Source organism: Nicotiana sylvestris, chromosome 9 (assembly GCF_000393655.2).
Source record: "Nicotiana sylvestris chromosome 9, ASM39365v2, whole genome shotgun sequence".
Classification (NCBI taxonomy): domain Eukaryota; kingdom Viridiplantae; phylum Streptophyta; class Magnoliopsida; order Solanales; family Solanaceae; genus Nicotiana; species Nicotiana sylvestris.
In genome coordinates, this window is record NC_091065.1 from 158,003,280 (window position 1) to 158,075,368 (window position 72,089).

Sequence of the window (72,089 nt, forward strand, 5' to 3'; positions counted from 1 at the left end):
TGCACCCCCTCAGAGGATGCTCAGGATTTCATATTCAGCTGTCATGAGGTTCTATGGACTATGGGCATTGTAGAGACCAATGGGGTCGACTTCACCACTTTTTGCCTGCCAGGATCCGCCAAGACTTGGTGGAGGGATTTCTGTTTAGCCAGGCCAGCAAGGTCGCCATCATTGACCTGGGATCAATTTTCAGAGTTATTTCTGGGGAATTTTCTTCTAGTTACTTAGCGAGATGCTCTTCGTAGGCAGTTTGAGCGTCTCCAGCAGGGTCCTATGACGGTCACCCAGTATAAGACCCGATTCATTTATCTTGCTCGTCATGCCATTGTGATACTCCCCACCGATAGAGAGAGAGAGGGTGCGGAGGTTTATTGATGGGTTGGCCCAGCTGATCCGTGTTCAGATGGCCATGAGTGCCGGTAGTGAGATTTCATTTCAGGAGGTGGCAGATGGTGCCCGTCAGATAGAGATGGCACTTGCTCAGGGAGGTGGTCATGGGTCTGATAAGAGGCCCCGTCATTCTGGTAGATTCAGTGGTACCTCGTCTGGAGGTAAGGATTCTTATGGTAGAGGCCATCCTTCGAGGCCCTTTCAGTCAGCTCTCCAGGCTTCTCATGGTACACCAAGTGGTCGTGGTTCTCAGCCGTAGTATTCTGACCAGCTGCTCTTCAGTTCACCATCAACACCTATCAGTGCACCACCACTTCGTTATTCTCAACAGCCGAGGGCTTGTTATACTTGCGGCGATGTGAGTCACATTGCCAGATATTGCCCTCGAGCTTCCAGCAGCTCGCAGCAGCAGGGTCCTCGCCCGATGATCCAGGCACCAGTTGCCCCACAGCCTGCCCAGCCAGCTAAAGGCAGGGGTAGAGGACATAGAGGTGGAGGTAGAGGTCTTAGAGGTAGAGCTCAGACCGCTAGAGGTAGGGGCAAGCCAGCAGTAGATCGTCCTAGGGATATGATTCAGGGAGGTGGGGCCCAACCCCGTTGTTATGCCTTGCCAGCCAGGCCAGAGGCTGAGTCATCAGATGCTGTGATTACAGGTACTATTCCGGTCTATGATAGGGATGCTTCTTTTCTATTTGATCCCGGATCTACGTACTCATATGTGTCATCCTATTTTGCACCCTATTTGGTTATGCCTAGTGAGGCCTTGAGTATTCCTGTATATGTGTCTACGCCAGTGGGGAATTCTATAGTGGTGGACTGGGTTCATCGTTCATGTGTTGTGGTATTCAGGGGTCTTGAGACCCGTGTTGACTTGTTGCTCTTGGATATGGTGGATTTCGACGTCATATTAGGGATGGATTGGTTGTCCCCGTATCATGCGATCTTGGATTGTCATCCCAAGACCGTGACCTTAGCCTTACCGGATTTGCCCCATTTAGAATGGAGAGGTACTCCTGGTCATTCTTCTCGCAGCGTTATTTCTTATGTGAAGGCTCGACGCATGGTCGAGAAGGGGTGTCTAGCTTATCTGGCTTATGTTCGCGACTCCAGCACTGAGGTCCCGTCTATTGATTTTGTTCCTATTGTTCGGGAGTTTCCCAAGGTCTTCCCTTCAGACCTGCCGGGCATGCCGCCCGATAGGGATATTGATTTTTGTATTGATCTGGGTCCGGGCACTCAGCCCATTTCCATTCCGCTGTATCGTATGGCACCGCCAGAATTGAAAGAGTTAAAGGGTCAGCTTCAGGATTTGCTTGAGAAGGGTTTCATTAGACCCAGTGTTTCGCCTTGGGGCGCACCAGTGCTATTTGTGAAGGAAAAGGATGGTTCAATGAGGATGTGTATTGATTACCAGCAATTGAACAAGGTGACGATTAAGAACAAGTACCCACTGCCGAGGATCAACGATTTATTCGACCATCTTCAGGGTGCGAGGGTGTTTTCAAAGATAGATTTGAGATCTGGATACCACCATCTGAGGATTAGGGCGTCTGATGTCCCTAAGACAGCATTTCGCACTCGGTATGGGCACTATGAGTTTTTGGTCATGTCATTTGGATTGACTAATGCCCCAGCAGCGTTCATGGAGTTGATGAACCGAGTGTTCAGACCTTATTTGGACTTGTTCGTGATAGTCTTCATTGACGATATTCTTATATACTCCCGCAGTCAGGAGGAGCATGAGCAACACCTCAAAGCGGTTCTTCAGACCCTGAAGGGTAGTCAGTTGTATGCTAAGTTCTCGAAGTGCGAGTTTTGGATGAGTTCGGTTGCATTCCTGGGTCATGTCGTATCAGCAGCAGGTATTCAGGTAGACCCAAAGAAGATAGAGGCAGTCAAGAACTGGCCTCAACCAGCTTCAGCTACGGAGATTCAGAGTTTCCTGGGGTTAGCAGGTTACTACCATCGGTTCGTGGAGGGGTTTTCATCCATTGCAGCCCCTATGACCAGATTGACCCAGAAAGGTGCCCAGTTCAGATGGTCAGATGAGTGTGAGGCGAGCTTTCAGAGGCTCAAGGCAGCTTTGACCACGACACTGGTGTTGGTTTTGCCCACAGGTTCAGGGCCCTATACAGTCTTTTGTGATGCATCTCGTATTGTACTTGGTGCAGTGTTGATGCAGGATGGCAAGGTCATTGCCTATGCTTCGAGGCAGTTGAAGGTTCATGAGAAGAACTATCCAGTGCATGATTTGGAGTTGGCAGCCATTGTTCATGCATTGAAGATTTGGAGGCACTATCTGTATGGTGTGGCGTGTGAGGTGTTCACGGATCATAAGAGTCTTCAGTATTTGTTCAAGCAAAAGGAGTTGAATTTGAGGCAGAGGAGGTGGTTGGAATTGTTGAAAGATTATGACATCACTATCTTATATCACCCGGGAAAGGCCAATGTGGTGGCCGATGCCTTGAGTAGGAAGTCAGCCAGTATGGGCAGTCTTGCTTATATTCCGGTCGGTGAGAGACCGCTTGCTTTGGACGTTCAGGCTTTGGCCAATCAGTTTGTGAGGTTGGACATTTCTGAGCCTAGTCGAGTATTAGCTTGCACGGTCGCTCGTTCTTCGTTATTGGAGCGTATCCGTGATCGGCAATTCGATGATCCCCATTTGTGTGTCTTGAGAGACACGGTGCAGCGTGGAGGTGCCAAGAAAGTAACCTTAGATGATGATGGCGTATTAAGATTGCAGGGGCGAGTTTTTGTGCCCAATGTTGATGGGATTCGAGAGTTGATCTTAGCGGAGGCCTACAATTCTCGGTATTCTATTCACCTGGGCGTCGCAAAGATGTATCAGGATCTGAGGCTGAACTATTGGTGGCGCAAGATGAAGAAAGACATCGTTGCGCATGTGGCTCGGTGTTAGAATTGTCAGAAGGTTAAGTACGAGCATCAAAGACCTGGTGGTCTATTTCAGAGGATTGCACTTCCCGAGTGGAAGTGGGAGAGGATTACGATGGATTTCATTACTGGGATTCCGATGACTTAGAAGAAGTTTGATGCAGTTTGGGTCATTGTTGATAGGCTGACCAAGTCAGCGCATTTTGTTCCTATTGCAGCCACCTATTCGTCTGAAAGGTTAGCCGAGATTTATATCAGGGAGATTGTTCCCCTTCATGGGGTGCCGCTATCTATCATTTCGGATCAGGGTATGCAGTTTACCTCGCATTTCTGAAAAGCGGTTCAGCGAGAGTTGGGCACCCAGGTTGAGTTGAGTACAACATTTCATCCCCAGATGGACGGTCAGTTCGAGAGGACTATTCAGATTCTTGAGGACATGCTCCGAGCCTGTGTCATTGATTTTGGAGGCTCGTGGGACCAGTTTTTGCCTTTAGCAGAGTTCGCCTACAACAACAGCTACCAGTCCAGCATTCAAATGGCTCCGTATGAGGCGTTGTATGGTAGGCGATATCGATCTTCGGTTGGATGGTTTGAGCCGGGAGAGACTCGGTTATTGGGTACGGATCTGGTTCAAGAGGCCTTGGACAAGGTCAGGATTATTCAGGATAGACTTCGTACAGCTCAGTCTAGACAAAAGAGTTATGCAGACCGCAAGGTCAGAGATGTTGCTTTCATGGTTGGGGAGCGGGTATTGCTCCGTGTATCGCCTATGAAGGGCGTGATGAGATTTGGGAAGAAGGGCAAGCTCAGCCCTAGGTTTCATCGGTCCATTTGAGATTCTTGATCGTGTGGGAGAGGTGGCTTATAGACTTGCCTTGCCACCTAGCTTGTCAGCTGTGCATCCCGTGTTTCATGTATCTATGCTCCGGAAGTATCGCGGAGATCCATCGCACGTGTTAGATTTCAGCACTATCCAATTGGACAAGGATTTGTCATATGAGGAAGAGCCGGTGGCTATTCTAGACCGACAGGTTCGACAGTTGAGGTCGAAGAGTTTTCCTTCGGTGCGTGTTCAGTGGAGAGGTCTGCGCCCTCAAGCATCGACCTGGGAGTCCGAGTCCGATATGCGGGGCCGTTAACCTCATCTATTTTCCGACTCAGGTACTTCTTTCTTTTGTCCGTTCGAGGAAGAACAGTTGTTTTAGAGGTGGAGAATGTGATGACCCTTTGGGTCATCACCGTAGTTCTTCCTTGTTCCGCGCTTCCGAGGCCTTGAAAACCTCGCTTTTAGTTGCCTCGATTAGCGTGCGCAGTTTGGGCGCATAGCCGAAAAGTTTTTATGTTAGAATATGTGAATTATGTGAAAATTTTGATGGATTTTGATATTAATATGCATAATATTGACTTCGGTCAACATTTTGGGTAAACGGACCCGGACCTGTGATTCGACGGTCTCGGAGGGTCCGTAGAAAAATATGGGAGTTGGGCGTGTGCCCGGAATTAAATTCCGAGGTCCCAAGCCCGAGAAATGAAATTTTGTGTGAAATTATTTTCTAAAATTAATTAAGGAAAATAAAGATGGAAATTGATCAGAAAACTGTGGTATCGGGCTCATATTTTGGTTCCGACGCCCGGTACGAGTCTTAAATATATTTTAAGCACTATCTGTAAAGTTTGGATAAAAACGGACGTCATATGACGTGTTTCGGACTTAAAATGGGGAATTTGAGTTTTATGAAAGTTGAAAGAAAATCATGTGTTTTGAGGCTTGACTGTGTCATTGATTTTGGAGGCTCGTGGGATCAGTTTTTGCATTTAGCAGAGTTCGCCTACAACAACAGCTACCAGTCCAGCATTCAGATGGCTCCGTATGAGACGTTGTATGATAGGCGATGTCGATCTCCGGTTGGATGGTTTGAGCCGGGAGAGGCTCGATTATTGGGTACGGATCTGGTTCAGGAGGCCTTGGACAAGGTTAGGATTATTCAGGATAGACTTCGTACAGCTCAGTCCAGACAAAAGAGTTATGCAGATCGCAAGGTCAGAGATGTTGCTTTCATGGTTAGGGAGCGGGTATTGCTCCGTGTATCGCCTATGAAGGGCGTGATGATATTTGGGAAGAAGGGAAAGCTCAGCCCTAGGTTCATCGGTCCATTTGAGATTCTTGATCGTGTGGGAGAGGTGGCTTATAGACTTGCCTTGCCACCTAGCTTGTCAGCTGTGCATCCCGTGTTTCATGTATCTATGCTCCGGAAGTATCGCGGAGATCCATCGCACGTGTTAGATTTCAGCACTGTCCAATTGGACATGGATCTGTCATATGAGGAAGAGCCGGTGGCTATTCTAGACCGGCAGGTTCAACAGTTGAGGTCGAAGAGTTTTCCTTCGGTGCGTGTTCAGTGGAGAGGTCAGCCCCCTGAGGCATCAACCTGGGAGTCCGAGTCCGATATGCGGGGCCATTATCCTCACCTATTTTCCGACCCAGGTACTTCTTTCTTTTGTCCGTTCGAGGACGAACAATTGTTTTAGAGGTGGAGAATGTGACGACCCAAAGGGTCATCACCGTAGTTCTTCCTTGTTCCGCGCTTCCGAGGCCTTGAAAACCTCACTTTTAGTTGCCACGATTTGCGTGCGTAGTTCGGGCACGTAACCGGAAAGTTTTTATGTTAGAATATGTGAATTATGTGAAAATTTTGATGGATTTTGATATTAATATGCATAATATTGACTTAGGTCAATATTTGGGTAAACGGACCCGGACTTGTGATTCGACGGTCCCGGAGGGTCCGTAGAAAAATATGGGACTTGGGCGTGTGCCCGGAATTAAATTCCGAGGTCCCAAGCCCGAGAAATGAAATTTTGTGTGAAATTATTTTCTAAAATTAATTAAGGAAAATGAAGAAGGAAATTGATCAGAAAACTGTGGTATCGGGCTCGTATTTTAGTTCCGACGCCCGGTACGAGTCTTAAATATATTTTAAGCACTATCTGTAAAGTTTGGCTAAAAACGGACGTCATATGACGTGTTTCGGACTTAAATGGGGAATTTGAGTTTTATGAAAGTTGAAAGAAAATCATGTGTTTTGAGGCTTGATTCTATGTATATGATGTTATTTTGGCGATTTGATCGCACAAATGAGACCGTAAGGTGTTTTTAAGATCATATATATGTTTGGTTTGGAGCCCCGAGGGCTCGGGTTAGTTTTGAGTGGGGCCCGGGAGGTCTTAGACTTAAAAAAAATGCAGGTCCAGGTGTTGCAGGCCCAGCCTGGCCGCGGCCGTTTCCGCGCGGTCCGCGCTGGCAGCCACGCGGCCGCAGTGCTTTTCTGTGCGGTTCGCGTGGTGGTGGTTCAGAGGGTCGGTAGCCAGGTCGACCAGCGCGGCCGCGCACCAAATCAGTGCGGTCCGCGCTGGCAGCCACGCGACCGCGGTGCATTTCTGCGCGGTCCGCGCCAACCCCCAGCATATATATAAATTCGGGATTTTCAGTCATTTTATCCACTTTTCAAAAACCCAAAACCTAAGAGGCGATTTTCCAAACAACTTTTCTTCTCCAAAACGATTGGTAAGTGATTTCTAACTTAATTTCTTTATTCCTTGACATCTTTTAACATGATTTCAAATTCAAATCAAAGATTTTCATGGGGGAAATTGGGTGTTTTGGGTAGAACCTAGGTTTTCTACAAATTGAGAAGTTGGACCTCAATTTGAGGTCCGATTTCAAAACAAATCATATATTTGGATTCATGGGGGAATGGGTAACCGGGTTTTGGTCCGAACCTCGAGTTTCGACCACGTGGGTCCGGGGGTATTTTTGACCTTTTTGGGAAAAACCTTGAAAAATCTATTTTCATGCATTGGGGATGATTCATTTAGTAATTATTAATGTGATTAAGTAACTTATGACTAGATTCGAGCGGATTGGTGGTGGAATCAAGAGGTAAAGCTATACTAGAAGCGTGAGTTGAGTTTGGAGCATTCGAGGTAAGTGTTTGTTCTAACTTTGGCTTGAGGGAATAGGATTAGGATGTTATTTGCTACTTGCTAATGTGGAGTACGGTGTATAGGCATGGTGGCAGTTATCTATACACTGGAGTCTAGCATGACCGTGAGTCTTAATTGCTTTTAATTCGAATAACGTGACACAATCTCCTTGTTTATTTGATGATTTTCATATAATGTGAACGGTTGAGGTAAGATTGTGATTGGTGTACTTTTGGAGCGTTAGCTCGAACATGAATGTGTTAGTTGAGGAAGAAGGGATTTAAAAAGAGAATGTGTTGTGATTACTCCCTTGCCGGGATGTGTACACCGATATATATACTCTCCCTTGTCGGGATATTTTGGGCTGTTAGTTGTACCCCTCCCGGGTTGGAGTGATATGTTGTTGATTTTCCCTAATGGGACTCTTCTTATAAAATCAGATGTTTCGAATTATATTATGGGATTGTGTGGCACGCCGTCCACTTATATATGATATTATGTGATCGTGTGGCATGCCGTTCACTTATATATGATATTATGGTATCGTGTGGCACGCCGTCCACTTTTATATGATATTATGGGATCGTGTGGCACGCCGTCCACTTATATATGATGTTATGGGATCGTGTGGCACGCCGTCCATTTATATATGATATTATGGGATCGTGTGGCACGTCATCCACTTTTATATGATATTATGGGATCGTGTGGCACACCGTCCACTTATATATGATATTATGGGATCGTGTGGCACGCCGTCCACTTATATATGATATTATGGGATCGTGTGGCACACCGTCCACTTATATATGATATCATGGGATCGTGTGGCATGCTGTCCACTATATATATATATATATATATATATATCATGGGAACCGGAGTTTCTTCTGTTTATTTCCGATATTTCATTTTTATCTGTTACTCCCCGATAGCATGTCCCCTCATAGCTTTATTTGTATTATCTTGTTATTGTTTTCTTGCACTTGTATATATATTTGTACATGTTAATTGTGGTAGGTCCTGTTTAGCCTCGTCACTACTTCGCCGGGGTTAGGCCAGGCACTTACCAACACATGGGGTCGGTTGTGCTGATGCTACACTCTGTGCATTTTTGTGCACAGATCAGGGAGCAGCTTACGAACCACAGCAGTAGGACTTCTGGGAGCTATTTTCAGTCTAGGGACTCTCGAGGTAGCCTAGCCGGCGTTCGCAGGCCGAAGCCCCTTTCCATGTTTTTCATTTGTTCATCTTGTATCCGACAAACATGATGTATTTCCTTTCAGACATTGTTTGTAGCATTCTGTAGTAGTCTGTGAGCTAGTGACACCAGACCTTGGGTAGTGATGTGTATTAAACTTCCGCACTTTTGGTTTTCAGTTGCTTTAGATTTAAAGTCTTCCGTTAAATTTTGTCTCGTTTATTATATTGTTTGAAAGAAAGCAGGAAAGGGTATTTTAAATATTTGGCTTGCCAAGCTCCGATAGTAGGCGCCATCACGACACCCGATGGTGGGAAATCCGGGTTGTGATAGTAAGTGGCATGCATGGGATAACAGGACTCAAGATTTTGTTCGATACCTTTAGAACAATATATACATTATCCTAGACCACTCCTCCCTATCTAAGATGGAAAAGAAACTTGAGGAAAGTTCTAAGGAGTTTGGGCTCAGATGGAGGGAATAAGCTACTCGGGTCAGTCCCCCGATTGACCAAAAAGAAATGGTTAGGCTTTTCCTACGAGTTCAGGGACCCACCTACTTTAGTTATTTGATCTCAACTTTAGGTAAACCTTTCAATGATATGGTAAAAATGAGGGAGATAGTAGAAGAAGGTATTAAGTTAGGTAAAATCATGAGCTTTCCTGCATTGAAAGATACTACAGAAGACATTCAGGACAACTCAGTAAGTTTTGGGGGGAAGAAAGATAAATAGAAAAGATGTTGTTGAGCACTACCAATAACAAGATCAAGTGGACGTTCCTGCTCAATGCTTTCAGCCTCAATATCGACCCCATGATTATCCTTGTACTCCAGATAATCCTCTCCAATACTATTTTCAACAAAAAACCCCAAAGTCATACCTCACTTCTCGAGTACTCTATCCTTAATGCACCGCCCTATGCTCTATATCCACAAGACCCGCAATAGACTACACCACATCCACAAGACCCGCAATAGCCTGCACCACCTCTACAAATGTCTTACCTACCTCTACAAGCATATCAACCACCTACCCACAAGAGGTTCTAACCGAGGCCACAATGCCAGTCTTTTCCAAAAGTTGAGACAATTGGACATGTTGAAGCCGATTCAGATAAAAATTCTGAAACCTCTTCCAAAGAATTTTGATTATTCTCAAAGGTGCGCATATTGCTCTGATGCCCCGGGGCACAACATAGAAAAATGTTGGAATCTAAAAAGAGCAGTCCAGAAGCTTATTGATGCAAGTGACATTGTCATATAAAATCCAGATGCAGTGGATATTAGCCAAAGTCTATTGCTTGTTCATCATGAGACACATATGGTAGGCATAATTTGTGTTGAAAAAGAATAGGAGAACTCTTATGAGTTCCTTGGAGGACCACTTGCCACAAAGTTTTCAATGCTATCAGTCTCGGTTCTAGAAGTTAATCTTAAGAACAAGTCTACAAAAGGGACCCAAAACCTATTTGCTAAGGTCAATATGATGGAGACTTGTGAAGGTCCTAGTAATGTCGATGTGAGACTCAGTGGCTAAGATGTCGAGGTTGGTAATTGGAAAGACATTATTTCCTTGGCTAGCCAGGGAGGAGTTTTGGTGGTTTATTTTGTTGACATTTCTATTTTCCTGGTTTTTCAGGGTTGTAATCCGGATATTGTCTTGTGACTCAAACCCTTCCTCATTTTATTTTGCCTAGTTCGTTTAGTCATAGTAACTCGTCTAGTGTTATCTAGGATTGTTCCAGGTTTGTAAATAAAGTTTATTTTGCTTGTTTTGTTATTCAAACCCTTTCACCATCTATCTAATGCAATCTCCTATTTTCTGTTATTTCTAGTCAGTTTTTGTTTAGTTATCTTTTCCTTTTATAGTTCTTTTCATGGTGACTCTAGTGACATGGCACACAAGCGGAATTTTCAGTCTGGACTTAAAAGTTAGTCTAATCATGGATCAACGGAACAAGTTTTGAAGACGATAGAGAGGCTTCTGAGGAAATAAGCAAAGGTTAGATATTTTGAGATTATTTAAAGCCCGAATTGTGTAAAACTGGGGCAGATAGTTTGGGAAGTTAGGAGGACGACAAGAATTTGTTACCAGAGAATGCGTCCCAGACAATTTGAAGCGAGGAACTTTGAGTTCAAGTGCATCTCAACTTACAACATAAATCCAAGGAAGGTTGCTCCAAACTGATGGAGCACATCCATTGTGAAGAAGAAATCACCCAACAAGAGGTTTGTACTCGACAAGGAACTAAAGAAAGGTGGAAGACATATCTGTGATATCAATGCCGATGATGCAAAAAAATGCGATGCATGATATTCATTTTTCATTCTCATGTTGCATGTGTTATACTTGGTATTTTTTTAGAGATTGGGAGGCCCTCCTTCAGCTTCCCAAATACTTTATACCATTCGGTACCCCTTTTGAGCCAATGTTAATTTCTTTGATGTCACCTCTTTTGGAATCAAGTTAGAGTCATTAAAAAAATCATGTCCCCATAAGGTTTATTTTAGAAAGTTCATATCAAAAGAAAATAAAGAAAAAGAGAAGAAAGGAAAAAAGATAAAGAAAGAAAAAAAGTCAGAAAGAAAAGAAAAGAGGAAAAGAAAAAAAAGGAAAAAAAAATAGCAACAACAAAAATTCTTTTGAATTACGTTCGACTTGATTCTTGTGTAAACAAGATATGTGTGCATCCTTACTTTAGGGTTCAGTCGCACCAAGTCAAATTCTAAAATTCCTCACTTCAAAAGAAATTGGGGCAGAAGTTTAGTTTTTCTATAAAAGATGGTTCCAAAAGTTCTAAATTTATACCCCATTTTGTCTTAGTTTGAATTTGAGCCTTCATGCCTTTCTTTCTTTCTAAACTTGTCCAAAAGCCACATTACAATTCAAAAAAGACCTCCCAGATAATCTTTGAGAGTGCCGAATTAGACATGCCAGGAGCATATGATATTTTTACCATTGTTAATGCCTTGTCATTTGAAGAATTAGAGGAAATAAGAAAATAAAATAAAATGAGAGAGTCTTGTTGGTGAAAACTCTCACAGGCACCATAAGACGACGGTGAGTTGAGAGAAAGAACAAAATGGGAGAGGCTTGATAGTGAAAAACCTTCGGGGTACCACAAGTCAAATAAGGATTGTGAATCTAATAAAACAATTGGATCATTGGAGTTTCCTAAGGTTGAAGGTACGACACAAATTGAAAATTAGACTAACACGTCAGATTAGGCTGCTTAATCCAAAATACATGTCATGGTCATTAGAGTTGGTATTTGTTATTGATATCGATATCTATATTTCTGTAAAATAAAATAATAAACTTTATGAAAAATAGAAACAGAAAGTTAGTAGGACTAGAATGTCAAAATATATTCTAGAAACAGTATAGTAATTTCAAAATAAATTCTGAAAAATAGTATAGGAACAAATTGAGCCCACTGAATACACAGTGTGTCCTTAAGGAAATTATTCCCCTCAAGTACCCGAGGTTTTGGAATATATCCTCCCAGGATAGAACGATTTCACTCACCAGCGTATCGGTGCCAAAAACGCAGATGAACAACGAACCACTCGAAGGCTGTAAAACACACTGGAATTTTCGTGCAGAAGAAGAAGAAGATTATCAGAAAATTTCGTAAGTAAATATTCTGGGATTTGAAGAAATATTTATAGCCAATTTGGTACTGTTTTTGAAAATGTTTGCAACCTTTCCGAACATCCATAGCTGTTAGAACAGGTTTGACACTGTTTCAGAACAACCATAACTGTTGAAAATATTCCGGGAAAATTAAACAGATTTAAAATAATCCGGGAAAAAAAAATTGGACCGGACCGAACCGGGTCGCGGGTCATGGGTGATTTAAATTTTTGTTAATTAAATAATTTAATATTTGAAAAGAATTTTGTCCAAAAATATTAATAAATCAATCGATCTTTGACCAAATCCAAATCAAAATCCGAATCTGAATCCGAAGCCGAAGCCGAGCGAGCGACGACGACGATGGCGCGAGACTTGCCTCCTTCTTATCTCTTTAAGAGCTAGAAGATGAGCTTCTCTATATATACACAAAGATTTTCTTTCTTTCTACCTATGAGGGACAAAGTGCATTAGTAAAGTGAACTAGTTCAAAATTTCACTTCCCTCCATTTCTTCCCACCATTTTCCATTCACTCTTCTTTTGTTATTAATAAAAAAATCCAACAATACCCCCACATGAATGGGGAATGGCTATAAACTTAAAGGAATGCATGGACGTGTGTGTGTTTCACATGCAAGAATTAATTGCATCTGGATAAGTAGGTTTCCCTTTGAACTTTCTGTAGTGAACTTATATCCGATATACTCGGTCAATTGGTAAATTTGATATCTTTGAACCGTTGAGCTTTGTTGTATACCTAGACAACATAAGTCACACAATCAATCCTTAACTATCTATGGTTCTCACGGTTGTGTTCGTTTCAGTCATGAACACTGCCTGATTTCATGAGTGCTTAGAGAATGGGCCTTTACTTTCATTCTCCTTGAAGCAGCTTACACTTCACACTCACATAGGTGATTCCTAAATGTGTAATCCTAAATACACACTATCTAGTGATATCCTGCCAAACTTAGCAAATCTTTAAAAAGCTTTAAGCTTTATTGGCTCATCAAAAAGCCTTAATGTTTTACCTCGTTTTTGAACATTGTCTTCATCACGAGAATGGGCTGAGTTAGTTGACAATGTTGAACCGTCATTCAGAACTTTGTTTGATCTCTTTGAACCTAGCTCTTGGGATCTTCAGTCTGCTAGGTAGAGTTACCGCCATGATGACTTGTTCTAGGCCTTTAACTCCATTCCTTTTGATGATGTTTCAACTGCCTCTCTAGATAGGCCTTTTGTAAGTGGATCCGCCACGTTATCTCTTGACTTTACGTAGTCAATTGTGATAACACCACAAGAGTGTAGTTGTCTAACGGTATTGTGTCTCCATCTAATATGACGAGATTTTTCGTTATACATAACGCTCTCTGCCCTACCTATTGCCTCTTGACTATCACAATGTATACAAATAGGTGCCAAAGGTTTGGGCCAAAATGAAATATCTTCCAAGAAATTTCGGAGCCATTCAGCTTCTTCACCGGCCATATCTAAAGCTATGAATTCAAATTCCATTGTACAACAGGCGATGCACGTTTGTTTGAATAATTTCCAAGACACTGCTCCACCCCCAATTGTGAAAATATATCCACTCTTGGATTTAACTTTAGATGATCCGGTGATCCAATTTGCATCACTATATCCCTCGATCACGGAAGGATATTTGTTATGATGCAAAGCATAATTTTGGGTATGTTTTAGATATCCCAAAACTCGTTTCATTGCCATCAAATGTATTTGATTGGGATTACTTGTAAATCGACTCAGTTTGCTAATAGCACACGCTATATCTGGTCGCGTACAATTCATGATATACATCAAACTTCCCAATACTCTTGCATAGTCCAGTTGTGAGTCACTTTCACCTTCATTCTTTTGAAGTGCATAACTCATGTCAATTGAAGTCTTGGCAATTTTGAAATCCAAATACTTGAACTTGTCAAGTACCTTTTCAATGTAGTGAGACTGTGATAATGCTAGACCTTGTGGAGTTTTGTGAATTCTGATTCCTAAGATCACATCAGCAACTCATAAGTCTTTCATGTCGAATTTGCTAGCCAACATGCGTTTCGTAGCATTTGTATCTGTCATACTTTTGCTCATTATCAATATGTCATCAACATATAAACAAACAATGATTTCATGACCTGGAGTGTTTTTAATGTAAACACATTTATCACACTCGTTGATTTTAAATCCATTTGTCAATATTGTTTGGTCAAATTTTGTATGCCATTGTTTGGGTATTTATTTAAGTCCATAAAGCAATTTAACAAGTTTGCACACTTTCTTTTCTTTACCAGGAACCACAAAACCTTTAGGTTGTTCCATGTAAATCTCTTCCTCTAATTCTCCATTTACAAAAGCTGTTTTAACATCCATTTGATGGATTTCAAGACCATACACGACCGCTAGTGCCACTAACACCTTAATAGATGTTATCCTTGTTACTGGCGAGTAAGTGTCAAAGTAATCAAGACCTTCCTTTTGTCTATAACCTTTGACAACAAGTCTTTCCTTATATTTGTCAATAGCACCATCGGCTTTAATTTTTCATTTAAAGATCCATTTCGAACCTAAAGGCTTATTTCCCTGAGGAAGATCAACCAATTCCCATGTATGGTTATCCAAAATTGATTGAATCTCACTATGGACTACCTCTTTCCAAAACGCTGAATCAGAAGACGACATAGCTGCTTTAAAAGTTTGAGGCTCATTTTCAAGCAAAAATGTCACAAAATCTGGTCTAAATGAAGTAGATGTTCTTTGATGTTTACTACGCCTTGGATCTTCTATACTTTGAGTATTTTACTTTGGTCCTTCTTGAGGTCGTTTAGGTCTTTCACTTAACGACTCACATTCAATTTTATACGGATAGATGCTTTCAAAGAATTCAGCATTATCCAATTCCATTACCGTATCAACAACAATCTCAGGATTATCGAATTTATGAACCAAGAACCGACATGCTTTACTATTTGTAGCATATCCAATGAAAACACAATCTACTATTTTTGGTCCAATTTTAACCCTTTTAAGTAAAAGAACTTGTACCTTTGCTAGACACCCCCACACTTTGGAATATTTCAAGTTGGATTTTCTTCCTTTCCATTTTTCCTATGGAATAGATTGCGTTTTGCTGTGGGGTACTCTATTGGGTATTCGGTTAGCTGTAAGGATAGCTCCCCCCCACAAACTCTGCGGTAATCCGGAACTTATTAATAAAGAATTCATCATTTCTTTTATTGTCTGATTTTTCCTTTCCGCAATTCCGTTGGATTGAGGTGTGTAAGTTGCAGTAGTTTGATGGACAATTCCATATTTCGAACATATTTCTACAAACGGAGATTCATATTCTCCGCCTCTATCACTTCTAATCATTTTGATCTTTTTATTCAATTGATTTTCTACCTCATTCTTGTATTGCTTAAATGCTTCAATTGCTTCACCCTTACTATTAAGCAAATAAAAATAACAATATTGAGTGCAATCGTCAATCAAAGTAATAAAATACTTTTTTCCACCTCGAGATAGTGTCGATTTTATATTGCAAATGTCAGTATGAATTATGTCTAAAGGATTTGAATTCCTTTCAACAAACTTATAAGGATGTTTTACAAACTTAGATTCAACACATATTCAATATTTCGATTTATTACACTCGAATTTAGGCAATATTTCTAAATTAATTAACTTCCGCAAGGTTTTATAATTGACATGTCCTAAACGAATATGCCATAAATCATTTGACTCCAATAAATAAGAAGAAGCTGAGATTTCATTCATACTGTCAACAACCATTACATTGAGTTTGAAAAGGCCTTTCGTGAGGTAGCCTTTTCCAACATACATTTCATTCTTGCTTACAACAACTTTATTAGAAACAAATACACATTTGAATCCATTCTTTAAAAGTAAAGAAGTAGAAACTAAATTCTTCCTAATAGTTGGAACATGAAGAACGTTGTTGAGCGTTAACACCTTGCTAGAAGTCATCTTCTAGAATATCTTCCCATAACCTTCAATCTTGGCTGTTGCATTATTTCCCATGGAAATCTCTTCTTTGGGACCAACAATAGAGTAAGTTGCAAATGCTTCTTTGACATCACAAACATGTCGAGTGGCTCCAGAGTCAATCCACCACTCTTTCAGATTTTCAACTAGGTTGCATTCCGAAAGCATTGCACAAAGATCATTAATGTCATCATTCTTCTCCACTATGTTGGCTTGTCCCTTCTTCTTATCCTTTTTCGGAAGACGACAATCAGCGCTTTTGTGACCAACTTTTCCACAATTGTACCAGTTGCCCTTGAATTTCTTTTTGTTCTGCTCCTTAGTCTGTCTAGAAGATCTCTTCCTCTTCTTACTTTTGGAGCAGTCTCCTCAATGATATTAGCTCCCATGATCGTTGAATTTCCACGACACTTCTTCTCGGCTGTTTTGTTGTCTTCCTCAATCTTTAGACGTATCACAAGATCTTCTAACATCATTTCTTTGCGCTTGTGCTTAAGATAGTTCTTGAAATCTCTCCACGAAGGAGGCAATTTTTCAATCATTGCAGCCAGTTGAAATGATTCATTCACGACCATACCTTCAGCAAAAAGATCGTGAAAAATAAGTTGAAGCTCCTGATCTTGGGTTCCCATAGTTTTGTTGTCTATCATTTTATAGTCTAGAAACTTGGCAACCACGAACTTCTACAAGCATGCATCTTCTGTCTTGTACTTCTTCTCAAGTGCGTCCCATAATTCTTTCGAAGTATTCATCGCACTTTACATATTGTACAAGTCATCCTCTAAAGCTCTTAAGATATAGCCTTTGCAAAGAAAATCTGCCTGCTTCCACGCCTCAACAATCATGAACTTTTCATTGTCCAGCATATCCGCAACAGGCACTGGAGGCTCTTCACTAGTGAATTTCTGCATACCAAGTGTGGTAAGCCAGAAGAACATCATTTGCTGCCATCCTTTGAAGTTGGCTCCAAAATATTTCCCCGGTTCCTCGGCCGGAGGAACAGCAGTGCGGCTTGACAAGGCTATCGTCGTTGCAGCAACAGTCGTAGAAGCATTTCCGTTATCAATTGCCATTTCTCATAGAGTATCGGTACTAAAAATGCACATGAACATCGAACCACTCGAAAGCTGTAAAACACACTGGAATATTTGTGCAGAAGAAGAAGATTAACAGAAAATTTTGTAAGTAAATATTCTAGGATTTGAAGGAATATTTATAGCCAATTTAGTACTATTTCTAAAAAGGTTTGCAACCTTTCAGAATAGCCATAACTGTTAGAACAGGTTTGACACTGTTTCAAAACAGCCATAGAGGTTGGAAATATTGCGGGAAAACTAAACGGATTTAAAATAATCCTAGCAAGAAAAATTGGACCGGATCGGACCGGACCGGGTTGCGGGTCATGGGTGATTTGAATTTTTGTTAATTAATTTTAATTAATTAATTAAATATTTGAAAAGAATTTTGTCCAAAAAGATTGATCAATCAATCGATCTTTGACCAAATCCAAATCCAAATTCAAATTCGAATCAAAATCCAAATCCGAATCTGAAGCCGAAGCCGAGCCGAGCGAGCGACGACGACGACGGTGCGAGGCTTGCCTTCTTCTTAGCTCTTTTAGAGCTAAAATATGAGCTTCTCTATATATACAAAAAGATTTTCTTTCCTTCTACCAATGAGGGATAAAGTGTATTAGTAAAGTGAACTCATTCAAAATTTCACTTCCCTCCATTTATTTTCCCACCATTTCCATTCACTCTTCTTTGTTATTAATAACAAAATCCAACAGTATCCACATTAGATAAGTTTCTACTTTGTATTTCTCTTGTTAGATATCATCTCTTTCTATTGTCCCCTTACTATGTTCCTATTGATTTGTTTATGTCCTCTTTTTGAGTCTGTTTTGTCAGAACAAGTGAGTAATGACTTTAAAATTTGCTACCAGCTTTCCAATTGCACAAAGCGGAGTCTGACTGGAAACATCAAAAGTGGCATAAGTCAGGAAAGAGTAGTATGCGCACTGAGTTGGTAAAAATTGACATGCTTTGGGATTCATGTGAAATGCAAAGGTTCAGTAAATGTCAATTTATGAGCACAATGCAACAAATAGTAGGTATTGGGCTTGGACGGTTCAGAGGTGTTTTCTGTGATAAGGAATGACAAAAAGTGGTTATCCAATAACAAGCAAGTTCCAAGTTGAAATCAAAGTTATCATGGCAAGTGTAGGAGCAATTGCCCTCAAGGTCAAGGCCACAAACCAACTACCATGTTTTAAACTCATAAGTTTTCTTTGTTTGAAATAGGGACGAAGACTATCTCCAAATTAAAGCTTGGAAGCTTGAATTTTTCAGGTGTCATGCCTAAATCTTTCTAGCACAAAGGTTATTTGAGAAGGTCTTTACCTCGTAGACATTCCCCAAGTTGATAAGATCATTACTTCCCAAGAATTTTTCCTATTCTAGAAGACCATTACCTCCTAGGCATTTTTCCTAGTTGAGAAGAACCATACCTCCTAGGCATTCTCCCTAGTCGGAAGAGTCTTTATTTTTACTTTAGTTCAGGGATCCCACCTGGAGAATAGGGTCAATTTTTAGTTTCCTTAAGATGTTAGTCTTTGGTTTTTCTTAAGTTTAGGGGCCCCGCCTGGAGAATAGGGTCAATTTGTAGTTTTCTTAAGTTATCAATCTTTAGTTTTTCTTACATTTAGGAGTCCCTCCTGGAGAATAGGGTCAGTTTTTAGCTTTCTTAAGTCGTTAATCTTTAGCTTTTCTCGAGTTCAAGGGTCCTGCCTAGAGAACTGGGCCAGTTTTCGTTTTTTTAAGTTGTTAATCTCTAGTTCAGGGGTCCTGCTTGAAGAACAGAGTCATTTTAGTTTCTTTAAGATGTTAGTCTTTAGTTTTTCGTAAGTTTAGGAGTCTCGCCTAGAGAATAGGTCATTTTAGTGGCCTTAAGATGTTAGTCTTTAGTTTTTCTTAAGTTCAGGAATCCCGCTTGGAGAATATGGCCAGTTTTTAGTTTCTTTAAGTTGTTATTTTTTAGATTTCTTTGAGTTCAGGGGTTCCGCTTGGAGAATAAGGTCAATTTCTAGCTTTCTTAAGTTGTTAATCTTTAGTTTTCCTTGAGTTCAGGGGTTCTTCCTGGAGAATAGGATCAATTTTTAGTTTTCCTCAAGCTATATCTCACATCTAGGAGACGCATTTCCCAGTTTAAGTCTTTCATACTGTTGATACCCAATTTTTTCCTATATATTTTAATACATAAAAATACTTTCAAAATAGCATATATGCATATATAAGCATGCATAACTATTTTTTATAATTTTTTCTATAATTTTAAAGGCTTCAAATTGATTTATTTCCTCTCTTTTTACTCATAAAATCTTTAATAATTATCCTTCAAATTATTTTTATGGTGATTTAGCCATCTAAGTATTTGTGCCAAAATATTATTAAAATATTTTTAGTGCATTTTTATAATTGCTTTGTATTTTTTAAGCTAATTTGCATATATTTGCAATACTAGTCCTATTAATGATAATTACATTTTTATGTATAAAATGATATTCTATATTTTTAAAATATTAAATAGCTATTTTAATTCATTTTAGCACTTGAAATTATTTTTTTAGAAATCATTTATTATTTATTATAAATTATATAGGGTTGAATTGATTATTGAAAACTTAGCCAAATTGTATTTCAATTTCAACCTTAATTCAACCCAATACCCCAGCCCAATTTCTAATCAAATTACCCGACCCAGGCCCTAAATACACCTACCCGACCCAAGAACCCATCAGATCATGGCCGTTGATCTTCCCTCATTAAAACTTACCTTTTTTTTTTAATTCCAAACGACCCCTAACCCTAATCATTTCTATGCACCCGCTGCCCTAAAATCCTCTCTGCTCTCAAAACACTCTCAACCTAACCCTAATCTTCAAACGCTGACCTCCCATCTCCGGTCATCTCCGGTGACCTCTCATCGTTTCTTAAGCCTCCAATGGCTTCTCTCATGCCATTCTTGCCTTCTCTAAGGTCCTTTAGGGGCCAGGGTCATGCCGACTTGCATCTAGGGTTCATCTCCTGCCTATTCCTGGCTATTCCAGTGTGATTCCAAGCGAAATCATTCTATATATGCTACGATCCTTGGGTTTCTAGACAGGTTTCTTCATCTTTATATAGGTTTCTTTCGAAACCCTAATTTCTTTTCTACACATCCTAGATCTGTACAGATCTAGGACAATTTTTTTTGTTTCTTGAACGTTTACACTATCCTTGAGGTTCTTTACAAGAATCATGTGATTTCAAGTGTTTTTCATCTTCTTCTAAAACCAGGGTTTTCGGAACTTCTTTTTTAAATAACCTTGTCTAAGTGGTTCTTTGTATTGAAACTTCTATTTCTTATATATTTTGATTGATTCTATGAGTCTACTACATCTTAACTCATCTATGCTGAAAGCCCTAATTTTTAGGGTTCTTCATTTGGTTCTGTATATTAGCATTGACTGATCGGTTTTCGTTTTGAGTTTCCGTGATTTCTCGTGACTATTTTGCCTTAATATGTTTCTACTGAGTTTTTTGGCCTAAACTTACACTGATTCTATGTGCTTGTGTTCATCTCGACTGTTCATGACTTGCCTCTTTCTTATTGAATCAGTATTATTTAACTTTCATGTTTGCCAGATTTGTATGTCGACTCTTGACTATCCATGTCTTACTTTATTTATATGCTAAATGCTAACTCCTTTCACGACTTTCTCTTTGATTGATTCTGAATTCCCTGTTTCTTGGTTTGATTTGAAAACTTTCCTTTAAACCTTTGATTCTTACCTTTCTACTCAATGTGATTGATTTGCTTGCCTAAACTAACTTACCCTTACCTTGTCTGCATTGTTACTTGATTCTTATCGACTATCTCCTTAATAACATTTTTCTGAACCTAGCCTTAATTACTTGTTCTGTACTTGCATTGTTCGAAATTCTTTCCTTATTTTGTATACTACAACTATGTATGATTTCTTTCTTTACTTGTCATCTTCCCTTTACCGTTTGAATTAATTCCCTTAATTAAGGGAGGACTCGAACTGATTTTATTCTGAGTTCTATAATTACTGAATTTTGTGATTCTTACCTTATTTTACCTAGCTTTCAAACTACTATATATATTGCTCTCTTCTACAGTCTTACACACATACAAACACATTTAGTTATTTGTTGAAGGACTAATTCATAAGTATAAGTTCGACCGGGACCCACTGTTATGGACCGCGAGGGGTGCCTAACACCTTGCCCTCAAGGTTATTTCGAGCCCTTACCCTAAATCTCTAGTAATGCAAACCAGTCCAAGAGTTAACCGCTCTGGGTGCCCTAACGCACCATAATCCGTTAGGTGACAACTCTTCAAATACCCAATTCCCAAAAGGAAATGAGTTATTACCCGCATGAACGTCGAAACCTGGACTTTTCTCCGCGGAGGAAAAAAAGGGGCGCCACAGCATAGTTACGAACTTATTTCTATGAATTAGTCCAAGCATGCTCTATCCTGAACCCTTTCCCCTTATTTGACTTTAACTGCCTATTTTAAGCATTTATGTTTCTTTTATTCATGAAACTGACTTGTCTCTTTGTATTCCTTTTTCGTAACTATATTTTAATTATTTAAATACCGTATTTATTTTTCCTACATGGAAATACCTGACTACATGCTATTATTGCTGCATATATCATGCTCCACATCATATTCCACTCGTACGTATCAAATCATATAGCAACACTTAATGAGTGGTTGCACTCTTCCTATTTATTACCCTTAAATTCGAAAAGGCTTATTTGCGGTAAAACCAGTTGATCAACGGTGCAGTCGACGGTTCCGTGCCTTTCCCCCTCAAGTTGTCCGCTTGAGGGTACTGGTCTAAAACTCCATAGTAACCTTACTCTGATCAAAATTGTGCATGCATCATGGTCAAACCTTGTCGAATCAGTTATGTTGTCCACATAATGATCCTTTAAGATAAGCCTTATCCAAAGTCCACCGGGGTTTTCATAATCCCAACAGATACAACCACATTCTGTGCATTAATTTGGAGAACTTAATGCCAATATACTAATCATGAATGTATAAATAGTCGAGTCTGGTGGGGAGAAAGCCCTAACCCTTTTTTGTTTTGTAGAAAATGATTAACGAGGTCCCAAACTTCGGTATGGTTAGTACACCCTTACTCTTGCTAGACTGGCGGAGGAATCTGCCATCAGATGACCAAATCAATGAATGGAAAGAGAGGGCCGCCAAATCTAGCGAAAAGTTGGAATATCTGGAATACTACCTGTTGGAATTGGAAGGAAAAGTGAGGAAGAGAGTCATTGACTGCCAGAACGCTAAGGGAAACGAAGGAGGACATTTGGCAAAGACATTCTTACTAGTGAACCTACGCGAACTGGAAGATTTGATCAATGAGAGCATTTAGCCTGAGGAAGGCCCTTCTGGGACCAAATAGGCTAGATTTATTTGCTTTCCTAATAGTAGTGACCAAGTGCCAATAGTGACTTATTTTTTATTATCTTAGTGTCATTTTGGGATTCGTCTATTTTTATATTATGAAATGAAGCATTTATTAGCATTTAAAGTTCTCAAAATTTATTTGTCGCTAGGTCTACCTCGGGCACAACGAGGTATCCAAAGTAGGACATGAATTTACATTTTCGCAATATGTATTTAAATACTGCAAACATTTCTGAATCCTCACTGATTGTTACCTTTTTCTTTGCTTATTGTGACTATTCCCATCCCCTTAGGTTGGTTCACTCATATTGGCCTCCTCAGCATACCACACCAGATCTAGAGGCCCTCCACCTCCTCCTTCTCCAAGCAACACAAAAGGCAGAGGAAAAGCAAAAATGGACGAGTTAAGTGGTATCCGAAAGGAGAATGTTGAGAACGCAGAAACCTCAGATGGCCGTGGTACTCCAGCCCCAAATGATCTAGTCTTGAGATTAGAACAAAAGATATTGGAATTGCAAGGAGAACTTGAGAAGGTTCGCAACTTGGCAAACTAGTCACTCACCCTAAATGTCCTCGACATCCACCAACAAAACACAAAGAACCCAGCACCTCCCCAGAAACCACAAAACCAACATCCAAAAAATCCTCCCGCACCAAATCAATACGCAACTCCGCCCCAAAATCTCAAGACATTACCAATGCCAACTCTGCCATAACATCACCATCAGCTAATTCAGTACCCACCAACCACCACTTACCACACTCCCCAAAACATACCACAACCCATTCCCGATCCACAAAACTCCACCAATGACCATCATTACACCCAAGTCCCTAGCACCCATCAAAGCAACCCTATATACGTAGAAACCATACCTCACTCCATCCAGCCCGTCTCCTATACATCGGAATCCTCCGAAAAGGACGTGATCATTAAAAACATGGCTGAAGAACTCAAGAAGTTGACGAACTGAGTTCAGGGTGTTGAAGGCGACAGAGGAATAGAAGGTTTGAACTATGAAGACCTATGCATACAACCAGATGTGGAACTGCCTGAGGGGTACAAACCTCCCAAGTTTGAGATTTTTGATGGCACGGGTGATCCTAGAGTCCATCTGAGGACTTATTACGACAAACTTATCAGGGTCGGGAAAGACGAAAAGATCCGAATGAAACTACTTATGAGGAGTCTTACTGGGGATGCTTTGTCCTGATACATCAGCCAAAATCCCAAGAAATGGTCCAATTGGGTAAGTATGGCGTCAGATTTCATGGACCGGATTAGGTTCAATACAAAGAACGCGCCAGATATCTTCTACATTCAGAATATTAAGAAGAAACCTACTGAGACCTTCCGTGAGTATGCTATTCGTTGGAGGTCGGAAGTGGATAAGGTTAGGCCATCTTTGGACGAAGAACAGATGAACAAATTCTTTGTCAGAGCACATGATCCGCAATATTATGAAAGGTTGATGGTTATCAAAAATCATAAATTCTACTATATCATCAAACTTGGAGAAAGGATCGAGGAAGGAATCAAGAGCAGGATGGAAATGAATTATGAGGCACTACAGACCACAAATAAGGCATTACAATCAGGTGACATATCAAAGAAGAGAGATGTTGGGGCAGTTATGGTGGCCCAAGGTCCAAAATCTCTACTTATCTATCAAACACCTCCACTCTCATATCAAACATCTCCACCCGCATATCAAACATCTCCACCCACATATCAAACACCTCCGCCCACATACCAAGCAACACCGTCTACATATCAGCCTTCATCTCCCAGATATTCCTAACTAACCACTATCCACCACACCTATAACTCCCAACCATCCCATTTCCAATCACCTCCAACTCACCAAAACTTTCCAAGACCAAGACCCAACTTCGACCGTAAGCCACCCAGACAATACACCGTCATTGCTGAGCCCATCAACCAGTTGTATGAAAGGTTTAAAGTTGCGGGTTACGTCACTCTTATTCCCGCTGTGGCATTAGAAAACTCATCCCAATAGGTCAACCCGAACAAAACTTATGCGTACCATTCCTGTATGAAGGGCACACCACTGCTGAGTGCCGAACATTGAAGGATAAGATCCAGACGTTAATTGACAACAAGGCCATACAGGCAAAGGAAGCGACACCTAATATCCGCGACAATCCCCTCCTTGATCATAGAGGTGGTGGAGTACATGTGATAGAGATGAAAAAAGAGTGGGACCATAAGGGGTCGATTGGGCATGTTCGAGAAGGTGATGACTTTAAAGTTGCAGTCACACTTACTCCTATTGTGGTACATACTCAGTCACCAATCGAGGTTGAGGTAACTGCATTAGTTCTATTCGAGGTGGAGGTGGCTCCACCTGCAGCCACCCCCACTCCATTTGAAGTAGAAGTGGCCACACCTTTCACTGTGACAGTATCAACCACACCTCCATTCAACTCAAAAGCAATACCCTGGGATTATGTTGCCGAGGCTTGGTGAAAAAGGAAGGCCAAGGTAGAGGAATCTGATGCCACACAAGGAATGACTAGGACTGGAAGAGTCTATATGCCTGAACACTTGGGAGGATCAAGCAAGGATGCCACTACTAGGCAACCCTTCATTGAGACAGGGTCAGATGACTTGTGGAGGAAAGTACAGGCAAAGGAGTATTCCGTCGTTGACCATCTGAACAAAACCCCAGCTCAGATATCTATCCTGTCACTGTTGCAAAATTCAGAGGCATATAAGAACGCTTTAATAAAAGTGCTGAGCGAGGCTTATGTACCCAATAACATCACTGGCGGAGAAATGGCCAACATAGTGGGTGCAAATATTGGAAAGTCATAAGATTATCTTCCACGAAGATGAGCTACCACCTGAGGGGTTGAATCACAATCGAGCATTGCATATCACAATGCAATTTGAAGACAAGTTCATTGCCAGGGTCCTGGTTGACAGAGGTTCAAGCTTAAATATTTGTCCGTTGGACACTCTGAAAAGGTTGGACAAAGGTTTCCACGAAATATGAGTAGGAAGCATGAACATGAAATCTTTCGATGGGTCCCAAAGGGCCACAATCGGGGAAATCAACCTTTGCTTACAAATGGGGCCAACTTGGTTCGACGTCGAGTTTCAGGTGCTTGATATACTAGCCTCATATAATCTTCTGTTGGGCCGACCATAGATCCATTCCATTGGAGCTGTGTCTTCCACACTACATTAAGCCGTGAAATTTGAATGGAATAGTTAGCAGGTGATCATTCACGGAGATGGGAGTAACCCCATTTACACTAGTCAAACCATCCCGGCTATTAGACATAGAAGAAGGCTGTAAGGAAAAACCTATCATCACATTCAATGGGTTAATTCCATCGAGAAGGATAAATGGTGGAGCAGTAAAATAGAAAGCATGTTCGCTTGGTCTGGATATGAACACGACAAAGGATTAGGAAAGAACCTCCAAGGTATCACCAAACCAATACAGCCGAAAAATCATGGTACCACCTTTGGGCTCGGATACCAGTACATATGGCAAGAGTATAGAAATTGGTCGCCTCCATGACGTGGACCGTACTACCCTCTTGAGCAGCCAATGCCACATTTGGAACAAGCTTTTCACCAAGCTAACACAATATGGGGGACTGCAGAAGAGGAAGCACTAGCTGGGTTGAAGAATTTGTTCTTGGAGGATGAGGACATAGACTACATTGCCATAATTGAGGAGGAGGATGAAGAAGGCCTCACCATTCAGACCGTAAAGAAGGGAGCTGTTCTCAGGAATTGGACCACTACATCATCCCGAGCCCGCCGAGTCCCTGGGTAGCTTGACAGATTTAATTCTATAGCCATTCTAGGCATTTAAGATTTCCCGTAATTTTGTTTTAAGATTTACTTATTTCAAAATAAATGCTCGATTTATCAAGCCATACTTTGTCTAGATGATTTTTTAGTTTTAATCAAATGCATTTGCTCTTTATTATTCACTACTATCTTTACACTTTTCCTTTCTACAACGTTATTATTACTTTTCCTGATGAACCAGTGACTGTGACATGTAATGAGGCAACGCAACATGAGAATAATGATTCAGATGAAGAAGACGAGATACCCAAGTAAATTGTCAGGGAAGTTGGAAACTTTGAGAATAAGCCTAAGTCCAATCTGGACGAGACCAAAGTAGTAAATTTGGGGGATGTCGAGACCGTCAAGGAGACCCGCATCAGCATTTACTTGTCACCAATAGAGAAGGAAGAATACATCCATTTTCTAAAGGAATATGAGGACATTTTCGCATGGTTATACGATGACATGACCGGTTTGAGCACGTCTATAGTGGCTCACAAGCTGCCCACTTATCCCACGTGTCCGCCAGTAAAGCAGAAACTCAGAAAGTTCAAACCAGACATGAGCCTAAAAATCAAGGAGGAAGTTACCAAGCAGATCAAGGCGAAAGTTCTCAGGGTGGTTGAGTACCCAACCTGGTTAGCTAACATTGTGCCAGTCCCGAAGAAGGATGGGAAGGTTAGAGTATGTGTTGACTATCGAGATTTAAATAGATCAAGTCCCAAGGATGACCTCCTACTGCCAAATATACACATCCTGATCGATAATTGCGCCAAACATGAACTCTAATCCTTTGTAGATTGCTTCTCGAGCTATCACCAGATTTGGATGGATGAAAAAGATGCAGAGAAGACAGCTTTTAATACACCTTGGGGTGTATACTATTACAAGATGATGCCATTCGGTCTGAAGAATGTTGGGGCCACTTACATGAGAGCCATGACATGATCCATAAAGAAATAGAGATGTATGTGGATGACGCCATTAACAAATCCAAAAGCGCCGCAGATCACATAGCAGAACTGAGAAAGTTCTTTGACAGGATGAGAAGGTACAATTTGATACTAAATCCCGCAAATTGTGCATTCGGGGTTCCCGTAGGCAAATTATTGTGATTCATCGTCTGTCGTCGATGGATCAAGCTGGATCCGTCTAAAGTTGAAGCTATTCAGGAGTTACCACCACATAAGAGCAAAAAGGACGTGATGAGCTTATTGGGACGTCTCAACTATAACAGTCGCTTCATAGCACAGTCCGCAGTCATATGTGAACCCGTCTTCAAGATGCTGAGGAAAGATGCTGAAACAAGCTGGATAGAGGATTGTCAGAAAGCTTTTGACAAGATCAAGGAGTACCTGTCCACACCACCAGTTCTGGTCCTGCCAGAACCAGGACGACCTTTGCTACTCTATCTATCTGTATTAGATGGATCCTTCGAATGTGTTTTGGGACAACGTGATGAGACAGGAAGAAAGGAGCAAGCAATATATTACTTGAGTAAGAAGTTCACACCTTATGAAGCATGGTACTCTCTGCTTGAACGCACTTGCTGTGCTTTGACCTGTACAGCTCAGAAATTGAGGCATTACTTTTGTGCCTACACTACACACCTCATATCAAGGATGGACCCTCTAAAGTACACATTCCAGAAACCCATGACAACTGGAAAGTTGGACAAATGGCAGATACTATTGAGTGAGTTTGACATTGTCTATGTAACTCAAAAAGCGGTCAAGGGACAAGCATTGGCAGATCACCTTGCCAAAAATCCGGTGGGAGGAGAATATGAACCCTTGAAAACGTATTTTCCTGATGAAGAAGTATCATTCGTAGGAAAAGACATTACCGAAGCATACGACGGTTGGAGGATGTTCTTTGATAGAGTTACAAATTTCAAAGGAGTGGGTATTAGAGCAGTCTTGGTATTAGAAACGGGTCAACATTATTCGATATCTGCTAAACTCAGATTTTCCTACATCAACAACATGACGGAGTATGAAGCTTTCATACTAGGGCTCGACATGGAAATCGACATGAACATCCAGGAGATGCTAGTGATCGGTGATTCAGATTTGCTCGTGCACCAGGTACATGGATAGTGGGCCACCAAGAATTCCAAGATATTGCCATATCTGCACCATGTGCCGGAATTGAGAAAGAGGTTCACGAAAATAGAATTCCGACATATGCCCAGAATTAAGAATGAGTTTGCCGATGCATTGGCCACCCTATAATCTATGATACAACATCCAGATAAGAATTATATTGATCCCATTCCGGTGAGGGTCCATAATCAGCCAGCATATTGTGCTCATGTTGAAGAAGAAACGGATGGAAAGCCTTGGTTCCATGACATCAAAGAGTATTTTTCAAAGGAAGAATATCCGGAGCATGAAAACCATTCTCAGAAACGCACACTCCGGAGATTGTCCAATCACTTCTTCCATAGCGGAGGAAACTTATACAGGAGAACTCCTGATTTGGGTTTGCTAAGATGTGTCGACGCAAAGAAAGCTTCTAAGCTACTTGAGGATGTACATGCCGGGACTTGTGGCCCGCACATCTTGGCTAAGAAGATACTTAGGGCCAGTTACATTTGGATGACCATGGAAATGGATTGCATCCAGTATGTCCGCAAATGCTTTCAATGCCAGGTGCATGCTGATATGATAAAAGTGCCGCCAAAGGAGCTCAATGCAACAAGCTCTCTTTGGCCATTCGCCGCCTGGGGAATGGATGTTATTGGTCCTATTAAGCCCACTGCTTCAAATGTGCACAGGTTTATTTTTGGTCGCCATTGATTACTTACAAAATGGGTAGAAGTTGCATCTTACAAAGCTATAACCAAGAAAATCATCGTAGAATTTGTCAAGGATCGTATTGTTTCCCGATTCGGAGTTCCCAAGTCCATTGTTACTGATAATGCCGCCAATCTCAACAGTGATCTCATGAAAGATATGTGTGAAACTTTCAGAATCAAACATAAGAATTCCACAATCTACAGACCTCAGATGAATGGAGCCGTAGAAGTTGCCAACAAAAACATCAAGAAGATACTAAGGAAAATGGTAGAGAACCACAAACAATGGCGTGAGAAGCTACCTTTTGCTTTATTGGGATACCGCACTACAGTTCGCACATCAACCGAGTCAACTCCCTACATGCTAGTTTATGGTACCGAGGCTGTCATCCAAGCCAAGGTACAAATTCCTTCTTTAAGAGTCATTCGGGAAACTGAACTCAGCTATGTAGAGTGGATAAGAAGCCGCTATGAACAATTGGCCCTTATAGATGGAAAGAGGATGAACGCAGTGTGTCATAACCAACTTTATCAGAACAGAATGTCCAGAACTTTCAACAAAAGGGTCAAACCCAGGCAATTTGCACCAGGTCAGTTGGTGCTGAAAAAGATCTTCCCACATCAAGATGAATCCAAAGGGAAATTCTCCCCCAACTGGAAAGGTCCGTAAATGGTTCATAGGGTGATGACAGGAGTAGCCCTCATATTTGCAGAGATAGATGGAGAAATCTGGCCAAAACCAATCAATTCATATTCAGTCAAGAGATACTATGCTTAGATTGTTTACTCATCCGATGTAATTGAACTATGCTTGACCTGATTCCCATTCAAGACGGGATACTTAGGCAGCCTTATGGGTTCGGTCATATCATAATAAAATTTTCATTTCCCCCAAGAACAAAAACTGGGGCAAAAATTTGTTAGGGTCCTCAAAATTCCTGAGCAAGTCCAGCCGACGCCAGTGCATGCCAAAAAATCAGAAATTGGTTAAGAAACTGGGGCAGAATTTTGAGAAGGATTCTCAAAATTTCGAAGAAGATTTAGCAGGGCCTATTATCCGCAAGTAGTCAAAAGATCATCTACCAAACTGGGGCAGAATTTTGAGGAGGACCCTCAAAATTCTAACATAAGAGAGTTGCAATGCCTTTGAGACGTGTTACAGTCACTAGTTCATCTAAATGTATCAATATATTTCTGAAATAACTCTATTTTTTTAACAATTGCGTATTTTTCGGAAAACTCTATTTCCATAACAGTTAGGTGTTACCTAGGGGACTCGAAAGGGGCTTTCAGGATGGAGCAAAGTAAGGCCAACGGACAGAAGCACGAACCAACCTCCCCCCACCAAAACTTATAATTTTTCTTTGAACGCAGGCACATTTGACGTAACGATAGCATTAGCAAACATATATACACAAAGCAAATTCACTATCCATCGGGCCATCAGACACTAAATATATCTCTAGCTAAGACATACACTAGTCTTATTTGCTACTCGCTCTTTGCATGGGACTCATCCATGTCCCCCATATCTGTATGAGGCTAATCCCTGCCTTCATATTTGCATGAGGCTAACCCTTGCCTCCATATCTGCATGAGGCTAATCCTTGCCTCCATATTTGCATGAGGCTAATCCTTGCCTCCACGTCTATATGAGGCTAATCCCTGCCTCCACACCTGCATGAGGCTAATCCCCGCCTTCACACTTGCATGAGGCTAATCCTTGCCTCCCTACATGCATGCGGCTAATACTTTCCTCCCTATTTGAATGAGGCTAATCCCTGCCTTCATACTTGCATGAGGATAATCCGCTAACCCTTGCCTCCGTATTTTCATGAGGCTAATCCTTGCGTCCATACCTGCATAAGGCTAATCCTTGCCTCCATACCTGCATGAGGCTAATCCTTGCCCCCTATTTGCATGAGGCTAATCCCTACCTCCATACTTGCATGAGGCTAACCCTTGCCTCCATACTTGCATGAGGCTAATCCCTGCATCCGTACTTGCATGAGGCTAATCCCTGCCTCCATATTTGCATGAGGCTAATCCTTGCCTCTATATTTGCATGAGGCTAATCCTTGCCTCCCCATCTACATGGGACTAAGCAATGTCCCTCTTTGCACGAATATTGCTCTATTTCTAGTATTATTTATTTGCTTTTCAATCGGGCTAAGCTCTGCCCTCCATTTCACAAGACTAAGCCTTGTCTTGATAACATCATGACTATTGTATATCATGGGCCGAAATATCGTTAACCTATCCAAAGGCGTCATAGTCTAAAAGGTATCATCCTCATAGCCGAAAGACACCATGCTATGGCCTGAGGATACCTCAAATTTGCATATCATTATTCAAAGGTGTCATGGTTCGAAGGCACCATTGTCATGGCCCGAGAACATCATTTCATGGCCTGCGAATCCCTCACTAAAAAATTCATGGTCCAGGACATCATGGTCTAAGGACGTCATCTTTAATCATCTAAAGACAACCTTCATGGTCCAAAGGGAATCAGCAACATATTTAAATTTTCGTAAATACATGTTCGTAGCATCTTCTATCTATAGGTAACCAGTAAGCAACCGTTATCCGAGTAGGAGCGATCTCGCTCCAGTTCCTTCAACTGTCCCGAACCTTAACCGTTCACCATAGCCGCTTCCACATCTCGTATCCGTTCTTGCAATAATTTCATCGGCATATTCCGCCGATGAATCCAGGACTACACATGGCCTGGTTATTGTAAAACCAGGGATATGTAGGCAACTTGAAGACCGGAGTCCGGTCTCTATTTTTCAAAGCATCCTGCCCGATCAAAATTGACCATCATTTCTTTACTCGAAAACTCTTTCATCCTTCCCGGGTAAAGCGAGGCAGTTGTTGATACCTAATTTTTTCTGTATATTTTAATATATAAAAATACTTTTAAAATAGCACATATGCATTTATAAGCATGCATAAGCATTTTTTATAATTCTTTCTATAATTTTAAAGGCTTCAAATTGATTTATTTCCTCCCTTTTTACTCATAAAATCTCCAATAATTATCCTTTAAATTATTTTGTGGTGATTTAGCCATTTAAATTCTGTACTTATGCCGAAATATTGTTAAAATACTTTTAGTGCATTTTTATAATTGCATTTGCATTTTTAAAGCTAATTTGCATATATTGCAATACTAGCCCTATTAATGCATAATTACATTTTTATGCATAAAATGATCTTCTATATTTTTAAAATGATAAATAGCTATTTTAAATCATTTTAGTACATGAAATTATTTTTTAGAAATAATTTATTATTTATTATAAATTATATAGGGTTGAATTGGCTATTTGAAACTTAGCCAAATTATATTTCAATTTCAGCCTCAATTCAACCCAATACCCTAGCCCAATTTCTAATCAAATTACCCGACCCAGGCCCTAAATACACCTACCCAACCCAAGACCCCATCGGATAATAGCCGTTGATATAAGAGATCAACGGCCCTCGTTAAAACTTACCTTTTATAATTCCAAAGGACCCCCAACCCTAATCATTTCTATGCACCCGCCACCCTAAAATCCTCTCTGCTCTCAAAACACTCTCAACCTAACACTAATCTTCAAATGCCGACCTCCCATCTCCGGTCATCTCCGGTGACCTCTCAATGTTTCTTAAGCCTCCAATGGATTCTCTCATGCCATTCTTGCCCTCTCTAAGGTTCTCAAGGGCCCAGGGCCATGTCGACTTGCATCCAGGGTTCATCTCCTTCCTATTCCTGGCTATTCCAGTGTGATTCCAAGCGAAAGCATTCTATATTTGCTACGATCCTTGGGTTTCTAGACATGTTTCTTCATCTCTATATGTGTTTCTTTCGAAACCCTAATTTCTTTTCTACACCTCCTAGATCTGTACAGATCTAATCTAGGACAATTTGAGTTTGTTTCTTGAACATTTTATACTATCCTTGAGGTTCTTTACAAGAATCATGTGATTTCAAGTGTTTTTTGTCTTCTTCTAAAATAAGGTTTTTCAGAACTTCTTTTTTAAAAACCTTGTCTAAGTGATTCTTTGTGTTTAAACTTCTATTTCGTACATATTTTGATTGTTTCTATGAGTCTACTACATCTTAACTCGTCTATGCTGAAAGCCCTAATTTTTAGGGTTCTTAGTTTGGTTCTGTGTATTAGCATGACTGACCGGTTCTCGTTTTGAGTTTTTGTGATTTCTCGTGACTATTTTTCCTTGATATATTTCTACTGAGTTTCTTGGCCTAAACTAACACTGATTATATGTGTTTGTGTTCATCTCGACTGTTCAAGACTTGCCTCTTTCTCATTGAATCACTATTATTTAACTTTCATGTTTGCCAGAGTTGTGTGTCGACTCTTGACTATCCATGTCATACTTTATTTATATGCTAAACGTTAACTCTTTTCATGACTTTCTCTTTGATTGATTCTAAATTCCCTGTTTCTTGGTTTGATTTGAAGACTTTCCTTTAAACCTTGGATTCTTACCTTTCTACTCAATGTGATTGATTTGCTTGCCTAAACTAACTTCCCTTACCTTGTCTGCATTGTTACTTGATTCTTACTAACTATCTCCTTAATTAGAATTTTCTAAACCTAGCCCTAATTACCTGTTCTATACTTGAACTATTTGAAATCCTTATTTGTTATACTTCAGCTATGCATGATTTCTTTCCTAACTTGTCATCTGCCCTTTAATGTTTGAATTAATTCCCTTAATTAAGGGAGGGCTCGAACTGATTTTATTTTGAGTTCTATAATTACTGAATTTTGTGATTCTTACCTTATTTTACCTAGCTTTCAAACTACTATATATATTTCTCTCTTCTACAGTCTTACACACACAGAGACACATTTAGTTCACATCTCTCAAATACTCAAAAGCTCTTCTTCTTTCTTTATTGCTTACTATTGTTACTAAATAACCCGGTTGCAAGCCAATACTAATTATTGCTATCTCCTGTTCTTTACCTTTCGTTTATTCTCTTTACTGGTATGTTCTGATTTTAAATTAAAGTTCTCACACCAATGTGTTTCATACTGCTTTAGTTCATCATATTCTTAATATGTTTCTATCTTTTTGTTTTGTTGTTCAACTTGTAATGGACCCATTACTTTACCTAGTTATGTCTTCTATCTTCTAGAATCAACATGTCTTATGAACTAGTAGTTTGTTTATACTAGACTCTACCTTGTCTTTGAATGCTGGTTTACTTGCTAGTTAGTTTCTAGCATGAGCCTTTCTTTGCAAAGCAATTTTGTTACTCTAAGTTGTTTGATTCTGTGTTGGTTCTAGAGTTCCTATTGTGTTGTATTATTTGATATCCCTAATCCCATGAACCCCCAAAGCATATCTGATTCTGTCCCTATATTCTAACTAGCACCCCTGAATCCATGTCTTATTGTTTGCACTATTAACTACCCCTTTTAATTGCTAAGAATTCTGTTTACTTGTATTGTGTGTTCCCAGCCCCAATTACCCATGTGTGAAGGTTTGGTATTTGAGTGTTGGTGAACCTATTTTGGCTCTATGTTTGATCTGTTTGTGTGATTACACAACTCTTGTTAAAACTGTTTTACTGAACAACTCTCCTATTTATAAAACTACTAAGTCTTTTCAAATACTACTTTCCTATTAAAATCTTTTCAAAACCATGTCAAGTACTCTCACTTCACTCTTAGGTACTTAAGTTCTACCTATCCAGTGTGTGACTGCCTTGGGATCCCTATGAGATCCCTCTAAACTCTAATGCACTGGATCTAGCTTTTCTACACTACACTTACTCAGTTCTAGTTATAAAGTCTATGTGTGAGCACTTCCTGGGATCCTTGAGATCCTTAGGGAACTCTGACGCACCAAGACAATGATATTGTCTATGGAATTTGGAATTTGAGGTTATTGGAGGCTTGGGAAAATCATTTGGGCCATCTTAAGGCTCCCTATAGAGTAACTTTTTCTTTTATTTTTATCTATTTATGTAATTATACAGCTGGTCAGTAACAATTATTTGTAAATGAATATTGGGGTGATTAGTGAAAAGGGGTGGGTAGTTATACATCTATGGGGTAATACGGGTAAAAACCATGCCTATAGGATTTTATTAATATACTTGCTATGTCTGCTTTATCATACTAGAAACTATGCCTATAGGATCTTGTTAATATACTTGTTATGTTTGCTTTACCATACTAGTGACCATGACTATAGGGTTTAAATGGTTCCAATAATAGAAATCATGCCTATAGGACCTAAATGGCTTTATAATTATATAGCATGCCTTAGAATGTGATCAGGTTCAGTTTCTGTTACATCAGGCATTTACAATTGTTTCCACTAGAAATCATGCCTATTAGTTTCTAACATCAGCTCTTAACAACTAAATATCATGCTTATAGGGAATAAAATCAGGAATTCTGCCAATAGAATTAAAAACAATTTAGTTACACAAGTCAGTCTAATTCGTGTTATTTCATATGAAATTGGCTTAATCAATTGTCCGCTTCTTTAATCGGTCTTTTAAACATTGCCTTCATTCACTACTACTAGAAAGCATGCCTATAGGAACTCAAGAGTCCGTTTTGAAAACTGCTCATTGTTTTACTATATCAACGTAGTTATCATGTTCTTAGGACATCAATGTTCTGCGTTTAGGCAAGCCTATAGGGCGATTTTAAATTCTGCAACTCTGAAACTGTATTTTTTCTACTTAAAGACTTTCAGATTTAACAGGTTTTAAATCAGCATGCAAACTGATTAGGACCTTACCGACAAGTTTATAAAAAATAAAGTTGCATATATCTATGCATTGACGTCCTGTTAGTTTGTGTGAGTCCACCAAACAGTGGAGTGCCTGGTCCTCTACGAGATTCTGCTGAGAATGCTAATAAAAATGTACGTAAATAAGGCAGAGGATTTTTATGTGGAAAAATCCCACACAAGGGGAACAAAAAACCACGACCTATACATGTAGGCTTTCAACTTTACTAACTTGTAAAAACCTATTACAAGCCACTTTGTAATGACTCCATTACAAAGAATTTACTCAACTAACTTGTGGTACTCTTACCACAAGCCACTTTGTCACTCCCTAGTTACAAAGATTTTTACTAACTTGTGATGCTCTCACCACAAGCCACTTTTTCACTTTACAGTTACAAAGGCTTTTACTTATGACTAAACCTAGTCACAACATAAACTCAAGGAGTTTACGGATTTACAAGAGGATTCCTAATCAACGCTTCTAGCTAAGCAATTTAGGAGATACAATAAGTACAATTACAAAGTTACAACTCAACTAGAACAACAAGCTAACTTTAGGATTTGGTCTATAGTTGCGTTCAACTTTTTTCTTCAAGCTCTTGAGGATTGATTTCTCTGTTTATGGCAAGAAGCTTGAATGAGAAACTGAAACATTCAAGTGATGTTTTTGTATAAACTCATTGTTGGTACACCTTGATCACATCACTTGAAATGTTGTGAGCACTTTAGTTGGTCAGAGAATGAGTGGGTGCTGGAAATAGTGTAGTGCGGCAGAAATAGTGGAGGCAGTCACTTCATTTCCAGCCGTGTCCAATTGACTTTGTTCTGCTATGAGGAAACCACAAGGGTATCAAGTCCTTGTTTAGGTTCCTAGCTCCTGAAGCTGTAGCAGTTCACCTTTAGCTAGAATCTGTTAGGTTGTAGTATAGACCAAGTAGGTCAGGTTCCCTATCTGGTTCTTAATAGTAAGTTTCTTAGATCATCAAAACATAAGGCAAGAATATTTAAAACCTATCAATTTCCCCCTTTTTGATGATGACAAACTTAACATTTATAGAGTGGATTTAGAGCAGTAAGAACCATATTAAGTAATAGGAGAACACAGGTTCCCCCTGACTCTATGCCCTTTCGTACACATGTGTTCCCCATACTATTATTTTCCCCCTTTTGGCCTCATTAAAAAACACAAACAGAAGAACAACACAAAGAAATCTAACTAAGCTAACTCATGTCACATATGTGCACACAAACATGATTGAGAATAGAAACACAGAAGTAAAGTACTGATATAATGAAAGAGGATAGAATTGATATTAATAAAACTTTAATATGCCTTTGCTTTAAAAAAGTAAAAGGCAACATTGGACTTGTTAAAACGGGAGCAGTGGTGTTTTATCCCAACCATATACAAAAAAAAACATCTGCCAAAATAAAAAAAAAACTTTAACAAACATTTCCAGAAACTGGTCACTAAAGAGGTACTTAGGGGGCACTAGGAGTAAAGTGCTTGGAAGCTGCAGCAAGTGTTTGAAGAACAAGGTCTATTCGGGCATTTCCTGACTTTTGCTCATTGAGCAGTTTTGCTTCAGGTTCTCTACTTGCGCCCTGAGATCAGTATTCTCCTTTGTCAAATGAGCTACTTCATAACTTGGCACCGGAACCCCTTGGGATTGTAGACCTTCCAAGATAGCATTCCTGGCCTTCAACCGATGAATTTCCTCAGCTGCACTATTTTGAGCATTAATAAGCTGTGATACGGTTGATGTACATCCTATCTCCCCCCCCCCGTTCTTTTCTATGCACTCGCATTCTTCCAAAGTGGTCTGTGAGAAAGTCTGCTTCTTAGTCCCCACCTTGCTTGTCCCCAGTGGTACTTCAAAGAATTTAAACACTCGAGTAAGCAGGAACCCATAGGGAAGGCGATGATTACCATCTTTGAAGGTGGCAACCTTTTGCATGTGTTCAATCATAATAGCAGGCAGACTCACAGGAGTAAAACTGTCCAGTTGCTCCATCAAGAACAGGTCAGACTTAGAAGTCACTGACCTCCTCTCAGCTCGAGGCAATAGAACTTTGTTAACCAATTCGAACAACAGTTGATAGACAGGGAGTAGTGCTTTCTTATGGATATGGTCCCTCTTTTGGTTTGCATTGTCTTTTACCACGGCATTTCTGAAGTTAAACTGACACATATCTTTTATACTGGACACACCCGCTGTAGGAACATTAAGAATCTATCCAAACAACTTTCCATCAAACACAATGTCCACTCTATTGACCAAAGCACAAATATGGTCAGTCTCAACGGGAAAGAGGCTAGCAAAGAAACTTTGTACCTCATCCTCATGTACCATAGGTTCATCTATTTGGAATAAATGTGCCCAGCGTTGAAACTCGACTATTTCCAGAATTTGACGCATACCAGCCATCTCAGAGATTGCTGGGTCAAACGTACAACCCAGCAGAAGTTTTTGCTGCCTCAAGCATTCAAAGCCAAGGCTGACTTCACTTCTCATTCCTTCACAGAACCAAGTTCTTCAAAAATTTCAGACTTGAATTTGCCGGACTTCTTACCACTTAATTTTCCTTTTCCCTTGGATTTGACTAATACATCCTGATCAGATACCGAGAACTCACTCACCACCTCTTTCAACTTGGACTTAGAGGTTGACCCCTTCTCTATTGAAACAGGCTTCGTCTTTTTTGAAGTCCGTCTAACCAGTGAACCAGGTTCATCTGGGGTTTCCTCTTCCACCTCTACTACAGGGATCGCCTCATCACTTACAGATACACTGTCTTTCACCAACTTTCTCCTTTTCATCTTACTATTTTTCTTGCTCTTTTGAAGGGTAGAATCGTAGGCCACCTTAGCTTGAATCCTGGTAGTAGATTGTTTGGTTTCAAAGTCAGGAGTGGACACAACCCTCCGCTTAACTATGAACACATCAAGAGCCACATTATCTAAGTCCTCCTTATCACTAGATCTCATTTCAGGTACTTGTATTTCCAAGGGCACAGCGAATGTAGGAACAGAACTATCCTGGGAATGAGAGCCGTGACCTGGGTCCTCCGGAGAGGGATTAGGTTCCTCATGTTATGGCCCAGTAGTATCTGCTAGTGCATCCCTTTTAACAGTTACAATGGCCCCTTCGTCCCCCACACCTTGTACCTCATTTTTCTGAGAGATGATCTCATGCAGTACACCATCAGCAGACACCACAAAGACGGTTACAACATTTTTATCTTCCTCAAATGGTACTACTGCCACCACAGAATCGGTACCAATGATGGCAGACTGGTGGGATCCTCAGAAGAAGGAGAGGATAGAGCCACAATTTTAGGGGTTTCTAAAATAGAGAGAGATGAGAAAACTGGGTAAGGTGTGACCTGAGCGGGAAGAGTAAGAGTGGGTAAGGAAGGCTTAGTAGGAGCGGAAGTCTCCATAGGTTTATTAGTAGTAGTTACGATTGAGGCAGGGAGGTTAGAGTTTGTCTCAGCCATTGAAAAAGTGGTGTGACGATGCTTTTGGGAAATTCTAATAGAGGAATTATGGTTAGGGAGAATAGAAAAGGGTTTTTATGAGGAGAGGATAATTATGAAGAGAGAGGAAGAGGCATAAACGACAGTTGGGTGTGGAGAAGTGTAATGTTTGAGAGAGAGATGGAACGATTTGAAGTGAAGAGACGTGACAGCAGGATCTGAAAAGTTGAATAATATGGCAGTTGTGTTTTGTACCCTTTTTAAGACGTGTATTAAAGAATGCACAGAATTACTAACCTTTGGTACAAGAACCAGGTTCTTGACCTTTTATTTGAAAGAATCAATCCTTTTATCATTCATGCACTGCATCTACATCTTCTATAATCATCATGCGTGTTTACCTGCAATGGTATTAAAGTGAGTTAGACATGGCCAGAAAACACTTTTAGCCAGATAAAGAGGAATCAGGTTCTTAATTGGGCTTTAAAGGCCCCAACTTCACTCTGTTTCTTTCAAATTGTTCCCTACTTAGTCCTTAGTGAAAATGTCTGCAATTTGATCTTCTATGCTGCAGAACTTCATACATATCAGCCCTATCTCCACATTGTCCCTCAGAAAGTGATGTCTCATATTAATATGTTTTGTCCTTTTTTGTTGAACTGGATTCTTAGCCATGTTGAGTGCACTGGTGTTGTCACATAGAAGGGGAACACTCTTAGTGAGTACCCCAAAGTCCTCTAGTTGCTACTTGATCCATAAAAGTTGAGCACAGCAGGATGCGGCGGCTACATATTCAGCTTCAGCTATTGAAAGAGCCACTGAATTTTGCTTCCTTGTTCCCCAAGAGATAAAACATGAACCTAAGAAGTGAGCCATTCCAGAAGTGTTTTTCCTATCCACAAGATAACCTGCATAATCTGCATCAGCATAACTAATGAGATTAAAACTTTCACCTGAGGGATAATACAACACCAGGTCATGTGTTCCTTTGAGATATCTCAGTATTCTTTTGGCAGCCTTCAAGTGAGATTTCTTGGGATTTGATTGAAACCTTGCACACAGCCCCACACTAAAAATAATATCAGGTCTGCTAGTAGTGAGATAGAGTAGAGACCCAATATTGCCTCTATACATGGTTTGATTCACGGGAAATCCAGTTTCATCCATGTCCAGTCGAGTGGCAGTAGCAATGGGAGTGTCTATCACCTTTGATGCTTCCATGTCAAACCTCTTCAAGAGCTCCCTGATGTATTTTTGCTGACAAATGGATATACCCTTTGGGGATTGTTTTACTTGAAGACCCAAGAAGAAGTTCAACTCCCCCATCATGCTCATTTCAAATTCACTTCCTATGAGTTTTGCAAATTCTTCACATAGAGAATCAGCTGTTGCTCCAAAAATGATATCATCAACATAGACTTGAACAATGAGCAAGTTCCTTCCTCGTTTCTTTAAGAAAAGAGTGTTGTCAATTTTCCCTCTTTTAAAGCCATTTTCCAAGAGGAACTTTGATAGCCTTTCATACTAAGCTCGAGGAGCCTACTTCAGTCTGTATAAGGATTTGTCCAGTTTGAAAACATATTCAGGATGCTCATGACATTCAAACCCTAGAGGTTGCTTCACATAGACTTCTTCCTTAAGAAGTCCATTAAAAAATTCACTCTTGACATCCATTTGGAATAAGGTGAATTCCATATGAGATGCAAAAGCGATTAGGATTCTAATAGCTTCTATGCGAGCCACTGGAGCAAACATTTCATCATAGTTAATTCCTTCCTCCTGATTGTAGCCTTGAACCACTAGCCTGGCCTTGTTCCTTGTGGCAATTCCATGTTCATCGAGCTTGTTTCTGAATACCCACATAGTTCCTATAATGGTTCGATCTGAGGGTATAGGTACCAGGTGCCACACATTGTTTCTCTCAAACTGATGTAGGTCGTCTTGCATGGTTGTAATCCAATCTGTATCTTTCAAGGCATCCTTGATATTCTTGGGTTCTATCTGGGAGAGAAAAGCTGAGAAGGCAAGTGAATTTCTAGCTCTTGACCTGGTTTGTACTCTAGAATCTAGAGGAGTAATAATATGGTCCATCGGACGAGAGCTTTGGTGTCTCTAGTTAAATGTCTAAGGTTCATTCTGAGAGGAAGATGGTACGTTTGGATGGTTTTCCTCTGTTCTTCTCTCAGGTGCTAGTGAAGTTCCCTGAACTGCATCAACCGCTCTTTCTTCAGCTTCAGTAGTTGTAATTGAAGTTCTTGGTTATATTGAAGATGAGGTAGTATTGTCTTCACTTATCTCCTTTACTTGACTCATCATATCTTCCTTTATGTTTTTCATGTTAATGACTTCACCAGGGACTAGTAAGGTTTCTCCATCTTGATCTTCCTCAGCACTCTTCTCACAGGATGGATAAGACTCATCAAAAATAACATGAACACTTTCCTCAACACATTGAGTCTGCTTATTATATATCTTGTAATCCTTGCTTTGAGAAGAGTATCCCAGAAATATTCCTTCATCTCTCTTGGCATCGAATTTTCCAAGCTAATCCTTTCCATTGTTGAGAACATAGCATTTGCACCCAAAAGTTTCTTAGGTGAGTCAACTTGGGTTTCCTTCCATTCAACAATTCTTAGGGGGTTTTGTTTAGAAGTGATTTGATCATGCACCTGTTCACCAAATAGCAGGCACTGTTGACAACTTCAGCCCAGAAGTTCTTTGCAATTCCACTATCGATCAACATTGTTCTTGCCATCTCTTCTAGAGTTTTGTTCTTCCTTTCTACTACTCCATTTTGCTGGGGAGTTCTGGGAGCTGAGAAGTGGTGAGTGATGCCATTGTCATTGCAGAATTTATCAAATTTGACATTATCAAATTCTATCCCATGATCTGATCTAATGCATGCGACTCTAGACTCCATCTTCACCTGGATTTTCTTCACAAAAGCCACAAACACCTCAACAGTTTCATCTTTGTTTTTGAGAAATAGAGTCCATGTGAATTTGGAGTAGTCATCCACTATCATAAAAATGTATCTTTTTCCTCTTCTGCTTTGCACTCTCACATGTCCACATAGATCCATATGCAGAAGCTCTAGTGGTTTTGAGGTGCTCACATCGCTTTTACACTTAAAGGAGGACTTCATATGTTTTCCTCTAGCACAGACATCAAAGACCTTTTGCATCTTGAATTTTGACATAGGCAGACCATGGACCAGGTCCTTCTGAATTAGTTTGTTCAGAAGAGAGAAACTTGTGTGGCCCAGTCTTCTATGCCATAGTTCAGCATCATCATCAACAGCTTTCAGACAACTCAGATCACCACTCTGTAAGGACTTGAAATCAGCAACATAGATGTTCGTGTATCTTTTGGCCACAAGTACTACTTCACCAGTCACAAGATCAATGACTATACATATTTTGGACAAAAATTCCACCTTGTTTCCTTTATCACAGATTTGAGAAACACTCAAGAGATTGTACTTAAGGCCATTGACATAGTACACATTTTCAATAGAATGAGTGAGTGACTTCCCGATTTTTCCAACTCCAAGAATGTACCCCTTTTTTCCATTGCCAAAGGATACACTCCCTCCTTGCAGGGCTTTTAGTGAAAGAAAGTACATGGTGTTCCCAGTCATGTGCTTTCAACACCCACTATCCATGAACCATTGTTCACCGCTTCCTTTCATTGTTCCATGCACAAGAGATTGAGAGTTAGTTTTAGGAACCCAAGCAAGTTTGGGTCCGTTGTAGTAGGCAAGAGGATGAATAAGAGTTCTTTTAGTCCATGCAGGTAATGTGCATTTTTTGTGAGTGGAACCTGGTCCCTCTTTTGTAGTCACTTTTTTAGCAAACACTTTGTTTTTCTACACAGATTGATTCTTGGCCTGGAGATTTTCTTTGAAGTGCCCAGTGTTCCCACATTAGGGACAAGGCCAGTTACCAGAGACAGTGACGTACTTGCTGTGAGGGTTGTGAGGAGTTTTCTCCCTTTGGAACCCTATTCCCTGCCTGTTTTCACAATCATTAGTATGCATGGTAGTGGTAGCTTCTAAGGACCAGGTCCACTTTAGGGACTTTTCAAGATCATTCTTTACTTTTTCTAGATTAGTTTGGATTTGCTCGTTTTTCTCAATTTCATCACACATCCTAGTTCTTATAGCTTTCACCTTATTTTCAAGCCTAATGTGTTTCTCACTGGCTATCTCCTTTCCCTTTCCATAATTTTCAGGTTTTGACTTAGTCCATGATTTCACTATTGTTTCCCTTATGTCTGTAATTTCTGCCAAAAGATCATCCTTTTCTTTTCTGAAGATTTCAATAGTTCTCTTATGGTCAGTAACTACAACCACTAAGTTGTCTCTAGTTTGTTTAGATTCTCCTAATTCTAAGGTCAAAGAATCCCTATCCTCCACAAGACTATGAAAAGCATTAATTAATACATTAGTTAAAGACATGAGTTTTTTTGGAGAATAGGATTTCAGATTTATCTGAACATCCCTGAAATTTACCTCTTTGTTGCCATCATCTTCATCATCATTTGATTGAGCCATCAAAGCAAAAGTTAAGTCATATTCAATCTCCTCGCCTTCAACTGCCATCATGGAACCATCACAAGTATTTGGTTTATTTTCAGACTCACTAGAGGAATCCCCCCATGCTGCAAGAGCCTGTCTCATCATATTGTGAGCGGATCTTTTTCTCTTGAAGTCCTTGAAAGGAACCGGGTTCATCTTAGCTATTTTCCTATGGTAGTTCTTGGAGAATTCTTGATTCAAGAGAGGATAGTCTTTCATGAAGTGTCCAGGATTTCCACACTTGTAACAAAGATAATAGTTCTTTGGTATGTTAGAGCTATCCGTTTTTAGCATTTCTCCATTTCTTCTGACCATCTTCTGAAATCTTTTGGTTAAGTAAGCCATGTCACTGTCTTCATCACTTGAATCATTGTTATCAGCTTTAAGTACTAGGTTCTTTTCCTTTTTTGGTTCTCTTCTTTCACTGTCTATGTTCCTCTTCAACTCGTAGGTCTTCAAATTTCTGATCAGCTCTTCTATGGTCAGCTCCTGTAAGTCCTTTGATTCAGTAATAACATTCACTTTGCTTTCCCAAGAGCTAGGCAGAATCCTAAGGATTTTCTTCACTAGCTTGTTTCTAGGAATAGTTTCACCAAGTGAGTGTAACTAATTTATGATGGAAGTGAATCTTGTATGCACATCTTGAATGGATTCATCGTCCCTCATTTTGAAGAGTTCATACTCGGTACTAAGCATATCAATCTTAGACTATTTTACTTGTGTGGTTCCCTCATGAGCTATTTGCAAATCTTCCCATATCTCCTTGGTAGTGTCGCAGGTGAAGATTCGATTGTACTCTTCAAGTCCTATTCCACATACTAGAATTTTCTTGGCACGAAAATTCTTCTCCACAGCTTTCTTGTCTGCTTTAGTGTACTCATTATTGATTTTTGCCATTGAAAATGGAAGTTCTTCCAGTTCCTTGGTTGGAACATAAGGACCATCGCATATGATATCCCATAACTTGGAATCCTCGGCTATCATAAAATCATGCAATCTTGTTTTCCACCACCCATAGTATTGTCCATTGAACCTAGGTGGTCGGTATGTAGATTGACCTTCTTCAAAATTTGGTGGAGCAGCCATGAGGATCCTTCCTGTGTGTTAGCCTGATAGGAGGAACCCGCTCTGATACCAATTGTTAGTTTGTATGAGTCCACCAAACACTAGAGTACCTGGTCCTCTACGAGATTCTGCTGAGAATGCTAATAAAACTGTACGTAAATAAGGCAGAGGATTTTTACGTGGAAAAATTCCACACAAGGGGATAAAAAAACCACGACCTACACCTGTAGTTTGGGTTCCTAGCTCTTGAAGTTGTAGCAGTTCATCTTTAGCTGGAATCTGTTAAGCTTGCATTATAGTCCAAGTAGGCCAGGTTCCCTTTCTTGTTCTTAGAAGTAAGTTTGTTAGATCATCAAAACATAAAGTAAGAACATTTAAAACCTATCACATCCACTTAGATATCCTGTTTAGGTCTTTTCCCCATTTATCTATTAAGTCCTATGTGTTCTTGCATGTCGCCTAGAATTTTCTCTTTTTAAAACACCTTAGGGGTCGTCTAGAACTGCCCAGATTTATATGTCCTAAAATACCTCTAGGGCCACAAGGAAGAGACGAGTAGGGCACGCATAGGACATTGTCAAGGTTACTAGAATGCTTTAGGCTATGACTAAGGGGAGGGACTTGGGTAGAACGGGATATGATAACTACGCGCTAACGTCACGTGTAGCCCCTCATTGAGGAGTGTTTATCGGGCATTACATGGGGTGATCCTATAGGCTAACCAACCTAGGACCCCTCATTTCCCAAATTCCTTTTGCTTGAAACTTTATTTTTTATATGTACACAACTTGTTCAAATACTTTGTCTTATTATCTGAGTCATACAATGTCTAACATGCTTTATTTGTAATTATTTGTTTCAACTACTTATTTGTTAAAGGACTAATTTATAAGTATAAGTTCGGTCAGGACCCACCATTGTGGACTGTGAGGGGTTCCTAACACCTTCATCTCAAGGTTATTTCGAGCCCTTACCCTAAATCTCTGGTAATGCAACCCAATCCAAGAGTTAACCGCTCTGGGTGCCCTAATGTACCATAATCCGTTAGGTGGCGACTCTTCAAATGCCCAATTCCCAAAAGGAAATGAGTTATTACCCCCATGAACGTCGGAACCCGAACTTTTCTCCGCGAGGGATAAAAGGGGGCGCGACACAGACGACATTTTTAGGAGACACACATCCTAATTTGAGTCCTTGAAGTTTCACCCCTACAAGACACACTTCCTAGTTTGAGTCATTCAGGTTTTATTTTTAGTAGACGCATTTGCTAGTCAAAATATTTTTGATTTTACTCAACGGAAGAAACATATCCCAGTCGAGGCTTTAGTTTTACTCTCATCATTGCATCCTTCAGAGGTGATTTATAGATTTTCTAATAACTCACAAATCTTCCTAGTGCAAACTGGGGAAGAAATTATTTTTCGTTTTGTTTGTTTTAATTGCAGGCACCCACCTTGAGAACAAGGGTCAATATTTCAGAAATTGATTTAAGTTCAAGTCAGAGAAGCACCAGGAGCCCGCCTGAAGAACATGGATAACTTTTAGTTTCCTTCAAGTTCAAGGAGCAGGATCCCACCTAAAAAACAGGATCAACTTTTAATTTTCGAGTTTAAGAAACAGGAGCTCAGCTGAAAATGCAGGTTTACAAGTACAAGCCTACTTAAAATTCAAACTTATTTCAGTTCAATCCAGAAGTACTAGGAGTCCGCCTAATGAATAGGGTCAACTTTCAGTTTTCAAGTTCAAGTCAGAGGCAGCAGGATCCCGCCTGAAAAACAAGGTCAACCTCCCCTTTTTTTAAGTTCAAATCAGAAGTAGCAAGGGCTCGCCCGAAGAACAAGGTTCACAAGCTCAAGTCTACTCCAAGTTCAAGTTTATTTCAAGTGCAAGCAGCATGATGCCCGCCTGAAGAACAAGGTCAACTTCCAGTTCTCTTCAAGTTCAAGTCAGCAGGATGTCCACCTGTAGAATAGGGGACCTTGGACCCGAACCTCGGCGCACGAAACTTCACTCGACTCTCCACCTCGGTATCCTTCTCTATTGTTCCTACTTCGGAACCACACATGACCTAATTCCTTCATAGCCAAAGATATGTAGGCAACTTAGATACCAGGGCTCAGTCACAGTCTTTTTATCCATTTTTATTTTCTTTTGAAATAGTGTCGGGTCAAAAATCAATTACGTTACTTAATTCTTTGTTCAAAACTCTTGGAGTTTCCAAGCAAAGAGGGACAACTATGAGCACGTAATATTTGACCTGCACAAGTTTTAAAATTATTTTTAGTATTCTTAGTATTTCATAATATTTACTTGAGTTGTTTTTAGGATTTTAGTCTACTTTTATTTTTACTTTTAAAACATAAATTTAAAAACACAAAGAAATAGTTTTATTTTTATTTTCTCATTTACTTATGATCTTTAATACTTTGTAGCGATATTAATTTAATTCTATTTTGATTTTAACCTATTGTTCTCCACCTTTATTTTAATACAATCTTGAAAAATATCAAAAATAGTTTTAGTTTTAACTTTTAGTTTTGTTTTGATAGTTTATTCTAATAAATTAGAGTGACTTTATCTTTTTATAAGTATTTTATATTACATTAGAAGAAATTGGGTTTAATGAATTTTCAGATTTTCTTAGCCCAATTCTGAGCCCAACAACCCTTTACCCCCAGCCCAATATCATTTAACCCAGCTGCACGTCTCCTCTTTGACCCAACCTGATAGGTTTATAATACTTTAGCTTTATGTTTTGATGATCTAACAAATTTTCCGTCAAAGAACCAGATAAGGAACCTGATACACTTGGTTCACAACTCAAATCAATGAACTCCAGCTTATGTGAGTTGCTATGACTTCAGAAGATAGAGAATCAACACAGGGACCTGATACCCTTATGTTTCCCTGACAACTGTACGAAGTCAACTGTCTACAGCTGGAAAGTGACTGCCTACACTGTACACAGAAACAATGTAGCACAGTCATTTGACCTACCAAGTGATGTCATCCATGTTGTATTAACATTAAACATCACTTGAACACTTGAGAATTCATTCAAGCATTCAAGCGTCTGACATTCAAGCATTCAATTCTCAAGTACATCAAGAACAAAGTTTAACAATAGTACGGACCAGTTCCTAGAGCTAGTATTTTCTATGTCCTTAGTTGAGTTGTAACTTTATAATTGTTAATCATTGAAATTCCTACTTTGCTTATCCTGAAGCATTACTTAGGAACCCCTTATAAAATCATAAACCCTTAGTGTTTGTGTTGTGACTAGAGTTAGTCATGAGTTGAAATCTTTGTTAATACGTGTATTGCAAAGTGGCTTGTAATAGGTGTATTACAAGTTAGTGAGGGATTAAGAGTTAAATTCCTAGATTGCATAGGATGTAATCTAAAGTTGCTCATAGTGAAGTTGAAATCCTACCAGTGTAGGTCATGGTTTTTTATCCCCTTGAGAAGGGATTTTTCCACGTAAAAACTTCCTGTCTTATTTGCTTATTATTTTATTAGCATTCTCATTAGAAACTCATAGAGGACCTGGTCTCTATATAGTTTGGTGGAGTCATATATTCTATCAATTGGTATCAGAGAAGGTTCTTTCTATCAATTTAACACCTATGAGGGATCCTTATGGCTGCTCCACCAAATTTTGAAGAAGGTCAATCTACGTATACACCACCTAGGTTCAATGGGCAATACTATGGGTGGTGGAAGACAAGAATGAATAATTTATCATGGTTGAAGATTCTGAGTTGTGAGATGTTATATGTGATGGTCCTTATGTCCCAATAAAGAAGGTCGAAGATCCTTCAGTGACGAAGCCAAAGACTAGGAAAGAATGCAACGATGTAGATAGAAAAATGTGGAGAAAAATTTTCATGCCAAGAAAATTTTGGTGTGTGGCATAGGACTTGATGAATACAACAGGATCTCATCTTGTCAATCCGCCAAGGAAATATGGGAAGCTTTACAAATAACACATGAGGGAACCACTCAAGTAAACCAACCTAAGATTGATATGCTTACCACTGAGTATGAGCTCTTCAGGAAGAAAGATGATGCATATATTCAAGACATGCACACAAGATTTACTTCTATCATAAATGAGTTACTCGCTTGGTGAAGTCATTCCTCGGAACAAGATCGTGAGGAAAATTCTCAGTATCCTGCCCAGTTCATTGGAGAGTAAAGTGAATGCTCTAACTGACACAAAAGACTTGTAGGAGCTGACCATAGATTAGCTCGTTGGAAATCTTAAAACCTACGAAATGAAGAGGAAGATAGATAATGAAAGAAGAGAACCAAAGAAGGAAAAGAACTAGGTACATAAAGTTGAAAGCAATGACTTAATTGAGGAGGATAGTGACATGGCCTACTTAACCAAAAGGTTTCAAAAGATGGTCAGAAGAAATGGAGGGATACCAAAAAAGGCAACTCCAGCAGACCAAAAAATTATGACCTTTGTCATAAAGGTGGAAAGCCAGAGAATTTCATCAAAGATTGCCCTCTCCTGAAGTAAGAACACTTCAAATACAACCACGATAAAGCAGCAAAGAGGAACCTGGTTCCTGACAAAAGCTTCAAAAGGAAGAGATCTGCTGACAATGTTGTGAAGGAAGCTCTTGCAGCATGGGGAGATTCCTCCAGTGAGTCTGAAGAAGAAACTGATGCAGGTGATAGTTCCATGATGGTAGTTGAAAGTGAAGGAAATGAATATGATTCAATATTTTCTTTGATGGCTCAATCAGACGATGATGACAATTATGAGGTAAACTTCAGGGATGTTCAGAGAAATCTGAAATCCTACTGTCCTATGAAACTCATGTCATTAGCAAATGTATTAATTGATGCCTATCATAGTCTTGTAGATGATAAAGATGCATTGTCCATAGAACTAGGAGATGCTGAACAAACAAGATATGATTTGGTAGTTTGTGTAGTTGATCTGAAGGAAACCATAAGCAATCTGGAGAATGAAAAGGTGGTTCTAACTGAAAAAATTACTAGTGTAGAACATGAAAGACATGATTTGGTGGTTTTAGTTGTTGACTTAAAAGAAACCATTGAAAATTTCAGTAAAGAAAAGGATGCCTTAGTGGAGAAAGTGAATGCTATTGAGCATGGAGAGATGACCTTTCAGTAGTGATTGTAGACTTAAGGGAAACAATACAGGAACTTGGAGCTGAGTGTAGGCCTGGAAATTCTGAAAAGGGAAAGAGGTAGCTAGTGAGGCACACATTAAGCTTGAAAAAGAGTTAATTGCTGTGAGAACTAGTTTGCATGCTGAACTTGAGAAAAATAGGAAACTCCAAGCAGGACTGGAAGTAGCAAAAAATAATCTTGAGAATCCCCTTAAGTGGACTTGGTCCTTGGAAGCTATTACTGCCATGTATGTTAATAATGGTGGAAATAGGCATGGAATAGGGTTTCAAAGGGAGAGAACTCCTTACAACTCCCATAGCAAGTATGTTACTGTACCGAATAATTGGTTGTGTACCCACTATGGGAACAATGGGAATTTCAAAGAAAATTGCCAAGCTAGGGTCCAATCTCTTCAGAAAAACAAAGTGTTTGTTGAAAAAGTAACTACTGAAAAGGGACCAGGCACCACCCATAAAAACGCATGTTACCTGCATGGATTAAAAGAGATATTATTCATCCTCTTGATTACTATAAGGGACCCAAACTTGCTTGGGTTCCTAAAACTAACTCTTGATTTCCTTGTGCAGGGAACAGTGAAATGAAGCAGTCAAAATGGTTCATGGATAGTGAATTCTCAAAACACATAACTTGGAACACCATGGACTTTCTTTCACTAAAAGCCCTGTAAGGAGGGAGTGTATCCTTTGGAAATGGGAAAATGGGTACATTCTTGGAGTTGGAAAAATTGGAAAATCACTCACTCAGTCAATTGAGAATGTGTATTATGTCAATGTCCTCAAGCACAGTCTCTTGAGTGTTTCTCAAATATGTGATAAAGGAAACAGGGTGGAGTTCTTATCAAAGATATGTACAGTTACTAATCTAGTAACAGTTGAAGTGGTATTGATGGCCAAAAGATACAAGCATATCTACTTGCTAATTTTGAATCTCTACAAAGTGGTGATCTAAGTTTCTTGAAAGCTGTTGATGATGATGCTGAATTGTGGCACAGAAGACTAGGGCATGCAAGCTTCTCTCTACTGAATAAACTGATTTAGAAGGACCTGGTTTGTGGTTTTCCCATGTCAAAGTTCAAATAACATGAAGTTTTTGATGCATGCGCTAGAGGGAAGCATGTGAAATCCTCATTCAAGTCAAAGAAGGATGTCAGCACCTCAAAACCACTTGATCTACTTCATATGGATCTATGTGGCCCTTTGAGAGAGCAAAGCAGGGGAGGAAAAAGATATATATTTGTGATAGTGGATGACTACTCCATATTCACTTGGACTCTATTTCTTAGAACAAAAGACGAAACCTTTGAAGTGTTCGTAGCTTTTGTGAAGAAAATCCAAGTGAAGATGAAATCAAGAGTAGTATGCATTAGATCAGATCATGGAACAGAGTTTGACAATGCTAAGTTTGATGAACTCTATAATGAGAATGGCCTTACTCACAACTTTTCATCCCCAAGGACCCCCCAGCAAAATGGAGTTGTGGAAAGGAAGAACAGAACCCTTAAGGAAATTGCAAGAACAATGTTGATAGACAGTGGGATTATTAAGAACTTCTTGGCTGAAGTTGTCAACACTGCCTGCTACTTGGTGAACAGGTACATGATCAGGTCTCTCCTGAACAAAATCCCCTATGAGTTGCTGAATGGAAGGAAGCAAAAGCTGACTCACCACGCAAATGTTATGTTCTCAACAATGGAAAGGATCAGCTTGGAAAATTTGATGCCAAGTATGATGAACCAGGTACCACAATTACAACCACTGAAGCTGAAGAAAGAGTTATTGATGCGGTTCAAAGTACTCCACAGGTAGCTGAGAGAAGAATGCAAGGGAACTAGTCAGACTTACCCAGCTCCTCTACATATGAGGATCAAGTGCCCAACTGGAAATACAAAAGCTCTCATCCTCTTTGACAACATAATTACTCCTCTAGTTTCAGGAGTGAAAAACAGATCAAAAGCCAGACATTCACTTACCTTCACAGCCTTTATTTCCCAAATAGAACCCAAAAACATCAAGGAAGCCTTAAATGATATACTCTGGATTATAGCCATGCAAGATGAGTTGCATCATTTCGAAAGAAATAATGTATGTCACCTGGTACCTAGACCCTCAGATCGAACCATCATAGGAACCAGGTGGGTATTCAAAAATAAGGTTGATGAACATAGAAACATTACAAGGAACAAAACTAGGCTAGTGGTTCAAGGTTACAATCAAGAGGAAGGAATTGATTATGATGATACTTTTGCTCCGGTTGCTCGCATGGAAGCTATAAGAATCCTAATTTCCTTTGCATCACATATAGAATTTACTCTTTTCCAAATAGATGTCAAAGGTGCATTTCTGAATGGATTCCTTAAAAAAGAAGTCTATCTAAAGCAACCTCCAGGCTTTGAATGTCATAAACACCCTGAATATGTGTTTAAATTGGACAAGGCATTGTATGGGTTGAAGCAGGCTCCTCAAGCTTGGTATGAAAGATTGTCAAAGTTTCTCTTAGAAAATGGCTTCACAATAGGAAGAATTAACAACACTTTATTTCTGAAGAAATGAGGGAGGAACCTTCTCATCATTCAGGTATATGTTGATGATATCATATTTGGGGCAGCAGCTGATTCACTGTGTGAAAAATTTGCCAAACTCATGGGAAGTGAGTTTGAGATAAGCATGATGGGTGAGTTGAATTTCTTCTTGGGTCTTCAAGTAAAGCAGTCCACAAAGGGTACATTCATCAGTCAACAGAAATACATTAAGGAGCTCCTGAAGAGGTTTGATATGGAAGCATCAAAAGTGATTGATACTCCCATTGCCACTCCTACTCGACTGGACATGGATGAATCTAGACCTCCTGTAAATCAAACCATGTATAGGGGCATTATTGGGTCTCTTCTCTACCTCACTGCCAGCAGACATGATATTGTCTTTAGTGTGGAGCTATGTGCAAGGTTTTAGTCAAATCCCAAGGAATCTCATCTGAAGGTTGCCATAAGAATTTTGAGATATCTTAAGGGAACACAGGACCTGGTCTTGTACTACCCTTAAGGTGACAATTTTAATCTTATTAGGTATGCTGATGCTGATATTTTAGGTTATCTTGTGGACAGGAAAAGTACTTCTGGAATGGTTCACTTTCTAGGATCATATCTCATCTCACGGGGCGCAAGGAAAGAAAACTCAATGGCTCTTTCAACAGCTGAAGCAGAATATGTTGCTGCAACTTCCTGCTGTGCGCAACTCTTATGGATCAAACAACAATTGGAAGATTTTGGTGTGTACATTTACTGTGTGCCTCTTCTATGTGACAACACCAGTGCACTCAACATGGCCAAGAACCCGGTTCAACATAAAAGACAAGCACATTAATGTGAGACATTATTTTCTCAGAGACAATGTGGAGAAAGGGCTTATCTATATGAAGTTCTACAGTATAGAAGACCAAATTATAGATATCTTCAGCAAAACATTAAGCAGAGAACACTTTGAGCGAAATAGGCTGGAACTAGGGCTAATAAAGCCTAATTGAGAACCTGATTCCCATCAGTTGGCTATGAAAGTCACTTTCATGTAACATTAGCTAAAGTGTTTTACGTCCAAGTCTAATTCACTTCAATAACATTGTAGGTAGGCACGCAAGATGATTATAAAAAGTGTAGATGCACTACATGTATGGTAAAAGAGGATTGAAAATTTCAAAGACAGGTCCATAATTTGGTTCTTGTACCACAGGTTAGTGGTCTTGTGCTTTTTCATACATATCTCAAAAGGATACGAAAATTGAGTGCCATGTCATCAACCTTTTCATCCCCTCCTTAGTTGAGAAAACCCCTGAGAAAACCCTTGACTATTCCGCCTTTGATGAACCATCTCTCAGCATACCTGTCCCAATCACCACTACTGAAGACACTTCCAAACCAGATTTCCATACACCCTCTAGTTATTATACGACTCTTTTAGACCTCTTTCTTACTCCAAATGTTGAGAACTCAGAAACCGCAATATTCGATAATCTTTCATCTCTATCGCCTGAGATTCTCACTGATCAAAGCAAGGGTGGAGAATAGAGTAAAGTTCTGCAGGTAGTAGAGGTCTCAGAGGTTGGTATTGATCAGTCTACAATTGTTCTTGCTTCTATGTTTGTGGAACCCATGGAGTCTCAAGAGAAAGAGGTCGTAGAAAAGATATTAGCCATATCTACTGATGGAATAGTGTATAGGGTGATTTCTTCTGTGCCTGAGTCTTAGAGAAAAGAGACACAGTTGTCAGAGGAAGTAGGAGCTGTGGTGCTCTTTGAAAATTCTGCACCAGCAAATACTACTAGGAACCCTCTTGAAGGAACTTGCCCTTTTCTTGCGAAAACAGGTTAAGGATCCTCTTCCTAGGTCAGTCTTGACCCTGCTCTTCTCTACACTTTGATGCTGGGCCATTTGAAATTTTGGCTCCTGGTATGCAGTCCAGTGATGAAGAGGATCAAGATGATGTCTACCCTACAAAAGAGTAAAAGGAGTAACAAGAAGAAAAAGAAGAAGAAGAAGAGGCTGGTGAAAAATGGGGAGGTTATGGGTGACAAAAACATTCCCGTGGTGGAAATAGATGAGAAAGCAGCAGAGGAACTATGTTCCTTGGTAAAAAGGTCTCAGAAGAAGAAACAAGAGGAAGTTATTGCTATGCCAAGTTCAAAATCAGTGAAAAATGGAAAGAAGTAGTGAGTGAACAGTCATTGTCCGATGAGGACGTGTTAGAAAAGTAAAGTGGAAAGGGTAAATTGAGCGTTAAGTCTTAAAAGAGGAAGGTGGACACTATGAGGGAACCTGATTCTACAAAAAGAGTGAAGCGTGAGAGTCTATCTGCTAAAGAACGATTGAGGTACCAAAAGGACTTGTGGGGTCACACTTTTGACCCAGAAATCTCTAAAATGGCCGGAATTAGACAAATAATTGGCATGGTCGAGTTTCAATAGTGGGGACATATGTTCAAGGTGGATGTGCCCAAGGTCTATGAGGATGAGGTCCAAAGCTTCTCTGCAGACCTCTTTCCTGTTTACACTAACCATATCTGTGCTTTAATTAATGGAGTGGATATTATGTTGGATGCTGCTCTGCTTGGGGACATTCTTAAGATCCCTGCTGATGGTAAGTCTTCTGTGAAGAATGTGTGTAGGTCAAATTTCGGAAATGCTATTGTGAAGGAAGGTGTAGTCCAGCGAGGAGAACGAGTTCATAAGAAAGCTTTGCTTCCCGTTTATCAGTTATTGTTCGAGCTGGTGAATAAGGTACTTCTACCCCCTGATGAGAGAAGGTCCATTACTTCCAAGTCTAACTTATATCTGATGGAAGCATTGGATGGGTTTAAAGCTATAAACTTGTCTGCCATGATAATTATTGAAACCACGGTCTTCCATATGGATTTCTTCTCAAACACGTCTTGAAGTTATTCAAAGTGCCCTTGGGATAGTCTAAAGTAGGGACTAAGAAACAGACCTTCTCTCAAACTACTTTAGAGGAATGTGAATGTATTGAAAAGAATGGAGGGGTAGGTAGCACTTCGACAATCTCTCAGCTCATCAATTCTCAAAATAGTGCTTCTGAGGAGATTAGAAAGTTGAAGGCAAGGAATGCCATAATGGAGAGTCAGCAGGCCCAAGGGGCCCCAGGGTCAAATGAGGAGATAGCTCGTCTGACCAAAGAAAATGTCGATCTCAGGCAACAAGTGGAGAACCTGAAGGAGAAACTACTCACCGAGCAAATGTCGGCGAATGCCCGAATAGATCTAGTTCTCAACACCCTTGCTGCAGCCTCCCAGCTCTCTTCTCCTAGTGTCCCTTAAGCAACCCTTCAGTGACCAGTTTCTAGATTATCTTGTTTTTTGTTTTCATGACTTTGGCAGTTGTTTTTGTTTCTTTTTCTATGTAGATGGGATGTACTTATACTGCTCCCGCTGATAACAGTCCAATTTCTGCCTTTGCTGTATAGAAAAGGCATATGTTTTATAAGAACTATCCTCTTTTGTTGTTTAATGCTTATGCTTCACTGTTTCTCTTTTCTATCATGTTGTGTGTACATATGTGGCACGAGTTAGCTAGGCTAGACTTCTTTATGTTGATTGCTTGCTTGTGTATTTTTAATGATGCCAAAAGGAGGAAGTATACTTTAAGCGGGGGATCTGATTAAGGGGGAAGCATAGAGTCAGGGGGAACTTGCGAGGTTCCTATTGCTTTATCTGGTTAATTTTGATCTAAACATGTGTTATCAATTCCTATGTTTGTCATCATGAAAAAGGGGAAATTTTCTAAGTTTATAATACCTTAAGCTTTATCTTTTGATGATCTAACAAACTTACTGTCAAAGAACCAAATAAGGAACCTAACAAACTTGGTACACAACTCAAATCAACGGACTACAGCTTATGTGAGTTGCTATGACTTCAGAAGATAGAGAATCAACACAGGGAACTGATACCCTTGTGTTTCCCTGACAGCAGTACGAAGTCAACTGTCTATAGCTGGAAAGTGACTACCTGTACTGTACATAAAAATATTGTAGCACAGTTTTGCAGTCACTTCTCATTCGACCTACCAAGTGATTATATCATTCAAGTGATGTCATCCATGTTGTATTAACATTAAACATTACAACAAAACATCACTTGAACACTTGAGAATTCATTCAAGCATCCTAGCATCTGACATTCAAGCATTCAATTCTTAAGTGCATCAAGAACAAAGTTTAACACTACTACAGACCAGTTCCTAGAGCTAGTATTTTGTATGTCCTTAGTTGATTTGTAACTTTGTAATTTATCTTCATTTAAATTCCTACTTTGCTTATCTAGAAGTGTTACTTAGGAACCCCTTGTAAAACCATAAACCCTTAGTGTTTGAGCCGTGACTAGATATAGTCATGGGTTGAAGTCTTTATAATAGGTGTATTTCAAAGTGACTTGTAATAGGTGTATTTCAAGTTAGTGAGGGATTAAGAGTTTAATTCCTAGATTTCATAGGTTGTAATCTAAAGTTGCTCATAGTAAAATTGAAATCCTACCAGTGTCGGTCGTGATTTTTTATCCCCTTGAGTAGGGATTTTTCCACGTAAAAACTCCCTATCTTATTTGTTTTCTGTTTTATTAGCATTCTCATTAGAAGCTTATAAAGGAGCAGGTCTCTATATAGTTTGGTGGACTCATATATTCTAACATAACCCATTTGACCCACTAACTCGCCCCATTTCTGATTTAAATCCTAACCCTTCATCTCATCTAATCAAATGGCCCATGTTTTATCTCAAGTTAGTATATAAAACCAATTATAACCTAAAAATAAGGAACCCTAATAACTGAGCACAACACAGCCGCCGAATATCATCACCAGCGGCCGACAACTACCCTACACCATCACCCTCTTCCCTTCTCATCACTCTTCCCTTTCTCTTCTCACTGTTGTGTTAATCAGACACACACAGGACGAAACCATATCTGTCCAAACTTGCAAGCTTCGGCAACCCTTTGAGCTTTGTTCCCCCTTAGCGTCGTTCCGGTGTTACTCGTTGTAGTACAGACACTAGATTTGTGCACATCTAGACGAATAGAGATAGACATGGGTAGAGAAAGTTCTGGAGAGTGACACAGAGGAAGCTAATTTTCTGAAAATGCCATATTCATAACTTTCTTTCCCCATTAATGTTGACATGTGACGCCATTCCTCCATTACACCACTAACAACAACCATTTTACCATGAAAACTAACCCATAACTCACCTACTCACATAAATTTATTTTTTATTTGTCTCAAACCACTTGAAAAAGTAACCTGAGCACACAGATCCACAATCGTATCGTCCCTATTTCCATTATCTTAAGCTCAAGCTCACTCATAGACTAGAAAATTGGTCCAAGTTACTTGTTTTATTTTGTAAGTCCGAGCCCTGCCGAAATAAGCATTCGTCGAGCTTGTTGGGTCCATTGAGGTGACATTTGAGGTCGTTGGTCAAGCTCCGGTCCGAAGGCTGATTCAAAACCCGTTTGGGATTTAAGGTCCAAGTTCTTTCCTTATTTATTTGTTTCTTTTAAATTTTATATACACGTGACACTTTATTTGGCGTGGTTATATGAATATTCTGATGTTGGATGGAGATGGAATGCAATATGGTGGTCTTCTGTTCCTTGGATTGTTTATGTAGGTGTTATTTGATTAGATTAGATATGTTGTTAATGTGCGTTAATGCCTAGTCTTACTTGAGGAAAGTCAACTGAATCCGTATGCTGAGTTAATTAGAATGTGAATGAACTAAGGCTTAATTTCCCTAAATAGTTCCATTGATCTAGAAAAGTTGAGTGTTTATATTAAGCCAATGTGCCATGTGGTTTTAGATATAAAGGAAACTGAAAAAAAAAGAACTGGGTTTTAAGCGATTATCATGCTCTTATTTTAATTTTATTTATTTGCTTTGATTGCTAGTGGCATGTTTAGGCTGACAATACCCGGATAGGCAAACTTTTATGACATTATATATTTTAGTTGTTAAGGTGAAAGGGCATCCCCTTTAGTCTATACTCAAGGGAATTCCACATAGATTTTGTGTATATTTTTATACTGGGTATGCCTCGTAGTACTCTGTAATTGGCGTCCATTATGAATATCATGGAAGAAGCATAGTATAAGTTAGTATAGCATTTTTAATATTTTATTTTTATTTTCTTTTCTTTTTCTTTTATTTAGGTAAGGACGACCTTGAACCTCTCTTGTGTTTATTTTAGTTGTTGTGTGTTTTGCCTCAATCTGAGCATCCTATAAAGCCAACTTGATTATGTAGGCAACCGTACTAGTTACGGAACTCGGGGAATGCCTAACACCTTCTCCCCAAGTCAAATGAACCCCTTTACCTGCGTTTCTGGTGCAGTCAGTTTTAGAGTCAAATGTGCTTTGAAAGAATGATTATTTTTAAATGGTGACCTGGCACACCGAAAACAAAAGCCAGGTGCGACTCTGAACAATCTTTTAAAAACATAATTTGGTCACTTTCATTTTTGAAAAACCTTTTTGAGCTTCAAAAATCTTTCAACAGTTTTAAAAGGTTTAGTGTGGTAAAAAAAGGGGTGTGACAGTAATTAATATTGTGGGTATAACAGAAAAAAAAATTATATTCTCATAATGCTAAAAGTGACAAATAAAAATAAAAATTTATTTTCAAAATATTGGACAAGTAAAAGTGAACGGATGGAGTATTAATAAAAACTATAAAAGGGATTCTATCATGACCCTAAACCACCCCGGCAGTGATGACACCTATCGCAGTATTAGGCTAGCCAATTCAACATTTATAACATAAACATGTCTTTTCTTAATTCCTTTACTAATCAGATATTATCACAAATCTTTCATTTAAACATTTCAAAACAAGCGGAAACAAATATGTAAAACATCAACCACTGCCTGATCCCGGTGTTACTAGTCATGAGCCACTAAAATACAATCTGATACTGTCTACTCAACACAAGATGAGTCTGATAAAAACAATACTAATAGATAGGAAGGAGAAAAGCAAGGTTGTGGACGTCGTGCAGCTAACTTGCTAACTCCGGAAATGCTTTGAAAGAATGAACAACTCTCACTCGGATGCCCTGGCACCTGGATTTGCATACAAAGTGCAGGGAATAACGTGAGTACGCCAACTCAGTAAGTAACAATTACAAATTAAGGCCGAGTGCAGTGATGAGCATTTAAAACCATAAACATCTTATAACATAAAATCTCAATGGGAATAACAAAGTCAAATTAGTAATTCAATTTCCGAACATCTCGTAAAAACTATAGTTTCAATGAAAGTTGTTTAAAATATTTGTTCAATATTTTTCAAAAAAGGCCTAGTATAAAAGAAGAGTGAAAACAGTAATTTCATAAAACTAGCCCCTTGGGCAAAGTATCACTTATATATATAGCCCCTTGGGCAAGCCTCTCAGCACTCGTGATTCAACTCTCATCAATTAGCATTCGCACTCAGCACTCACGCTCAACGGGTACCTTATAATAACCGATGTGGCATGCAGCCCGATCCATAAATATATAGTCGACTACGCTCACTAGGGGTTTGCAGACTCCGGAAGGGTGTGCAAAATCTGGAGGGGCTCCTACAGCCCAAGGACTATATCGCGGTGGCGTGCAGCTCGATCCATATACATACATACATACATACATACATACATACATACATACATACATACATACATACATACATACATACATACATACATACATATATACATATACATACATACATACATACATACATACATACATACATACATACATATATATATATATATATATATATATATATATATATATATATATATATATATATCTACGGCGTGCAGCCTGATCCATAAATATATAATCCTCACCATCAGGCCCTCGGCCTCTCTCAATCATCAACTGCACACCCACTCGGGCATTTCGATGAAAAATCAGGGAATTCAGCCCAAACAATTTTCATATATTTGAAAGTAGATTAATGAAATTGAATCAAACAATAAACAAGTAAAAATCATGACTGAGTATATGCTTTCGAATCAAAACAGTATGAGGATAGTAGTAAAATACCCCTGAGGGTCCAAACAGTACTACACAAGGCCCCAAACATGGCATTCAGCCCAAGTTAACAGAATTATTTCTAAACACATAGATTTCATATAGAGTTTATCAAAATATGAAACTCTACAGTTGGTAGGGGACGGACCAAGTCACACTCCTTACTGGTGCATGCCCACACGCATGTCACCTAGCATGTGCGTCACCTCATTTATCAAAAATAGTACAAAATTTTGGGGTTTTACAATCGTTACTTACCTCGAACTGGATGAAGATCTACTCCGCAATGCTCTTGCATCTCGACTCGGCCTCCAATCGCCCCGAGTCTATCCAAAATCAGAATCATATCATCAATACATGCCGAAGTAACAAAACCCACACGAAAATTATCAAATTAGACCCAAAATCCCGAATTTGCTCAAACCCAGCCCCCGGGCCCACATCTCGGAATCTAACAAAAATTGAAAAACTAGAAACTCCTTTCACTCTTGAGTCTATACATACCAAAATCATCAAAATCGGACCTCAAATGGCCCTCAAATCCCCAATTTAAACTCTCCTATTTCAATCGCCTAATCTCCCAATTTCTTCTCAAATTTTCCCACTAATATCATGATTAAACAATGGAATAATCGCCATAAACACAAGATACAATGCCCAAGTAGTTTACCTCTCTGAAAACACTTGATTCCCTCTTGAAATCACAGCTTGAAGCTCCAAAATCATCCAAAATGGTGGAAGAATGACTGGAATTCGCGAAGGGGAGCTTATATACTTTCTGCCTCAGGGATTCCGCACCTGTGACTCCATAAGTGCACCTGTGCTTCCGCTTCTGCGGATTTCACTTAATATTATCATCCCTCGCATCTGGGTTCGCCTTACCGCGCCTGAGGCATCGCAGATGTGGTTTACCAAGCTGCACTTACGGTCCTCCACGCACCTGCGCCTCCTTTCTGCTCCTGCGGATATGACAGAAGTAACAACACCAGCTGCAATTTCTCAAGTTCAAACTTTTTGATGGCCATCCGAAATCATCCCGAGACCCTCAGGACCTCAAATAAATGTGCCAACAAGTCACATAACACCATTCAAACTTATTCCAACCTTCGGAACACTCAAATCAACATCAAAATGCCAAATCACCCTCGGATGCAAGCCTAAGGATTTCCAAACATCCGAATTCCTCAAATGATGCAAGAACCTATCAAACCTCATCCGAATGTCCTGAAATTTTGCACACACGTCACAAATGACACAAAGAACCTATTCTAATTTCCGGAATTCCATTCTAACCTCGATAACAAGATTTCCACTACGGACCAGAAACTCCAAATTTTCAATTTCTCCAATTCAAGCCTAAATCTACCACGAACCTCCAAATTACATTCTGAACACGCTCCTAAGTCCAAAATCACCTAACGAAGCTATCTGAACCATTAGAATTCACATCCGAGACCTTCTACTCATAAGTCAACATCTGGTTGACTTTTACAACTTAAGCTTCTGAATAAGAGACTAAGTGTCTCATTCCACTCGACCACACCGAACCCGAACCAACCAACACTATACGACAAAATACAACTGAACAATACATAAAGAAGTAGGAATGGGGAGAACGGGACTGTAACGCATGAAATGATTGGCCAGGTCGTTACATCCTCCCCCTCTTAAACAAACATTCATCCTCAAACGAGTCTAGAAACATACTTGGAACCTCAAATAGGTGAGGATATCTGCTCTGCATCTCTCGCTCGGTCTCCCAGGTGGTCTCCTCTATGGGCCGACATCTCCACTGCACTTTCACTAAAGCTATATCCTTTGATCTCAACTTTCGGACCTGCCGCTCCAAAATAGCTAATGGATCCACATCATAAGTCATATCACCGTCTAACTGAACCGTGCTGAAATCCAAAACATGAGACGGATTGTCAATATACTTTCGGAGCATAGAAACATGACCGTATGCACACTCGACAAGCTAGGTGGTAAAGCAAGCTCATATGCCATCTCCCCAATTCTCCAAAGCACCTCAAAAGGCCTAATGAACCGAGGACTCAATTTACCCTTCTTCCCAAATCTCATAACACCCTTAATAAGTGAAACCTTCAGTAGAACCTTCTCCCCGACCATGTACGACACGTCACAAACCTTCCTGTCAGCATAACTCTTTTGTCTTGACTACGCTGTATGAAGTTGCTCTTGAATCACTTTCACCTGGTCCAAAGCATCCTGCACTAAGTCTATCCCAAATAGCCTGGCCTCACCTGGCTCAAACTATCCTACTGGAGATCTACACCGTCTCCCATATAAAGCCTCATATGGAGACATCTGAATACTCGACTGATAAATGTTGTTATATGCAAACTCCGTGAGTGGTAGAAACTAATCCCATGAACCCCAAAATCAATGACATAAGCGCGCAACATGTCCTCCAATATCTGAATAGTGCACTCGGATTGCCCGTCTTTCTAAGGGTGAAAAGTTATGCTCATCTCAACTTGAGTACCCGACTTCCCATGCACGGCCCACCAAAACTACGACGTAAACTGAGTACCTCTATCCGAAATGATGGAAACTGGGATACCATGTAGGCGAACAATCTCTCTGATATAAATCTCTGTTAACCGCTCTGAAGAATAGGTAGTACACATAGGAATGAAGTGCGCGGACTTGGTCAGCCAATGCACAATCACCCAAATAGCATCGAACTTCCTCAAAGTCCGTGGGAGTCCAACTACTAAATCCATGGTGATCCGCTCCCACTTCCAATCTGGAATATCCATCTGCTGGGGTAAGCCACCCGGTCTCTGATGCTCATATTTCACCTGCTGACAATTGAGACACCAAGCTACAAATCCCACTATATCTTTCTTCATTCTCCTCCACTAGTAGTGTTGTCTCAAATCCTAATACATATTTGCGGCACCTGGATGGATGGAATACCGCGAGCTATGAGCCTCCACAGAATCAACTCCCGAAGCCCATCCATATTGGGCACACATATCCGGTCGTGCATCCTTAATACCCCATCATCACTAATAGTCATATCTCTTCCATCGTCATGCTGAACTCTGTCCTTGAGGACAAGCAAATGAGGATCATAATACTGGCACTCTCTGATGCGATCAAACAAGGAAGACCGAGAAACCACACAAGCTAGGATCCGATGTGGCTCCGAAATATCAAACCTCACAAACCGATTGTCCAAGGCATGAACATCAACTGCATGAGGTCTCTCCCCGACAAGAACATATGCTAAACTGCCCATACTCACTGCCTTCCTACTCAAGATATCAGCCACTACATTGGCCTTCCCCAAATGGTACTAGATAGTGATATCATAATCCTTTGGCAGCTCCAACCATCTCTGCTGCCTCAAATTGAGATCCTTCTACTTTAACAAGTGATGAAGGCTACGATGATCAGTAAACACCTCACAAGACACACCGTAGAGATAATGCCTCCAAATCTTCAATGCATGAACAATGGCAGCCAACTCCAAATCATGAACAGAGTAGTTCTTCTCATGGGGATTCAACTAACGAAAAGCGTAAGCAATCACTCTACCCTCTTGCATCAACACACACCCAATACCAACTCTAGAAGCATCGCAATATACTATATATGAACCTGAAGCTGATGGCAAAATTAACACTGGAGTTGTGGTCAAGGTAGTCTTGAGCTTCTAGAGACTCACCTCACACTCATCTGACCACCTAAATAGAGCACCCTTTTGAGTCAATTTGGTCAAGGGCGATGCAATAGATGAAAATCCCTGAAAGAACCGACGGTAATAACCCTCCAAACCAAGATAGCTGTGAATCTGTATGGTTGAGGACGATCTGGGCCAACTCTGAACCGCCTATATCTTCTTTGGATCAACCTGAATACCCTCAATAGATACCACGTGCCCCCAGAAAGCCACTGAACTGAGCCAAAACTCACACTTGGGGAACTTTGCATAAAGCTTTTCCTCCTTCAACCGCTACAATACAAGTCTCAAATGCTCAGCGTGCTCCTCCTGATTACGCGAGTACACCAGAATATAATCAATGAATACAATAACAAACGAGTCGAGATAAGGCCGAAACATGTTGTTCATCAAATGCATGAACATTGTTGGGGCATTGGTCAGCCCAAAAGACATCACAAGGAACTCATAATGACCATATCAGTTCCCGAAAACCGTCATAAGAATATTTGAGTCCCTGATCTTCAACTGGTGATACCCTGACCGGAGATTAATCTTGGAGAACACTCTCGCTCCCTAAAGCTAGTCATATAAGTCATCAATATGAGACAAAGGATACTTGTTATTGATTGTGACTTTATTCAACTACCTATAATCAATGCACATCCTCATCGTGCCATCCTTCTTCGTCACAAATAGAACAGGCGCACCCTAAAGAGACACACTAGGCCAAATAAACCCCTTATCAAGGAGTTCCTGAAGTTTCTCCTTCAACTCCCTCAACTCCACCGGTGCCACACTATACGATGGAATAGAAATGGGCAGAGTGCCCTGCACCAAATCAATACCGAATTCAATATCCTTGTCTGGTGGCATGCCCGGCAGGTCTACAAGAAACATATACGGAAAGTCCCTCACTACTAGAACAAAATCTATACTAGGAGTCTCTTGACTGGCATCCCTCACAAAAGCCAGATAAGGAAGACAACCCTTCCCAACTGTCCGCTGGGCCTTCAGAAATGAAATAACCCTATTGGGAACAAAATCAGTCAAACCTCGCCACTCAATCTGTGGCACACGCGGCATAGCCAACGTCACTATCTTAGCATGATAATCCAAAATAGCACGACACGGATATAGCTAATCCATGCCTAATATCACATCAAAATCCACCATACAAAGCAACAGAAGGTCTACTAGGGTCTCTAAACCCATAATAGTCACCACACACGATCGATATACGTGGTCCACAATAATGGTATCGCCCATCGAAGTAGATACATGAACAGATGAAACAAGAGACTCACAGGGTGTATCCAAATAACGAGCAAAATACGACAACACATATGAAAAAGTAGAACCGAGATCAAATAACACAGAGGCATCTTTGTAGCAAACTGAGACAATACCTGTAATCACGACATATGAAGCACTAGCATCTGGTCTGGCTGGGAGTGCATAGAAATGGGCTTGACCACCACCTGATCGACCTCCCCCTTTAGGGTGACCCCTAGCTGACTGAACCCCACCCCTAGCTGCCTGGGCAGGTGGTAAAGTAACTGGAGCTAAAGTCGAGGGCTGACTCCTCTACTGAGATGGATCCCCAAAAAGACGAGGATATTGTCTCCTCATATTCCCAAACTCTCCACACTAATAACAACTCTCTAGTGTAGGGGACGGGGACTGAAGGAAACCCCTAGCACCAGGATGACTAGTAGAAGAACCTGGCATGGAAGATCCCTAAACTGATGGAGCATGGGACAAACTCTAGGCTGGAAGGGCACTAAGTGATGAATGGCCCTGATGAGAACTGTGAAAACCATGGACCAATAATGCCCCACGATGAACTGGGCGAGCAGATTGAGCATGTCAGAATGGACTGCCTCTTCCGTGTTGCAACTGACCTCTCGAAGGAACACCACCAATACTACCACATCCCCGAGACCTCTTAGCCTCCCTCTCATCTTGCTCCTAGCGACGAACTGACTCAATCTCTCGGGTAATATCAACAACCTGCTCAAAAGTAGCACCTGACACCCTCTCTCTGGTCATGAGAATCTGATGTTGATATCTGAGGCCATCCACGAACATCATAATCCTCTCCCTATCCGTAGGAACTAACCAAACATCGACGAGATAAATCTCATCTCATAATGCGTCATCATATTATCCTGGCACAATTGCTTGAACTGCCTACGCAGCTCCTCCTTGTGAGATTGTGGCACATACTTCTCCAAAAAGAGAGCGGAGAACTACTGTCGGGTAAGGGGCGCTGCACCAACAGGCCTACGCCTCTCATAAGCCTCCCACCAAGTAAAGGCAGCTCCTGAAAACTGGAAAGTAGTGAACGATACCCTGCTGGTCTCCAAAATAGCTGCGGTCCGAAGCAACCTCTAACACTTGTCCAAGAAACCCTAGGCATCCTCGCCCTCTATACCATTGAAAGTCGGAGTCTGAAGTCTAACAAACCTCTCCAATCGAAACTACTCGTCGTCAGGCATAACTGGTACCACATAATCCTAAGCAGGTGAAACCGGCTGGGCTGGAGGTGCCCTCGATGTCTAAAGTCCCTGCACAACCTACTCAGGTGTGCGAGCGGTTGGAGTATGGGTGCCTCCACCAACCTGAATAGTTGATGCGGCCGTAGTAACTAAGACCGCCTAAGCTAGGCCAGTGAACACTAATAAAATTTGGGCTAGGGCCTCCTGAAGGCCTGGAATAACAATTGGCACAGTCGGTGCCTGAGATGGTCCTACTGGAGCGTCCGCAACTGGGCCTTGATCATGAACTGGGGAGCTTAGTAGATTTACAGGTGCTGCCCTAGCTACTGTGCAGGCTATAACCATGCCACCACCACGACCTTGACTACGACCTCGGCCTTTAGTGGCCCCAACTGGTGGTACTGGTGGCCATCCAACCTGATCAGTAGCACGGGTCCTCACCATTTGTGAGAGAATAGAATAACAAAAGTTTAGTTACCAGAATCAACAGATTCGCATGACAGGAATTCAAGAATGTGAAGTTTTTCCTAAAGGGTTTGCAGCCTCTCTAAGATAAGTACAGACGTCTCCGTACTGATTCGCAAGACACTACTAAACTGGCTCATGACTGGTGAGACCTATGTAACCTAGGCTCTAATACCAACTTTTCACGACCCTAAACCAACCCGGCCATGATGGCGCCTATCGCAGTACTAGGCTAGCCGATTCAACATTTATAACATAAATTGGCCTTTACTTAATTCATATACTAATCAGATATTATCACAAATCTTTCGTTTAAACATTTCAAAACAAGCAGAAACAATTATGTAAAACATCAACCACTGCCTGATCTCGGTGTCACTAGTCATGAGCCACTAAAATACAATCTGATACTGTGTACTCAACACAAGATGAGTCTAATAAAAACAATACTAATAGATAGGAAGGAGAAAGGCAAGTCTATGGACACCGTGCAGCTACCTTGCTAAATCCAAAAATGCTCTAAAGGAAGGAACAACTCTCACTAGGATGCCCTGGCACCTGGATATGCACACAAGGTGCAGGGAGTAACGTGAGTATGCCAACTTAGTAAGTAACTACTACAAATTAAGGCTGAGTGCAGTGACGAGCATTTAAAATCATAAACATCTCATAACATAGAATGTCAATGGGAATAACAAAGTCAAATCAGTAATTCAATTTTCGAACGTCTCGTAAAAACTCCAATTTCAATGAAAGTTGTTTAAAACATTTGTTCAATATTTTTAAATAGAGTCAATATAAAAGAAGAGTGAAAACAGTAATTTCATAAAACAAGCCTCTCGGAAAAATTATCACTCATATATATAGCCTCTTGGGCAAGCCTTTCAGTCACTCGTGACTCAACACTCATCAAGCAGCACTCGCACTCAGCACTCATGCTCAATAGGTACCTTATAATAATCGTTGTGGCGTGCAGCCCGATCCATAAATATATAATCGACTACGCTCACTGGGGGTGTGCAGACTCCGGAGGGGATCCTACAACCCAAGTGCTATATCGCTGCAGCGTGTAGCCTGATCCATAAATATATAATCCTCACCATCATGCCCTCGGCCTCTCTCAGTCATCAACCTCACAACCACACGGGCATTTCAGTGAAAAATCAGGAAATTCAGCCCAAACGGTTTTTATATATTTGAAAGCAGAGTAATAAAACTGAATCAAACAATAAACAGGTAAAAATCATGACTGAGGATATGCTTTCGAATCAAAACAGTGTGAGGATGGTAGTAAAATATCCTTGAGGGTCCAAACAGTACGGCACAAGGCCTCAAACATGCCATTCAGCCCAAGTTAACAAAATTATCTCTAAACACATAGGTTTTATATAGAGTTTATGAAAATATGCAACTCTACAGTTGCCATAGAATGGAACAAGTCACATTCCCTACCGGTGCACGCCCACACGCCCATCACTTAGCATGTGCGTCACCTCACTTATCAAAAATAGTACTAAATTTTGGGGTTTCATATCCTCAAGTCTAGATTTACAATCGTTACTTACCTCGAACCGGACGAAGATCTACTCCACAATGCTCTTGCCTCTCGACTCGGCCTCCAATCGCCTAGAATCTATCCAAAATCAGAATCATATCATCAATACATGCCAAAAGAACAAAACTAACACAATAATTATCAAATTAGACCCAAAATCCCGAATTTGCTCAAACCTGGCCCCTGGTCCCACATCTCAGAATCGGACAAAAATCGCAAAACTAGAAACTCCTTTCACTCCCGAGTCCATACATACCAAAATCATCAAAATCGGACCTCAAATGACCCCTCAAATCCCCAATTTAAACTCTCCAATTTCAAGCCCTAATCTCACAATTTCTTCTCAAATGTTTCCGCTAATATCATGATGAAACAACGAAATAATTGCCATAAACACAAGATACAAGGCCCAACTAGCTTACCTCTCTGAAAACACTTGATTCCCTCTTAAAATAACAGCTTGGAGCTCCAAAATCGTCCAAAAATGGTGGAAGAATGATTGAAATTCGCGAAGGGGAGCTAATATACTTTTTTCCCCAGGGATTCTACACCTGCGCTTCCACTTCGGCGGAAAAATATCCGCTTCTGTGGATTTCACTTAACATTACTAGCCCTAGCATTTGCGGTCACCTTAACGCACCTGCGGCATTACAAATGCAGTTTACAAAGTCGCACCTGCGGTCCTCCACGCAATTGCGCCTCTTTTTTGCTCCTGCTGAGCTCGTTTGCAGTCCCTAATCCGTAGGTGCGGATATGACAGAAGCAACCACACCATCATACCAAGGACCTTGGGACCTCAACCAAACGTGCCAACAAGTCACATAACACCATTGAAACTTATTCCAACCTTCGGAACACTCAAAACAACATCAAAACACCAAATCACCCTCGGATTCAAGTCTAAGGATTTCCAAACTTCCGAATTCCCCAAATGATGCAAAAATCTAACAAACCTCATATGAATGACTTGAAATTTTGCACACACATCACAAATGACACAGTGAACCTATTCCAATTTCCGGAATTCCATTCTGACCCTGATAACAAGATTTTCACTGCCAACTAGAAACTCCAAATTTTCAATTTTGCCAATTCAAGCCTAAATCTACCACGGACCTCCAAATTACATTCCGAACATGCTCCTAAGTCCAAAATCACCTAACGAAGCTATCCGAACCATCAGAATTCACATACGAGACCTTCTACTCATAAGTCAACATTCGGTTGACTTTTCCAACTTAAGCTTCTTAATAAGAAACTAAGTGTCTCATTTCACTCCACGACCACTCCGAACCCGAACCAACCAACACGATGCGACAAAATACATCTAAACAATACTTAAAGAAGCAGGAATGAGGATATGGGACTGTAACTCATGAAACGACCGGTCGGGTGTTATAGATTCATGTTCTTTATTTTTGAGGGTACAGTCTGTGGTAGTATTTCAATATTTTTATGGACAAGTGGGTATGAATCTCTACCATGTGGCCTTTTGCATATAGATATGTGGCAAAATGGCTAAGCCATACACAAGTGGCAATCAAGCTCACAAGCAGTGGTATGAGAAATTCGAACAAGTCTTACTTAGAGATGGTTATTTCGCAATTGAGGTGGATAAATGTGTTTACACTAAAGTGGTAGACAATGATTATGTGATAATATGTCTATATGTTGATGACATGCTTATATTTGGCACAAGTTTAAATATTATGCAAAGTACTAAATTATTTTTGTCTTCTAATTTTGATATGAAAGATCTGGGTGAAGTAAATATGATATTGGGAGTTAAAGTTATAAGGAGTGAAGATGGCATAATGTTATCACAAGAACATTATGTTGACAAACTTCTTAAGAAATTTGAATATTTTAATGTCACAACAGTGGGCACCCCTTTTGATGCTAACTTTTAGTTGAAAAGGAATAATGGTGACCCAGTTGCTCAGTCTAAATATGCTTAGATTATTGGGAGTCTGATGCATCTAATAAATTTTACAAGGCTTGATATAGCTTATGCTGTGTGTAGACTGAGTAGATATACTCATAATCCCAACAATGAGCATTGGTATACATTAGCTAGACTAATAAAATATTTCAGAGGAACCATAAATTATGGTATCATGTATAGTGGTTTTCCTTCTACCCTAGAATGATATAGTGATGCAAATTGGATCTCTAATTCAGATGAGACAAAATCCACTAGTGGTTATGTATTCACCCTTGGTGGAGATGCAATATCGTGTGATGACCCAGAAGGTCATCACTTGATTTTCAGGTTATTTCTGTATTTTGAGGCCTTAAAACCTCTTTTTATCTCACCTCAATTTGTGTGTGTGGTCCGGACATATATCCCGAATGCTTTTATGTGGAAATTTGATAAAAATGCTAATTTGGCCTTTAAAATTGAATTTAAGTTGACTTCGATCAACATTTTGGGTAAACGGACCCGGACCCGTGATTTGACGGTCCCAGAGGGTCCGTAAAAAAAATATGAGACTTGGGCGGCTGCCAGGAATCGAACTCCGAGGTCCCAAGCCCGAGAAATGAATTTTTGAAGAAAATTGTTTAATTGAAATTTTAAGAGTTTTTGGAAATTTAAATGTGTTTGAAATTGATGGTATCGAAACCGTATTTTGGTTTTGGAGCTCGGTACAGGTCTTATATGATATTTAGGTTGAGCCTGTAAAATTTGGTAAGAAAGGACTTGATATGACGTAAATCGGACCTTCGGTTGTTAAAATTTGAACTTGAGAATTATGGAGATTTTTCTTTGATTTTGATGCTAAACTCGTAGTTTGAGATGTTAATTTGGCTATTTGATCACATGAGTAATTTCATATTATGTTTTTGAGTTAGTATGCATGTTTGGTTTGGAGCCTCGAGGGCTCATGTGAGTTTTGGATAGGTTTCGGGGTGTTTTGGACTTGGATTTTTTGTTGTTTTGCTGCTTCTGGTGTGTTGGTGTTGTCGCACCTCCTTTTTC

The 72,089-nt window shown here is 40.1% G+C and overlaps 2 protein-coding genes and 1 pseudogene across 2 annotated transcripts; all 3 read right to left on the minus strand.

Moving 5' to 3' along the window:
* Positions 1–13,284: 13,284 nt before the first annotated feature.
* Positions 13,285–17,192, minus strand: LOC138878479 (uncharacterized; annotated as a pseudogene).
* Positions 17,193–40,250: 23,058 nt separating this feature from the next.
* Positions 40,251–41,261, minus strand: LOC138878480 (uncharacterized mitochondrial protein AtMg00810-like). Its single transcript, XM_070158162.1, has 2 exons — positions 41,113–41,261; positions 40,251–40,986 (listed from the first exon to the last, which is right to left on the minus strand). The coding sequence occupies exons 1-2, from the start codon at positions 41,259–41,261 to the stop codon at positions 40,251–40,253; spliced, it is 885 nt and encodes a 294-aa protein (XP_070014263.1).
* Positions 41,262–41,765: 504 nt separating this feature from the next.
* LOC138878481 (uncharacterized) lies at positions 41,766–45,069 on the minus strand. The gene is made up of 4 exons (XM_070158163.1): positions 44,803–45,069; positions 43,452–44,691; positions 42,184–42,950; positions 41,766–41,900 (listed from the first exon to the last, which is right to left on the minus strand). The coding sequence occupies exons 1-4, from the start codon at positions 45,067–45,069 to the stop codon at positions 41,766–41,768; spliced, it is 2,409 nt and encodes an 802-aa protein (XP_070014264.1).
* Between the last annotated feature and the right edge of the window lie 27,020 nt (positions 45,070–72,089).

Excerpts from the sequence above, each read along its gene's own strand:
- LOC138878480 (XM_070158162.1), bottom strand. The coding sequence starts at position 41,261 with ATGTTTGCTCCAGTGGCTCGCATAGAAGCTATTAGAATCCTAATCGCT. Across the intron at positions 40,987-41,112 it reads TATGTGAAGCAACCTCTAGG|AGGGAAAATTGACAACACTC; the intron begins GTTTGAATGTCA and ends TGGCTTTAAAAG.
- LOC138878481 (XM_070158163.1), bottom strand. The coding sequence starts at position 45,069 with ATGATAGCCGAGGATTCCAAGTTATGGGATATCATATGCGATGGTCCT. Across the intron at positions 42,951-43,451 it reads CAAGTACGTCACTGTCTCTG|GAAACAAGGTGGAATTTTTG; the intron begins GTAACTGGCCTT and ends TCTGTGATAAAG. Across the intron at positions 41,901-42,183 it reads TCAACAGTGCCTGCTATTTG|AGTGCTGAGGAAGATCAAGA; the intron begins GTGAACAGGTGC and ends TCCTGTGAGAAG.